Source organism: Rhinoraja longicauda, chromosome 34 (assembly GCF_053455715.1).
Source record: "Rhinoraja longicauda isolate Sanriku21f chromosome 34, sRhiLon1.1, whole genome shotgun sequence".
NCBI lineage: Eukaryota > Metazoa > Chordata > Chondrichthyes > Rajiformes > Arhynchobatidae > Rhinoraja > Rhinoraja longicauda.
Genome location: NC_135986.1, coordinates 108,179 through 169,232, shown reverse-complemented (window position 1 = coordinate 169,232; position 61,054 = coordinate 108,179). Strand labels below are relative to the sequence as shown.

Below are 61,054 nucleotides of genomic sequence, written 5' to 3'. Positions count from 1 at the left end.
GCCGGAGACCCGGGTTCCATCCCGACCACGGGTGCTGTCTGTGTGGAGTTTGCACGTTCTCCCCGTGACCTGCGTGGGTTTTCTCCGGGCGCTCCGGTTTCCTCCCACACTCCAAACACGTGCGGGTTTGTAGTTAATTGGCTTTGGTAGAAATGTAAAGTGTCCCACAGTGTGTGTGGGATAGTGTTAGTGTGTGGGGGATCGCTGGGCGGCGGTGTGTGTGTGTGTGTCGTGTGTTAGTGTGTGGGGATCGCTGGTCGGTGTGTGTGTGTGTGTGTGTGTGTGTGTGTGTGTGTGGATCGCTGGTCGGCATGGACTCGGTGGGGAAGGGCCTTGCTTCTGCGCTGTAACCAGGGGCCACAGTTTAAGAATAAGGGGTCGGCCATTTAGAACTGAGATGAGGAAAAACTTTTTCAGTCAGAGAGTTGTGAATCTGTGGAATTCTCTGCCTCAGAAGGCAGTGGAGGCCAATTCTCTGAATGCATTCAAGAGAGAGCTGGATAGAGCTCTTAAGGATAGAGGAGTCAGGGGGTACGGGAGAAGGCAGGAACGGGGTACTGATTGAGAATGATCAGCCATGATCACATTGAATGGCAGTGCGTACAGGCTCGAAGAGGCCGAATGGCCCCTCCTCCTGCACCTATTGTCTATTGTATCTCCTAAACTAGTGTGTGGGGTGATCGCTGCCCCCACAGTGGTGCGGCCCCCCCGTCCATCCCCCCCTCCCTCCCGCGGTGCGGCCCCCCTGTCCATCCCCCTCCCCCCGCGGTGCAGCCCCCCGTCCATCCCCAGAGCCCCCCCCCCCCCCAGTGGTGCAGCCCCTACCTCCTTGCTCTGTTGGGGGCGGCCGCTGGTTGAGCTGCAGCTGGAAGAGGAAGGCCTGCTCCTCCAGGGCCCCGCGAGCCCCACCGGCAGCTGGGCCCGGCCCCCCCACCCCCCACACGGTGGAACGAGCCCACCGTCACCCTCCCCCGACTGGTGGCTGCAGGGACACAGATGTCAGAGACCCCCACCACTCTCACGACCCCCCCAAGCCCCCCCTCCCCAACTCCAACTCCCTCCCCCCCTCCAACCCCCCCTCCCCCACTCCAACCCCCCCCCCCCCCACTCCCCCACTCCACCCCCCCCCTCCCCCACTCCAACACCCCCTCCCCCCCCCCCACAACGAGCCCACCGTCACCTCCCCCAACTGGTGGCTGCAGGGACACAGATGTCAGAGACCCCCCACCCTCACGCCCCCCCCACCCTCACTCCCAGCCAATGCCCCCATCTCACCCACCCCACCCCTCTTTTCACCCCCCACCCCTCCCCCCACCCCAATGCCCACCCCTCCCCCCACCCAATGCCCCCCCTTCACCCACCCAATGCCCCCCCTTCACCCACCCAATGCCCCCCCCCCCCCCCCCCGGGGCGTGGCCCTCACCACACGTTGTCCACCAGCAGCATGGAGCCGTCGGCATCATGGGCAGGTAGCTGGCGTTGAAGTTTGGCAAGATCCGCACGTCCCGCACACAGATCTCATCCTGGGACGCCATGTTCAACACTGGGGGGGGGGGGGGGGGAGAGGGGGGAGAGGGGGGGGAGAGAGAGGGGGGGGGAGAGAGGGGGAGGAGGAGAGAGGGGGGGGGAGAAGGGGGTAGAGAGAGGGGGGAGAGAGGAGGGAGGAGAGAGAGGGGGGGAGAGAGAGAGAGACGGGTCATTTCAACATCACCACGCTGCAGTAAAGCACTTACTCTCTTTTCTCCAAAGACGTGTTTATGCTTTATTCTTGATTGTTTCACTGTGTGTTGTTGTGTTGTCGTTTGTGAGCGGAGCAACACGGCACATTCCTTGTGTGTGCACATACTTGGCCAATAAAACTCACCCGCTCTCTCTCTCTCTCTCTCTCTATCTCTCTCTCTCTCTATCTCTCTCCTCTCTCTCTCTCTCCTCTCTCTCTGTCTCTGTCTCTGTCTCAATCTCTCTCTCTCTCTCTCTCTCTCTGTCTCTCTGTCTGTCTCTCTCTCTCGTGCAGGCACGCACCCACCCACCCACCCACCCCCTCACTCACTCACTCATCCATCCATCCATCCATCCACTGTAACTGTGCTCTGAAGCCACCAGTGGCCTTGTTTGAGGGGCACTTTCATCGTGAAACTGTGCAGCGTCTCCCCCCGTGACAGTGCGGGCTGCAGAGGTGCAGAGGGGTGAGACGAGACGGGACGGACGGACGGGGGGTCTGTGGGGGAACATCCAAAGTGAGGGCTGATGTACGGAGGTTAGAGATGGTGAGGGGGATTGAACACGGGGGGGGGTGGGGAGGGGATCAGAGGGGGGGACCTGCAAGGTGGGTGAGGGTCGTAACTTTGTAAACCCCATTCATGGGCGACCGTTTGCATTCCTTGCCAGGTTGGCAAGCAAGATATTCCACTGGAGTTTAGACGGATGAGAGGGGATCTTGTAGAAACGCATAATACTCTAAAAGGAGTGACACGTTAGAGGCTGGAAACATGTTCCCAATGTTGGGGAGTCGGAACCAGGGGCCACAGTTTAAGAATAAGGGGTAGGCCATTTAGATCGGAGATGAGGAAAAACTTTTTCAGTCAGAGAGTTGTGAATCTGTGGAATTCTCTGCCTCAGAAGGCAGTGGAGGACGATTCTCTGAATGCATTCAAGAGAGAGCTGGATAGAGCTCTTAAGGATAGCGGAGTCAGGGGGTATGGGGAGAAGGCAGGAACGGGTACTGATTGAGAATGATCAGCCATGATCACATTGAATGGCGGTGCGTACAGGCTCGAAGGGCCGAATGGCCTCCTCCTGCACCTATTTCTTCCCTGTTTCTGTGAGTGTGACGTCAGACGTGACTATAATGGAGCATTCAGACACTTCCCATAGTCTCTCCCCCCCCTCACCTTTACCCCAGTCCATCTCTCCCCCCCCCACCTTTACCCAGTCTCTCTCCCCCCCCCACCTTTACCCCACAGTCTCTCTCCCCCCCTCACCTTTACCCCAGTCTCTCTCCCCCCCCCTCACCTTTACCCCACAGTCTCTCTCCCCCCCCCCCACCTTTACCCCAGTCTCCCCCCCCTCACCTTTACCCCACAGTCTCTCTCCCCCCCTCACCTTTACCCCAGTCTCTCTCCCCTCACCTTTACCCACAGTCTCTCTCCCCCCCCACTTTACCCAGTCTCTCTCCCCCCCCTCACCTTTACCCCCAGTCTCTCCCCCCCTCACCTTTACCCCAGTCTCTCTCTCCCCCCCACCTTTACCCAGTCTCCCCCCCTCACCTTTACCCAGTCTCCCCCCCCTCACCTTTACCCCAGTCTCTCTCCCCCCCCTCACCTTTACCCCAGTCTCTCCCCCCTCACCTTTACCCCAGTCTCTCCCCCCCCTCACCTTTACCCCAGTCTCTCTCCCCCCCTCACCTTTACCCCAGTCTCCCCCCCCTCACCTTTACCCCAGTCTCTCTCCCCCCCCTCACCTTTACCCCAGTCTCTCCCCCCCCTCACCTTTACCCCAGTCTCTCCCCCCCTCACCTTTACCCAGTCTCTCTCCCCCCACCTTTACCCAGTCTCTCTCCCCCCCCCACCTTTATCCCACAGTCTCCTCCTCACCTTTACCCCAGTCTCTCTTCCCCCCCCACCTTTACCCCAGTCTCTCTCCCCCCCCCCCACCTTTACCCCACACAGTCTCCCCCCCTCACCTTTACCCCAGTCTCCCCCCCCTCACCTTTACCCAGTCTCCCCCCCCTCACCTTTACCCACGTCTCTCCTCCCCCCCCCTCACCTTTACCCCAGTCTCCCCCCCTCACCTTTACCCCAGTCTCTCTCCCCCCCCTCACCTTTACCCCACGGTCTCCCCCCCCCCCACCTTTACCCCACAGTCTCCCCCCCTCACCTTTACCCCAGTCTCCCCCCCTCACCTTTACCCCAGTCTCCCCCCTCACCTTTACCCGTCTCTCTCCCCCCCCCTCACCTTTACCCAGTCTCCCCCCCCTCACCTTTACCCCAGTCTCTCTCCCCCCCCACCTTTACCCCACGGTCTCCCCCCCCCCACCTTTACCCCAGTCTCCCCCCCCCTCACCTTTACCCAGTCCTCCCCCCCCTCACCTTTACCCCAGTCTCTCTCTCCCCCCCTCACCTTACCCCACAGTCTCTCCCCCCCCTCACCTTTACCCCACAGCCCCACCCCCCCACCTTTACCCCACGGTCTCTCCCCCCCCCCCCTCACCTTTACCACACAGTCTCTTCCCCCCCTCACCTTTACCCCACGGTCTCTCCCCCCCCCCCTCACCTTTACCCCACAGTCTCTCCCACCCCTCACCTTTACCCCACAGTCTCTCCCCACCCTCACCTTTACCCCACGGTCCTCTCCCCACCCTCACCTTTACCCCACGGTCTCTCCCACCCCTCACCTTTACCCCACAGTCTCCCCCCCCTCACCTTTACCCCACAGTCTCTCCCCCCCCCTCACCTTTACCCCACGGTCTCTCCCACCCCTCACCTTTACCCCACAGTCTCCCCCCCTCACCTTCTACCCAGTCTCTCTCTCCCCCCTCACCTTTACCCCAGTCTCCCCCTCACCTTTACCCAGTCTCTCTCCCCCCTCACCTTTACCCCAGTCTCCCCCCCTTTACCCCAGTCTCCCCCCCCTCACCTTTACCCCAGTCTCCCCCCCCTCACCTTTACCCCACAGTCTCTCCCCCCCTCACCTTTACCCCAGTCTCTCTCTCCCCCCCCTCACCTTTACCCCAGCCTCCCCCCCCCTCACCTTTACCATCCCACAACCCCCCACCCCCCTCACCTTTAATGACGGTCAGCTGCTTGCCCGACACGTTGAGCTGCCGACACTTGACAGTAGGAGGCGGTAGCACGGTCAGTAATGTGCTCACTGTACAGAGGGGCGAAGAGACAGAGACAGAGACAGAGACAGAGTCAGGGTGGGGGTAGTGCACGACACAGGGTCCCATGGACCATCTCACCCCCAGCTGCCCACCCATGTTTAACCCCATCTGCCTGCACCAGCCCCCATCCAAAGAACGGGGCTTGTCGTCACTGGGATTTAGAGAGGTGAGAGGAGATCTGATAGAAGCAGATCACATTCTGAGGGACTGGACACGTTAGAGGCAGGAAACACGTTCCCAATGTTGGGGAGTCCAGAACCAGGGGCCACAGTTTCAGAATAAGGGGTCGGCCATTTAGGACTGAGATGAGGAAAAGCTTTTCCACCCAGAGAGTTGTGAATCTGTGGGATTCTCTGTCACAGAGGGCAGTGGAGGCCGATTCACTGGGTGTTTTCAAGCGAGAGTTAGATTTAGCTCTTAGGGCTAAAGGAATCAAGGGATATGGGGTGAAGGCAGGAACAGGGTACTGATTGTGGATGATCAGCCGTGATCACATTGAATGGCGGTGCTGGCTCGAAGGGCCGAATGGCCTCCTCCTGCACCGACTTTCTGTGTTTCTATCCCTTCAGCCCACCTCACCCACGCTGACCAAGATGCCGACTAGAGTCCGAAGAAGGGTCACGATGTGAAACGTCACCCATTCCTTCTCTCCACAGATGCTGTCTGACCCGCTGAGTTACTCCAGCACTCTGTGATACCTAACACTATCCTACACACACACTGGGGGATAATTTACATTTACACCAAGCCAATTAACCTACACACCCGCACGTCTTTGGAGTGTGGGAGGAAACCGGAGCGCCCGGAGAAAACCCACGCAGGTCACGGGGAGAACGTGCAAACTCCACACAGACAACGCCCGTGGTCGGGATGGAACCAGGGTCTCCGGCGCTGTGAGGCAGCAGCTCTACCCGCTGCCCCACCGTGCTGACCTACCTGTTTGTAGCCCATACTAAACGCAGTGTTTCACTGCAGCTCGGGACAGGTGGGCAGGGGGGGGGGGTACCTTGAGCTTTGAAGGTGCTTTGATCTTCCTTGAAGATCTGGGAGGGGTTCTGGTTCTGCAGGACGGTGAGGTAGCCCCTCTCACGCACCTCCGCCTTCTCCTGGTCCCTCTTCCACACCGTCACGATGATCTGTAAAGGCACCGCACACTCAGACAGCATCCACGATACCCACACTGACCACAAACACACGCTGCCCACAAACACACGCTGCCCACAAACCCACACTGACCGCAATCCCACACTGCCCACACACCCACCCCTCTCACGCACCTCGGCCTTCTCCTGGTCCCTCTTCCATACCGTCACGATGATCTGCAAAGGCACCGCACACTCAGACAGCATCCACCATGCAGGCTGCCCACACTGACCACACCCACACTGCCCACACCCACACTGAACACACCCACACTGACCACACCCACACTGACCACACCCACAAACCCACACTGACCACACCCACACTGACCACACCCACAAACCCACGCTGCCCACACCCACACTGACCACACCCACACTGCCCACACACCCACACTGCCCACACTGTCACACACCCACACTGCCCACACACCCACTGCCCACACACCCACACTGTCACACACCCACACTGCCCACACACCCACACTGCCCACACACCCACACTGCCCACACACCCACACTGCCCACACCCACACCCACACTGCCCACACCCACACACCCACTGCCCACACACCCACACTGCCCACACTACCCACACACCCACACCCACTGCCCACACCCACACCCACACACCCACACTGCCCACACACCCACTGCCCACACCCACACTGCCCACACTGTCACACACCCACACTGCCCACACACCCACACTGCCCACACCCACACTGCCCACACACCCACACTGTCACACACCCACACTGCCCACACACCCACTGCCCACACACCCACACTGCCCACACACCCACACTGCCCACACACCCACACTGCCCACACCCACTGCCCACACACCCACACTGTCACACACCCACACTGCCCACACCCACACTGCCCACACACCGCCCACACACCCACACTGCCCACACACCCACACTGCCCACACACCCACTGCCCACACATCCACACTGCCCACACACCCACTGCCCACACACCCACACTGCCCACACACCCACACTGCCCACACACCCACTGCCCACACACCCACACTGTCACACACCCACACTGTCACACACCCACACTGCCCACACACCCACACTGTCACACACCCACACTGTCACACACCCACACTGCCCACACACAGCCCACACACCCACTGCCCACACACCCACACTGCCCACACACCCACTGCCCACACACCCACTGCCCACACACCCACACTGCCCACACACCCACTGCCCACACACCCACACTGCCCACACACCCACACTGTCACACACCCACACTGCCCACACACCCACTGCCCACACACCCACACTGCCCACACACCCACTGCCCACACACCCACTGCCCACACACCCACACTGCCCACACCCACACTGCCCACACCCACACTGCCCACACCCACACACCCACTGCCCACACACCCACACTGCCCACACACCCACTGCCCACACACCCACACTGCCCACACACCCACACTGCCCACACCCACACTGCCCACACACCCACACTGTCACACACCCACACTGCCCACACACCCACACTGTCACACACCCACACTGCCCACACACCCACACTGTCACACACCCACACTGCCCACACACCCACACTGCCCACACCCACACTGCCCACACACCGCCCACACCCCCACTCCCACACTGCCCACACACCCAGTCACACACCCACACTGCCCACACACCCACACTGCCCACACACCCACACTGTCCACACCCACACTGCCCACACCCACACTGACCACACTGCCCACACACTGCCCACACCCACACTGCCCACACACCCACACTGCCCACACCCACACTGCCCACACACCCACACTGCCCACACCCACACTGCCCACACACCCACACTGCCCACACCCACACTGCCCACACACCGCCCACACACCCACACCCACACTGACCACACACCCACACTGACCACACACCCACACCCACACTGACCACACACCCACACTGACCACACACCCACACTGACCACACACCCACACTGACCACACACCCACACTGCCCACACACCCACACTGCCCACACCCACACTGCCCACACACCCACACTGCCCACACCCACACTGACCACACACCCACACTGACCACACACCCACACTGACCACACACCCACTGCCCACACACCCACACTGCCCACACCCACACTGCCCACACACCGCCCACACTGCCCACACCCACACTGCCCACACCCACACTGCCCACACCCACACTGACCACACACCCACACTGACCACACACCCACACTGACCACACACCCACACTGCCCACACACCCACACTAACCACACACCCACACTGCCCACACCCACACCCACACACCCACACTGCCCACACACCCACACTGCCCACACCCACACCCACACACCCACACTGTCCACACACTGCCCACACCCACACCCACACACCCACACTGTCCACACACTGCCCACACCCACACACCCACACTGTCCACACACTGCCCACACCCACACCCACACTGCCCACACTGCCCACACCCACGCTGCCCACACTGCCCACACCGCCCACACTGCCCACACCCATGCTGCCCACACTGCCCACACACACCCAGACACCCACTGTCCACACACTGCCCACACCCACACTGCCCACACTGCCCACACCCACGCTGCCCACACACCCACACTGCCCACACACACCCACACACCCACTGTCCACACACTGCCCACACCCACACTGCCCACACCCACACTGCCCACACCCACACTGCCCACACTGCCCACACACCGCCCACACCCACACTGCCCACACACCCACACTGCCCACACCCACACTGCCCACACTGCCCACACCCACACTGCCCACACTGCCCACACCCACGCTGCCCACACACCCACACTGCCCACACACACCCACACACCCACTGTCCACACACTGCCCACACCCACACTGCCCACACACCCACACTGACCACACACCCACACACTGCCCACACCCACACTGCCCACACCCACGCTGCCCACACACCCACACTGCCCACACACCCACACTGCCCACACACCCACTGCCCACACACTGCCCACACCCACGCTGCCCACACACCCACGCTGCCCACACACCCACGCTGCCCACACACCCACGCTGCCCACACCCACGCTGCCCACACACCCACGCTGCCCACACACCCACGCTGCCCACACTGCCCACACACCCACGCTGACCACACACCCACGCTGACCACACACCCACACACCCACACTGCCCACACCCACAGTGCGGGGTGCCCTGGCAGCACAGCGGGTAGAGCTGCTGCCTCAGGGCACCAGAGACCCGGGTTCCCTCCCGACCGCGGGCGCTGTCTGTGTGGAGTTTGCACGTTCTCCCCGTGACCTGCGTGGGTTTTCCCTGGGCGCTCCGGTTTCCTCCCACACTCCAGACACGTGCGGGTTTGTAGGTTAATTGGCTTGTGTAAATTGTAGATGGTCCCGACTGTGTGCAGCAGTGCTAGTGTACAGGGTTGGCGTCTGTGCTGTCTGTGTGGAGTTTGAACGTACGCTCTCCCCGTCAGCCTGGGACCTCCGGTTTCCTCCCACATCCCAAACACATGCGCGCTTGCAGGGTAATTGGCTTTGGGTATATCAGATTACATTTTGCATATCATTCATTCATTAGTTCTACATCTATATCAGAATCAAAGGATGTTCCTTTAGGAAGATGAGGAGGAATGTCTTTAGCCAGAGGGTGGTGAATCTGTGGGATTCTTTGCCACAGACGGCTGTGGAGCCACAAGTCAGTGGATACTTTTAAGGCAGAGATAGATAGATTGTTGATCAGTGCAGGTGTCAGGGGTTATGGGGAGAAGGCAGGAGAATGGGGTTAGGAGGGAGAGATAGATCAGCCACGATTGAATGGAGTGGACTTGATGGGCCGAATGGCCTAATTCTGCTCCTATCACTTTTTAGTTTAGAGATACAGCGCGGGAACAGGCCCTTCGGCCCATCGGGTCCACACCGACCAGCGATCCCCACACACTAACACTATCCCACACACCAGGGACAACTTACAAAGGACAATTAAATCAAACCATACCAGCACGTGTCTGGAGTGTGGGAGGAAACCGAAGATCTCGGAGAAAACCCACGCAGGTCACGGGGAGAACGTGCAAACTCCGTACAGACGGCGCCCGTGGTCGGGATGGAACCCGGGTCTCTGGCGCCGTGAGGCAGCAGCTCTACCCGCTGCACCAGCGTGCCGCCCACAAATAAATACATCCAAATCAGGGAGCTTATTTCCTTTGGACAGTGTTACAACCTGTGGAGATGCCAGTGATTGAACCTGGGACCTCATGCACTCTACCACTGAGCCACATCGCCTCTGTTGTGGTCACTCCATGGTCCGTAGCTCACCTTGGCTTTGATGGTCCCGACCGGCAGCTTGTCCAGAGCGACCGAGAGCGGGAAAATCACCTCATCATTGCAGATGATCGGCTCCTGCACAGCTGTCTGTAAGGACAAGGCAAACGCTGAGATCCAGCACTTGCTATTCCACTTGGGCAGCTTACACCCCAGCGCAAGAACATTGCCACAACTAGACCCAAAATACTGCAGTAACTCAGCAGGTCAGGCAGCATCTGTGGAGAACATGGATAGGTGATGTTTCACAGAGTGCTGGAGTAACTCAGCGGGTCAGGCAGCATCTGTGGAGAACATGGATAGGTGACGTTTCACAGAGTGCTGGAGTAACTCAGCAGGTCAGGCAGCATCTGTGGAGAACGTGGATAGGTGACGTTTCACAGAGCGCTGGAGTAACTCAGCGGGTCAGGCAGCATCTGTGGAGAACGTGGATAGGTGACGTTTCACAGAGTGCTGGAGTAACTCAGCGGGTCAGGCAGCATCTGTGGAGAGAAGGAATGGGTGACGTTTCAGGTCGAGACCCTTCTTCAGACTGAAGAACTGTGAGAACATTGAGTTTGCAAGACACAAAGGCTGGAATGACACACGTGCCTCATTCCCCTTCTGCATGGCCCAATGCACTGGACACCTGCAAGGCTGTAATGTGCAGTGACACCCCTGCAGGTAGCTGCAAGGGTGCAATGACACCCGTATGTCCCCTCTTCCGCATGTGTCAATTCAATACTCTGCAGTGACACCCACGCCTCATCCCTCTGCAGGTAGCTGCAACATGCAATTAAATACAATGGACATCTGCAAGGTTGCATTGAAACCTGTGCATCATTCCTCTTCTGAATGGAGCGATGCACTGGGCCTCTGTATGGCTGCAAATACACCTGTCCATCATTCCCCTTCTGCATGGATCAATGCACTGGACACCTGCGATGTTGCATGATTGCTGCATCAGTCCCCTTCCTGCATTGATCAATGCATTGGACCTCTGTGTAGCTGCAATTACACCTGTGCATCATTCCCCTTCTGCATTGATCAATGCACTGGCCCTCTACAAAGTTGCATTATAAAACCCGTGCATCATTCCGCTTCTGCATGGAGAAATGCACTGGACACCTGCATGATTGCTGCATCATTCCCCTTCTGCATTGATTAATGCACTGGCCCTCTATGAGGCTGCATGAATGCTGCATGAGTCACCCTTCTGCATGGAATAATGCACCGGACGCCTGCATGATTGCTGCATGAGTACCCTTCTGCATTGATCAACAATGCACTGGCCCTCTGTATCGCTGCAATTACACCTGTGCATCATTCCCCTTCTGCATTGATCAACAATGTGAAAATAATAATAAATACAATGCACTGGCCCTCTACAAGGTTCCATTATAAAACCCGTGCATCATTCCCATTCTGCATTGATCAATATGTGAGGCCGCACAATTGCTGCATGAGTCCCCGTTCTGCATGGAATAATGTACTGGACATCTGCATGATTGCTGCATCATTCCCCTTCTGTATTGATCAATGCACTGGCCCTCTGTACGGCTACAATTACACCTGTGCATCATTCCCCTTCTGTATTGATCAATGCACTGGCCCTCTGTATCGCTGCAATTACACCTGTGCATCATTCCCCTTCTGTATTGATCAATGCACTGGCCCTCTGTATGGCTGCAATTACACCTGTGCATCATTCCCCTTCTGTATTGATCAATACACTGGCCCTCTGTATGGCTGCAATTACACCTGTGCATCATTCCCCTTCTGTATTGATCAATGCACTGGCCCTCTGTATGGCTGCAATTACACCTGTGCATCATTCCCCTTCTGTATTGATCAATGCACTGGCCCTCTGTATGGCTGCAATTACACCTGTGCATCATTTCCCTTCTGTATTGATCAATACACTGGCCCTCTGTAAGGTTGTATTATAAAACCCGTACAATGCACCAAGCACCAGCCAGGCTGCCCGGCCCCTCACCTGTGCCCGGCCCCTCACCTGTGCCCGGCCCCTCACCTGTGCCCGGCCCCACACCTGTCCCAGCCCCACACCTGTGCCCTGTCCCAGCCCCACACCTGTCACCTGTCCCCTGTCCCAGCCCCACACCTGTCCCTGTCCCCTGTCCCAGCCCCACACCTGTCACCTGTCCCCTGTCCCAGCCCCACACCTGTCCCTGTCCCAGCCCCACACCTGTCACCTGTCCCAGCCCCACACCTGTCACCTGTCCCCTGTCCCAGCCCCACACCTGTCCCCTGTCCCAGCCCCACACCTGTCACCTATCCCCTGTCCCAGCCCCACACCTGTCCCTGTCCCTGTGCCCTGTCCCAGCCCCACACCTGTCACCTGTCCCTGTCCCAGCCCCACACCTGTCCCTGTCCCTGTCCCCTGTCCCAGCCCCACACCTGTCACCTGTCACCTGTCCCCTGTCACCTGTCGTGCCCTCACCTGTGCCCTGTAGCCGTGCCCTGGGTCCTGGCAGTGTCCGGCGCTGTGTGTGAGGAGGGGCGGGCAGTCACTGAAGCCGCGGTGCCCGGTGCTGGGGGCGGGGGCGGGGGCGGTGCTGGTGTTGGGGTCTCCAGGCCCGGGCTCGGGTAGCGGCGTGGCGCCGGGACACACGCTGGCCAAGGCGGACAGGGAGGCGGCTAGGCTGCGCCACGCGAGGCCCAGGCTCCGCTCCGTCACCTGGGCCTCAACCTCAGCCTCAACCTCAGCCTCGGCCTCTCCGTCCGCCCGCGCCGCCCGGCACCGGCACCGGACCACCAGCACCAGCGGCACCGTCTCTCCCGCGTACAGGTGGCTGCGGCGGGGTAGGGTACGGTACCGCCGGTAGTCAGGTACTGGGCCACTAGGGAAATACATCAGGTACTCGCACCGTGACTCCATCTTGGCCCCAGCCTGGACCCGCCCACCTGTCAATCACCGGCCAGGGACCGCCCACTGGGGGGCGGGACAGGTACCGGCACCCACTCCCATTGGGCGTCCCCACCATCACTCACCGCAACCCCGCCCACCTGTCAATCACCGGCCAGGGACCGCCCACTGGGCCGCTAGGGAAATACATCAGGTACTCGCACCGTGACTCCATCTTGGCCCCCACCAGACAGGGCCCCGCCCACCTGTCAATCACCGGCCAGGGCCCGCCCACTGGGGGGCCGGACCACGGCTAACGGTACCTCCCATTGGGCGTCCCCACCATCACTCACCGCAACCCCGCCCACCTGTCAATCACCGGCCAGGGACCGCCCACTGGGCCGCTAGGGAAATACATCAGGTACTCGCACCGTGACTCCATCTTGGCCCCAGCCTGGACCCGCCCATCTGTCAATCACCGGCCAGGGCCCCGCCCATCTGTCAATCACCGGCCAGGGACCGCCCACTGGGGGGCGGGACAGGTACCGGCACCCACTCCCATTGGGCGTCCCCACCATCACTCACCGCAACCCCGCCCACCTGTCAATCACCGGCCAGGGACCGCCCACTGGGCCGCTAGGGAAATACATCAGGTACTCGCACCGTGACTCCATCTTGGCCCCCACCAGACAGGGCCCCGCCCACCTGTCAATCACCGGCCAGGGACCGCCCACTGGGGGGCGGGACAGGTACCGGCACCCACTCCCATTGGGCGTCCCCACCATCACTCACCGCAACCCCGCCCACTGGGCCGCTAGGGAAATACATCAGGTACTCGCACCGTGACTCCATCTTGGCCCCAGCCTGGACCCGCCCATCTGTCAATCACCGGCCAGGGCCCGCCCACTGGGGGGCGGGACAGGTACCGGCACCCACTCCCATTGGGCGTCCCCACCATCACTCACCGCAACCCCGCCCACTGGGGGCGGGCCCACGGCTATCAGTCCCTCCCATTGGCCGCCCACTTGTCCATCACCCACCAGTGACCGCCCATCTTGGCCCCGCAGCCAGAGCCAGAGCCCGCCCACCTGTCCATCACCCACCAGAGCCCGCCCACCTGTCCATCACCCACCAGAGCCCGCCCACCTGTCCATCACCCACCAGAGCCCGCCCATCTGTCCGGGGGCGGGACTCGTGTGGGAATTGAAGGACCCTCCCCCCTCCCCACAAAACCGGCCCCTCCCCACAGACCCCGCCATTCCCCACAGACCCCGCCCCCACCCTCGGACCCCGCCCCTCCACACAGACGCCGCCTCTCCCCACAGACTCCGCCCCTCCGCACAGACCCCGCCCCTCCCACAGACCCCGCCCCTCCCCACAGACCCCGCCCCTCCCACAGACCCCGCCCCTCCCCACAGACCCCGCCCCTCCACAGACCCCTCCCCTCCCCACAGACCCCGCCCTTCCACAGACCCCGCCCCTCCCCACAGACCCCGCCATTCCCCACAGACCCCGCCCCTCCCACAGACCCCGCCCCTCCCCACAGACCCCGCCCCTCCCACAGACCCCGCCCCTCCCCACAGACCCCGCCATTCCCCACAGACCCCGCCCCCACCCTCGGACCCCGCCCCTCCACACAGACGCCGCCTCTCCCCACAGACTCCGCCCCTCCGCACAGACCCCGCCCCAATCCACAGACCCCACCCCTCCCCCTCCCCACAGACCCCGCCCTTCCACAGACCCCGCCCCTCCCCACAGACCCCGCCCTTCCACAGACCCCTCCCCTCCCCACAGACCCCGCCCTTCCACAGACCCCGCCCCTCCCCACAGACCCCGCCCCTCCCACAGACCCCGCCCCTCCCCACAGACCCCGCCCCTCCCCACAGACCCCGCCCCTCCCACAGACCCCGCCCCTCCCCACAGACCCCGCCCCTCCCCACAGACCCCGCCCCTCCCCACAGACCCCGCCCTTTAGACGAGGGAATTAAATGTGCCATCTCAAATGTCATTTATTGTCACGTGTGCCAATGAAGGTTCAGTGATATGTGAATTACCAGACATTCATGTAGAAAAAAGCAACAAGACACACAACTACATCAACATCCACCGCAGCAGATTCCCCACGTTCCTCACTGTGATGGAAGGCAATAAAGTCCAATCACCTTCCTCTATTCTCCCGCGGTCGGGGCAGTCGAACCATTAGTGGTCGGGGCAGTCGAACCATTAATGGTCGGGGCAGTCGAACCATCTGTGGTCGGGGCAGTCGAACCATCTGTGGTCGGGGCAGTCGAACCATTAATGGTCGGGGCAGTCGAACCATCTGTGGTCGGGGCAGTCGAACCATCCGCGGTCGGGGCAGTCGAACCATCTGTGGTCGGGGCAGTCGAACCATCTGTGGTCGGGGCAGTCGAACCATCTGTGGTCGGGGCAGTCGAACCATTAATGGTCGGGGCAGTCGAACCATCTGTGGTCGGGGCAGTCGAACCATCTGTGGTGGGGGCAGTCGAACCATCCGCGGTCGGGGCAGTCGAACCATTAATGGTCGGGGCAGTCGAACCATTAATGGTCGGGGCAGTCAAACCATCTGCGGTCGGGGCAGTCGAACCATCCGCGGTCGGGGCAGTCGAACCATCTGCGGTCGGGGCAGTCGAACCATTAATGGTCGGGGCAGTCGAACCATCTGTGGTCGGGGCAGTCGAACCATTAATGGTCGGGGCAGTCGAACCATCTGCGGTCGGGGCAGTCGAACCATTAATGGTCGGGGCAGTCGAACCATCTGCGGTCGGGGCAGTAGAACCATTAATGGTCGGGGCAGTCGAACCATCTGTGGTCGGGGCAGTCGAACCATCTGCGGTCGGGGCAGTCGAACCATCTGCGGTCGGGGCAGTAGAACCATCTGTGGTCGGGGCAGTCGAACCATTAATGGTCGGGGCAGTCGAACCATTAGTGGTCGGGGCAGTCGAACCATTAATGGTCGGGGCAGTCGAACCATCAATGGTCGGGGCAGTCGAACCATTAATGGTCGGGGCAGTCGAACCGTTAATGGTCGGGGCAGTCGAACCATCTGCGGTCGGGGCAGTAGAACCATTAATGGTCGGGGCAGTCGAACCATCTGTGGTCGGGGCAGTCGAACCATCTGCGGTCGGGGCAGTCGAACCATCTGCGGTCGGGGCAGTAGAACCATCTGTGGTCGGGGCAGTCGAACCATTAATGGTCGGGGCAGTCGAACCATTAGTGGTCGGGGCAGTCGAACCATTAATGGTCGGGGCAGTCGAACCATCAATGGTCGGGGCAGTCGAACCATTAATGGTCGGGGCAGTCGAACCATTAATGGTCGGGGCAGTCGAACCATCTGCGGTCGGGGCAGTCGAACCATTAATGGTCGGGGCAGTCGAACCATCCGCGGTTGGGGCAGTCGAACTATTAATGGTCGGGGCAGTCGAACCATTAATGGTCGGGGCAGTCGAACCATCTGTGGTCGGGGCAGTCGAACCATCTGTGGTCGGGGCAGTCGAACCATTAATGGTCGGGGCAGTCGAACCATCTGTGGTCGGGGCAGTCGAACCATCTGTGGTCGGGGCAGTCGAACCATCTGCGGTCGGGGCAGTCGAACCATCTGCGGTCGGGGCAGTCGAACCATTAATGGTCGGGGCAGTCGAACCATCTGTGGTCGGGGCAGTCGAACCATTAATGGTCGGGGCAGTCGAACCATCCGCGGTCGGGGCAGTCGAACTATTAATGGTCGGGGCAGTCGAACCATCTGTGGTCGGGGCAGTCGAACCATTAATGGTCGGGGCAGTCGAACCATCTGCGGTCGGGGCAGTCGAACCATTAATGGTCGGGGCAGTCGAACCATCCGCGGTCGGGGCAGTCGAACTATTAATGGTCGGGGCAGTCGAACCATTAATGGTCGGGGCAGTCGAACCATCTGTGGTCGGGGCAGTCGAACCATCTGTGGTCGGGGCAGTCGAACCATCTGTGGTCGGGGCAGTCGAACCATTAATGGTCGGGGCAGTCGAACCATTAGTGGTCGGGGCAGTCGAACCATTAATGGTCGGGGCAGTCGAACCATCTGCGGTCGGGGCAGTCGAACCATCTGTGGTCGGGGCAGTCGAACCATTAATGGTCGGGGCAGTCGAACCATCTGTGGTCGGGGCAGTCGAACCATCTGTGGTCGGGGCAGTCGAACCATTAATGGTCGGGGCAGTCGAACCATTAGTGGTCGGGGCAGTCGAACCATTAATGGTCGGGGCAGTCGAACCATTAATGGTCGAGGCAGTAGAACCATCTGTGGTCGGGGCAGTCGAACCATTAATGGTCGGGGCAGTCGAACCATTAATGGTCGGGGCAGTCGAACCATTAATGGTCGGGGCAGTCGAACCATCTGCAGCCGGCGATCGAAGCCCCCACAATCGAAGCGGTCGAAACTCCTGCGGCATCGGAGCTCCCAAAGTCGGTCCCTAACCAAGGACCGCCAGCTCCACGATGTTAAGTCCGCAAGCTCCCGCGGTTGGAGCTCCCGAAGTCGATCCCCAGGATAGGGGCCCCGCCAGCTCCACGATGTTAGGCCACAGTGCGGACGGAGACACAGTACGGAAAAGTCGCATCTCCGTCGGGGAAAGAGATTGAAAAAAGTTTCCCCCAACCACATAATACAAAACTAAAGAATACACTAAAACATACATTTGACCACAGACTAAAAACAACAAAGAAGAGAAGGACGGGAGAGACTGTTGGCGGGGCTGCCATCGGGCGGCACTACCTGCTACAAATCGCCCTTCAGGCCCCTTTAAAATTCCCCCCTCTCACCTGAAACCGAGATCCTCTCTGCTCTGTTTTAGCCTTTCTGGGGGCAAGATGGTCACCAACCACCTTATCACAAGTTCACAAGAGAAAGGAGTAGAATTAGGCCATTCGTCCCATCGAGTCCACTCCGCCATTCAAACATGGCTGATCTCTGCCTCCCATTCTCCTGCCTTCTCCCCAGAACCCTTGACATTTGTTCTAATCAAGAATTTGTCCATCTCTGCCTTAAAAATATCCACTGACTTGGCCTCCACAGCACCGCTGTGGCAATGAGTTCCACAGATTCACTACTCTCTGACTACAGAAATTCCTCCTCAACTCCTTCCTAAATAAACATCCTTTAATTCTGAGGCTATGACCTCTGGTCCTAGATTCTCCCACCACTCTTCCACATCCACTTGATCTATGCCTTTCATGGTTCTGTAAGTTGATCGGTGCCCCTCTACCTCGTTTTTTGTTTGGCATCATGGTCGGTGCGATCATGTGGGGGCAACATTAGGTGCTCCCTAGTCGTCCGGTTTCTCACACCAATGCAAAATTCTACCTCAGAGCCCCGGCAATGTCTTCCCTTGCCTCCCTTAACATCCTGGGATGGATCCCTCCAAAAACCATCAAACCACTACACGCTCTCAATGTTCTCTCTTCTTATCAGCTGACAGGGAAAATGTAACCCAGCTGCAGAACCAAAGAAAAGAATCGCAATTCTTGGTATTGGAATCATCAGGAACATGCTCCCCAGTTCTAGAACTACAGTTCTTTCACAGCTCTAGAGATCTTCCTCAGTTCTAGTCTTCTTCAGTTCTAATCTTCCTCAGTTCTAGTCTTCCTCAGTTCTAGTCTTCCTCAGTTCTAGTCTTCCTCAGTTCTAGAGATCTTCTTCAGTTCTAGAGATCTTCCTCAGTTCTAATCTGCCTCAATCTTCCTCAGTTCTAGTCTTCCTCAGTTCTAATCTTCCTCAGTTCTAGTCTTCCTCAGTTCTAGTCTTCTTCAGTTCTAGAGATCTTCCTCAGTTCTAGAGATCTCCCTCAGTTCTAGTCTTCCTCAGTTCTAGAGATTTTTTTGTTCTAGTCTTCCTCAGTTCTAGTCTTCCTCAGTTCTAGAGATCTTCCTCAGTTCTAGAGATCTTCCTCAGTTCTAGAGATCTCCCTCAGTTCTAGTCTTCCTCAGTTCTAGAGATCTTCCTCAGTTCTAGTCTTCCTCAGTTCTAGAGATCTTCCTCAGTTCTAGTCTTCCTCAGTTCTAGTCTTCCTCAGTTCTAGTCTTCCTCAGTTCTGGTCTTCCTCAGTTCTAGAGATCTTCCTCAGTTCTGGTCTTCCTCAGTTCTAGAGATCTTCCTCAGTTCTAGAGATCTTCCTCAGTTCTAGTCTTCCTCAGTTCTAGAGATCTTCCTCAGTTCTAGAGATCTTCTTCAGTTCTAGTCTTCCTCAGTTCTAGAGATCTTCCTCAGTTCTAGAGATCTTCTTCAGTTCTAGTCTTCCTCAGTTCCAGTCTTCCTCAGTTCTAGAGATCTTCTTCAGTTCTAGAGATCTTCCTCAGTTCTAGAGATCTCCCTCAGTTCTAGTCTTCCTCAGTTCTAGAGATCTTCCTCAGTTCTAGTCTTCCTCAGTTCTAGAGATCTTCCTCAGTTCTAGTCTTCCTCAGTTCTAGTCTTCCTCAGTTCTGGTCTTCCTCAGTTCTAGAGATCTTCCTCAGTTCTGGTCTTCCTCAGTTCTAGAGATCTTCCTCAGTTCTGGTCTTCCTCAGTTCTAGAGATCTTCCTCAGTTCTAAAGATCTTCCTCAGTTCTAGAGATCTTCCATAGTTCTAGAGATCTTCCTCAGTTCTCGTCTTCCTCAGTTCTAGAGATCTTCCTCAGTTCTAGAGACCTTCCATAGTTCTAGAGATCTTCCTCAGTTCTAGAGATCTTCCTCAGTTCTCGTCTTCCTCAGTTCTAGACCCTCAGTTCTAGTCTTCCTCAGTTCTAGACCCTCAGTTCTAGTCTTCCTCAGTTCTATAGATATTCCTCAGTTCTATAGATATTCCTCAGTTCTATAGATATTCCTCGGTTCTATAGATATTCCTCGGTTCTATAGATATTCCTCGGTTCTATAGATATTCCTCCGTTCTATAGATATTCCTCAGTTCTATAGATATTCCTTGGTTCTATAGATCTTCCTCGGTTCTATAGATATTCCTCAGTTCTATAGATATTCCTCAGTTCTATAGATATTCCTCAGTTCTATAGATATTCCTCAGTTCTATAGATATTCCTTGGTTCTATAGATATCCCTCGGTTCTATAGATATCCCTCCGTTCTATAGTCACCACCCTGTCATTACTCTAAATGACGTTCTGCCTCACAAGGTGATACAAGGAAGTGCCACATATCAAACATGGACAATAGCGGGTACAGGAATGGAATGTACAAATAATTTCACAGCAACAATGTTTTTGATTCCAAGGACCATTAACCTCTCCCAAAACAATCACCGAGTTGGCCGGCACGCCCGATCCTGCCAAGCACACACTATAATTTAGACCCCATTTCCCGGGTAGAGGAGTTTTGGATTGGGCTGCATTTTGTGGCGTTCAGCATCCAATGTCTCAGGAGGTGCCTGACACATTCTTGAGCCGGGCAGCAGGAGGATGGGCCAGGGCATCCAGCAGGTCTTTGTAGTGCAGTTCAGGCATGATCATGCGTTGACACCTTGCCCTGGTGCCGGTGGTGAGGTCACTGTTGAGGTTGTAGCCCTGGATTTGAGCCAGGCCATACTGAAAGGGTTTGAGATTCTTGTCCAGGATCTGACTGGCGTCTACGGACCTCCCTTCCCGTAGGCAGAGGTCCTTCAGCTTCTGCCTGGCCTTCTGCAGGAGGTCCACCTTCTCGTTCATCCTCTGCCGGCCGTAGAGGTCCACCTTCCGCCAGAAGGTCTTGTTGAAGTGCAGGTAGAGTTTCCAGTCCAGCGAATTCCAGGCTCGGATTTGATCGGCGGTCCTCTCGGACAGAGGCATCACCATGTCACTGTTCCTGGGGTTGATCTTGAAGGAAACCACGTCGGCCAGATCCCAGCAGAGCGCCTCCTGCAGCAAGACCATGGACTCATCGAAGTACTCGGTGATCAGGATGAGATGGAAGGTGCTGGCGATCTTGCTGATGAGGGAGTCCACATACTCAGGGGTGTCCTCCGCGTTGTGATCAAAGCCAAAGTCAAAGGACATGGAGTTCCTGGCATAGTGACTGCCACTGCTGGTGGACGAGTAGTATGTCCAGGGATCGCTGAGGAACTCCTCCAGTGACCGCACGTTGGAGAAGGCCCTGGCCGTTCCGTGGTAGTAGGCAAAGGAAGATTCCATCCATGCCACCGGGCTGCGGAGGATGGAGAAGTAGAAGGTGTCGTTCGGCATGACCATCTCCACCTGCAACACCAAGAACATTTTACACCCCTGCCAACAATTACTACATAGCCCAGCGGCAATGGAACAAAGGCCCTTCAGCTCACTAGGTCCATGCCTACTGTGCACAGGTGCCGGTTTACACCGAAGGTAGACACAAAATGCTGGAGTAACTCAGCGGGGACAGGCAGCATCTCTGGAGAGAAGGGATGGGTGACATTTCGGGTCGAGACCCTTCTGACCAAACCTATCAGGAGGGCATTCGATCCGATTTGAGATACCAGCTATCAAGACAGATGTGTAAAGCAATCCATTCTTCCCTCGAGCCATTAAAGCATGGAATCGTCTTCACCCCACTATAGTTACTCAACCAGACACAGCTACATTTAAGGCAGCTCTTCTGCTCCAAGAAGCCCTTCTTGCTTAAGTCCATACTCCGCCACCTCCAGTTGAAACTCCATTTGGAATATTTTGCAGGAACAAGAAGCAAGATTGCACCAACTAAGTCTGAAGATGTGGCTTGACCCCAAACATCATCCATCCACTCCTTTTATCCAGAGATGCTGCCTGTCCCACTGATTCACTCTAGCCCTTTGAGTCTATCTTTGTACCTGTCTCTACCATCAGTTTAGTAACCAGCAAGTGAACCATCCTGTCAACACCGAGACAACATTCCTCAGCTGCTATCCACCTCTTTGGAGACCCTCCGACGATCTTTGATCAAGTTAGGAAAAGGGGACGTACAACGAGATCTGGGTGTCCTAGTGCATCAGTCACTAAAAGGAAGCATGTAGGTACAGCAGGCAGTGAAGAAAGCCAATGGCATGTTGGCCTTCATAACAAGAGGAGTCGAGTATAGGAGCAAAGAGGTCCTTCTGCAGTTGTACAGGGTCCTAGTGAGACCGCACCTGGAGTACTGTGTGCAGTTTTGGTCTCCAAATTTGAGGAAGGGTATTCTTGCTATTGAGGGCGTGCAGCGTAGGTTTACTAGGTTAATTCCCGGAATGGCGGGATTGTCGTATGTTGAAAGACTGGAGCGACTAGGCTTGTATACACTGGAATTTAGAAGGATGAGAGGAGATCTTATCGAAACGTATAAGATTATTAAGGGGTTGGACACGTTAGAGGCAGGAAACATGTTTCCAATGTTGGGGGAGTCCAGAACCAGGGGCCACAGTTTAAGAATAAGGGGTCGGCCATTTAGAACTGAGATGAGGAAAAACTTTTTCAGTCAGAGTTGTGAATCTGTGGAATTCTCTGCCTCAGAAGGCAGTGGAGGCCAATTCTCTGAATGCATTCAAGAGAGAGCTAGATAGAGCTCTTAAGGATAGCGGAGTCAGGGGGTATGGGGAGAAGGCAGGAACGGGGTACTGATTGAGAATGATCAGCCATGATCACATTGAATGGCGGTGCGTACAGGCTCGAAGGGCTGAATGGCCTCCTCCTGCACCTATTGTCTATCGTCTATTGACTTTACTGGAGTTTATCTTGCACTAAACGTTATTAACACTATTCCCTTTAACCTCTATCTGTACACTGTGCACACTCCATTCCTTGGAGCGCTGGAGGATGAGGGGTGATCTTGTATAAAATCATGAGAGGAATAGATCGAGTAAATGCACAGAGTCTCTTGCCCAGAGTAGGGGAATCGAGGACCAGAGGACATAGGTTCAAGGTGAAGTGGGAAAGATTTAATAGGAATCTGAGGGGGTAATGTTTTCACACAGAGGGTGGTGGGTGTATGGAACAAGCTGCCGGAGGAGGTAGTTGAGGCTGGGACTATCCCATCGTTTATGAAACAGTTAGACAGGTACATTGGATAGGACACATTGATGACAGTGGAAACGCCAATCTTTGTATTATTGCTTCAGTACATGATTAATGACACTGAGATGTCGTGAAGATCTCTCTGTTGTTATCCGCGTAGCAGAAACATCGCTCCCTTTCCTACGTCAAACGGTAAGCTCTGGGATTTTACAGGGAAGACCAGAGTTGCCGCTGCAGGGACCGTCACCATCACAGTACGGACACAATCTTCCATCGCCTCCATCTACACCTCACGCTGCCTCGGCAAGGCCAGCAGCCCAGACCATCACACAAACCAACCTCCCATCCATCGCCTCCATCTACACCTCACGCTGCCTCGGCAAGGCCAGCAGCCCAGACCATCACACAAACCAACCTCCCATCCATCGTCCCCATCTACACCTCACGCTGCCTCGGCAAGGCCAGCAGCCCAGACCATCACACAAACCAACCTCCCTTCCATCGCCTCCATCTACACCTCACGCTGCCTCGGCAAGGCCAGCAGCCCAGACCATCACACAAACCAACCTCCCTTCCATCGTCCCCATCTACACCTCACGCTGCCTCGGCAAGGCCAGCAGCCCAGACCATCACGCAAACCAACCTCCCTCCCACTGACTCCATCTACACCTCATGCTGCCTCGGCAAGGCCAGCAGCCCAGACCATCACGCACGCACAAACAAACCAACCTCCCTTCCATTGCCTCCATCTACACCTCACGCTGCCTCGGCAAGGCCAGCAGCCCAGACCATCACACAAACCAACCTCCCATCCATCGCCCCCATCTACACCTCACGCTGCCTCGGCAAGGCCAGCAGCCCAGACCATCACACACGCACAAACAAACCAACCTCCCTTCCATTGCCTCCATCTACACCTCACGCTGCCTCGGCAAGGCCAGCAGCCCAGACCATCACACAAACCAACCTCCCATCCATCGTCCCCATCTACACCTCACGCTGCCTCGGCAAGGCCAGCAGCCCAGACCATCACACAAACCAACCTCCCATCCATCGCCCCCATCTACACCTCACGCTGCCTCGGCAAGGCCAGCAGCATCATCAAGAACCAGTCTCACCCCGGCCACTCCCTCTCCTCCCCTCTCCCATCGGGCAAGAGGTACAGAAGTGTGGACAAACACACCTCCAGATTCAGGGGCAGTTTCTTCCCGGCTGTTATCAGGCACCTGGACCATCCTACCACATCCAGAGAGCAGTGCTGAACTACTATCTACCTCATTGGTGACCCTCGGACTATCCTTGATCGGACTTTGCTGGCTTTGCCTTGCACTAAACGTTATTCCCTTATCCTGTATCGATACGCTGTAAACGGCTCGATTGTAATCATGTGTTGTCTTCCTGTTGACTGGTTAGCACGCAACACAAGCTTCATGGAACCTCGGTACGCGTGTCAATAAACTCAACTGAACTGAAATGAGTTTGCACATTCTCCCTGTGACTGCGTGGGTTTTCTCCAGGTGCTCCAGCTCCCACCTACACCCCAAAGACATGCGGGTTTGTTGGTTTCTGTAAATTGGTTTCTGTAAATTGTCCCAAGTGTGTAGGATAGAAGTCGTGTCGTGGTCAGCATGGTCTCGGTGGGCAGAAGGGCCTGTTTCCATGCTGTATCTCTAAACTTGTTTTAGATAGTTTCGTTTAGTTTATCATCACATGTACCGAGCGAGGTACAGTGAAAAGCTTTGTGTTGCGTGCTGTCCAGTCAACAGAACGACAATACAGGATGATACATGATAAACTACAATGTCAGTAGACACAAAATGCATAAAGAGTAACTCAGTGGGACAGGCAGCATCTCTGGAGAGAAGGAACGGGTGTGGTTTCGGGTCGAGACAGGACTAAAGAAGGGTCTGGACCCAAAACGTCACCCATTCCTTCCATCCAGAGATGCTGCCTGTCCCACTGAGTTACTCCAGCTTTTTGTATCTACGGTTTAAACCAGCATCTGCCGTTCCTGCCTACACAGGTCACAAGGGCGCACGGTAGAGTTGCTGCCTTACAGCGAATGCAGCGCCGGAGACTCGGGTTCCATCCCGACTACGGGCGCCGTCTGTACGGAGTTTGCACGTTCTCCCCGTGACCTGAGTGGGTTTTCTCAGAGATCTTCGGTTTCCTCCCACACTCCAAAGACGTACAGGTTTGTAGGTTAATTGGCTGGGCAAATGTAAACATTGTCCCTAGTGTGTGTAGGATAGTGTTAGTGTGCGGGGATCGCTGGGCGGCACGGACCCGGTGGGCCGAAGGGCCTGTTTCCGCACTGTATCTCTAAATCTTGTAGTTTTCTGGAGTAAAGAATAACTAGCCTGTTTCTGCCTCACCTGGGGCTGGTGGAACCTCATGTGATTGCAAATGATGTGATACTCCTGACGAATCTTGGCGTTGTATGATTTAACCATTCTTGCTTCAAAGAGATGGGGATAGCCGAACTGATAGGACACAGGCAGGGCAAAGATTAGGTTCTTTGCCTCACCAAAACGGTACAGGATGTTGAGCAAAGTGCTGCTGCCAGTCTTGTGAGTCTTCAGGAACATCAAGTGCATCTTGGGTTGGCAAGGTTTGTCCAGCAAACTCTCCCGCTGTGTCCTTGCTGGAGACACCTCATAGCACAGCCTGGACAAAAAGACCTTTCATCAACAACATGTAGAAACAACCAGCCCCCAACACAGATCCCTCCCCACTGAAGATAGACACAGAGTGCTGGAGTAACTCAGCAGGTCAGGCAGCATCTGTGGAGAGAAGGAATGGGTGACGTTTCACAGAGTGCTGGAGTAACTCAGCGGGTCAGGCAGCATCTGTGGAGAACATGGATAGGTGACGTTTCACAGAGTGCTGGAGTAACTCAGCAGGTCATAGAAACATAGAAACATAGAAAATAGGGCGGCACGGTGGCGCAGCGGTAGAGTTGCTGCCTTACAGCGAATGCAGCGCCGGAGACTCAGGTTCGATCCTGACTACGGGCGCCGTCTGTACGGAGTTTGTACGTTCTCCCCGTGACCTGCGTGGGTTTTCTCCGAGATCTTCGGTTTCCTCCCACACTCCAAATACGTACAGGTATGTAGGTTAATTGGCTGGGCAAATGTAAACATTGTCCCTAGTGGGTGTAGGATAGTGTTAATGTGCGGGGATCGCTGGGCGGCACGGACTTGGAGGGCCGAAAAGGCCTGTTTCCGGCTGTATATATATGATATGATATGATATGAAAATAGGTGCAGCAGTAGGCCATTCGGCCCTTCGAGCCTGCACCGCCATTCAATATGATCATGGCTGATCATCCAGCTCAGTAACCTGTACCTGCCTTCTCTCCATACCCCCTGATCCCTTTAGCAAAAAGGGCCACATCTAACTCCCTCTTAAATATAGCCAATGAACTGGCCTCAACTACCTTCTGTGGCAGAGAATTCCACAGATTCACCACTCTCTGTGTGAAGAAATGTTTTCTCATCTCGGTCCTAAAAGACTTCCCCCTTATCCTTAAGATAGGATCTCTGGAGCATCTGTGGAGAACATGGATAGGTGACGTTTCACAGAGTGCTGGAGTAACTCAGTGGGTCAGGCAGCATCTGTGGAGGGAAGGAATGGGCGACCTTTCAGGTCAAGACCCTTCTTCAGACTGAGAGTCAGGGGAGAGGGGGACACAGAGAGAAGGAATGTAAGGTGTGAAAATGAGACATCAAAGGGGACAAAATTAACCAGGAGAAGGTGACAACGCGGCATACAGAGATAAAGGTCAGTCAAGGACAGTCAGACTGGTGGGAGAACTGGGACAGGGAGAGATGGGGAGAGAGGGAAGGCAAGGGTCATTTGAAGCTAGAGAGGTCAATGTTCATACCCCTGGGGTGTAACCTGCCCAAGCGAAATATGAGGTGCTGTTACTCCAATTTGCGCTGGGCCTCACCCTGACAATGGAGGAGGCCCAGGACAGAAAGGTCAGTGTGGGAATGGGAGGGGGAGTTAAAGTGCTGAGCCACCGGGAGATCAGGTAGGTTTAGGCGGACTGAGCGGAGGTGTCCAGTGAAACGATCGCCGAGCCTGTGCTTGGTCTCGCCGATGTACAGGAGTCCATATCCAGAGCAGCGGATACAATAGATGAGGTTGGAGGAGGTGCAGGTGAACCTCTGTCTCACCTGGAAAGACTGTTTGGGTCCTTGGATGGAGTTGAGGGGGGAGGTAAAGGGACAGTTGTTGCATCTCCTGCGGTTGCAGGGGAAAGTGCCCGGGGATGGGGTGGTTTAGGTAGGAAGGGACGAGTGGACCAGGGAGTTACGGTGGGAACGGTCTCTGCGGAACGCAGAGAGGGGAGGGGATGGGAAGATATGGCCAGTGGTGGGGTCCTGTTGTAGGTGACGGAAATGTTTGAGGATGATTTGTTGGATACGTTGGCTGGTGGGGTGGAAGGTGAGAACGAGGGGGATTCTGTCCTTGTTACGAGTGGGGGGGAGGGGGAGCAAGAGCGGAGCTGTGGGATATCCAGGAACCCCTCCCTCTGCCTGCTTCCATCCTCGGTTCATGCCCTCAGTCACCTTCTCCTTCCTTTCTCTCAGCTGCAGGGTTTAGGTTCAGGAAGCAGATGAGTACCTTGTCACAAGGAATAGGAGCGGAAGTAGGCCATTCGGCCCATCAAGTCCACTCCGCCATTCAATCGTGGCTGATCTATCTCTCCCTCCTAACCCCATTCTCCTGCCTTCCTTCCGCTGAGTTACTCCAGCACTCTGTGAAACGTTACCTATTCATGTTCTCCACAGATGCTGCCTGACCCGCTGAGTTACTCCAGCACTCTGTGAAACGTCACCTATCCATGTTCTCCACAGATGCTGCCCGACCCGCTGAGTTACTCCAGCATGTTGTGTTGTGTGTAGCGTTGGTGAGGGTCGGTGGGCTGGTGTTACAGGTATGTGCGTGCGGCCAGGTGTGGAGATACCGACCTGACTGTGATCAGAATGACGATGCTGATCCACAACATGTGGAATGTGCACCATTGGCGGTCCCTCAGCCCCCTGCAGGAAGGAAGGGCATGTGTGAAACCTGGAAAGGCAAATCCATCTCACCCCCGAACCCCTGCCTGAGATAGACACAGAGTGCTGCAGTAACTCAGCGGGACAAGCAGCATCTCTGGAGAGAAGGAATGGGTGACGTTTCAGGAATGAAGAAGGGTCTCGACCTGAAACGTCACCCATCCCTTCTCCCCAGAGATGCTGCCTGTCCCCGCTGAGTTACTCCGGCATTTTGTGTCTATCTTCTCTGTAAACCAGCGCCTGTATTTCCTTCCTTCATCCGACCCCAGGCTCCTCTGTGCGCGTTAATTTGTCCCACCCCTCACTACCCACGTCCCACCCCACGTCACTCCCCACGTCCCACCCCACACTAATCAACAATCTATCTATCTCTGCCTTGAAAATATCCACTGACTTGTGGCCTCCACAGCCGTCTGCGGCCATGAATCCCACAGATTCACCGCCCTCTGACTAAAGAAATCCCTCCTCACCTCCTTGCTGAAGGTGTGTCATAGAGTGATACAGCTGGGACAGGCCCTTCAGCCCAACTCGCCCACACCGGCCAACATGCCCCATCTCCATAGTCACACCTGCCCACACCGACCAACATGCCCCATCTACACTAGTCCCACCTGCCCACACCGACCAACATGCCCCATCTACACTAGTCCCACCCGCCCACACCGGCCAACATGCCCCATCTACATTAGTCCCACCTGCCCACACCGACCAACATGCCCCATCTACACTAGTCCCACCTGCCCACACCGACCAACATGCCCCATCTACACTAGTCCCACCCGCCCACACCGGCCAACATGCCCCATCTACACTAGTCCCACCCGCCCACACCGGCCAACATGCCCCATCTACACTAGTCCCACCCGCCCACACCGGCCAACATGCCCCATCTCCATAGTCACACCTGCCCACACCGACCAACATGCCCCATCTACACTAGTCCCACCTGCCCACACCGACCAACATGCCCCATCTACACTAGTCCCACCCGCCCACACCGGCCAACATGCCCCATCTACACTAGTCCCACCCGCCCACACCGACCAACATGCCCCATCTACACTAGTCCCACCCGCCCACACCGACCAACATGCCCCATCTCCATAGTCACACCTGCCCACACCTGCCCACACCGACCAACATGCCCCATCTACACTAGTCCCACCTGCCCACATATGTCCCATCTAAACTAGTCCCACCCGCCCACACCGACCAACATGCCCCATCTACACTAGTCCCACCTGCCCACACCGACCAACATGCCCCATCTACACTAGTCCCACCTGCCCACACCGACCAACATGCCCCATCTACACTAGTCCCACCTGCCCACACCGACCAACATGCCCCATCTACACTAGTCCCACCTGCCCACACCGACCAACATGCCCCATCTACACTAGTCCCACCCGCCCACACCGACCAACATGCCCCATCTACACTAGTCCCACCTGCCCACACCGACCAACATGCCCCACCTACACTAGTCCCACCTGCCCACACCGACCAACATGCCCCATCTACACTAGTCCCACCTGCCCACACCGACCAACATGCCCCACCTACACTAGTCCCACCTGCCCACACCGACCAACATGCCCCATCTACACTAGTCCCACCTGCCCACACCGACCAACATGCCCCATCTACACTAGTCCCACCTGCCCACACCGACCAACATGCCCCATCTACACTAGTCCCACCTGCCCACACCGACCAACATGCCCCATCTACACTAGTCCCACCTGCCCACACCGACCAACATGCCCCACCTACACTAGTCCCACCTGCCCACACCGACCAACATGCCCCATCTACACTAGTCCCACCTGCCCACACCGACCAACATGCCCCATCTACACTAGTCCCACCTGCCCACACCGACCAACATGCCCCATCTACACTAGTCCCACCTGCCCACACTGACCAACATGCCCCATCTACACTAGTCCCACCTGCCCACACCGACCAACATGCCCCATCTACACTAGTCCCACCTGCCCACACCGACCAACATGCCCCATCTACACTAGTCCCACCTGCCCACACCGACCAACATGCCCCATCTACACTAGTCCCACCTGCCCACACTGACCAACATGCCCCATCTACACTAGTCCCACCTGCCCACACCGACCAACATGCCCCATCTACACTAGTCCCACCTGCCCACACCGACCAACATGCCCCATCTACACTAGTCCCACCTGCCCACACCGACCAACATGCCCCATCTACACTAGTCCCACCCGCCCACACCGGCCAACATGCCCCATCTACACTAGTCCCACCCGCCCACACCGGCCAACATGCCCCATCTACACTAGTCCCACCCGCCCACACCGGCCAACATGCCCCATCTCCATAGTCCCACCCGCCCACACCGGCCAACATGCCCCATCTCCATAGTCACACCTGCCCACACCGACCAACATGCCCCATCTACACTAGTCCCACCTGCCCACACCGACCAACATGCCCCATCTACACTAGTCCCACCCGCCCACACCGGCCAACATGCCCCATCTACACTAGTCCCACCCGCCCACACCGACCAACATGCCCCATCTACACTAGTCCCACCCGCCCACACCGACCAACATGCCCCATCTCCATAGTCACACCTGCCCACACCTGCCCACACCGACCAACATGCCCCATCTACACTAGTCCCACCTGCCCACATATGTCCCATCTAAACTAGTCCCACCCGCCCACACCGACCAACATGCCCCATCTACACTAGTCCCACCTGCCCACACCGACCAACATGCCCCATCTACACTAGTCCCACCTGCCCACACCGACCAACATGCCCCATCTACACTAGTCCCACCTGCCCACACCGACCAACATGCCCCATCTACACTAGTCCCACCTGCCCACACCGACCAACATGCCCCATCTACACTAGTCCCACCCGCCCACACCGACCAACATGCCCCATCTACACTAGTCCCACCTGCCCACACCGACCAACATGCCCCACCTACACTAGTCCCACCTGCCCACACCGACCAACATGCCCCATCTACACTAGTCCCACCTGCCCACACCGACCAACATGCCCCACCTACACTAGTCCCACCTGCCCACACCGACCAACATGCCCCATCTACACTAGTCCCACCTGCCCACACCGACCAACATGCCCCATCTACACTAGTCCCACCTGCCCACACCGACCAACATGCCCCATCTACACTAGTCCCACCTGCCCACACCGACCAACATGCCCCATCTACACTAGTCCCACCTGCCCACACCGACCAACATGCCCCACCTACACTAGTCCCACCTGCCCACACCGACCAACATGCCCCATCTACACTAGTCCCACCTGCCCACACCGACCAACATGCCCCATCTACACTAGTCCCACCTGCCCACACCGACCAACATGCCCCATCTACACTAGTCCCACCTGCCCACACTGACCAACATGCCCCATCTACACTAGTCCCACCTGCCCACACCGACCAACATGCCCCATCTACACTAGTCCCACCTGCCCACACTGACCAACATGCCCCATCTACACTAGTCCCACCTGCCCACACCGACCAACATGCCCCATCTACACTAGTCCCACCTGCCCACACCGACCAACATGCCCCATCTACACTAGTCCCACCTGCCCACACCGACCAACATGCCCCATCTACACTAGTCCCACCTGCCCACACCGACCAACATGCCCCACCTACACTAGTCCCACCTGCCCACACCGACCAACATGCCCCACCTACACTAGTCCCACCTGCCCACACCGACCAACATGCCCCATCTACACTAGTCCCACCTGCCCACATATGTCCCATCTAAACTAGTCCCACCCGCCCACACCGACCAACATGCCCCATCTACACTAGTCCCACCTGCCCACACCGACCAACATGCCCCATCTACACTAGTCCCACCTGCCCACACCGACCAACATGCCCCATCTACACTAGTCCCACCTGCCCACACCGACCAACATGCCCCATCTACACTAGTCCCACCAGCCCACACCGACCAACATGCCCCATCTACACTAGTCCCACCCGCCCACACCGACCAACATGCCCCATCTACACTAGTCCCACCTGCCCACACCGACCAACATGCCCCACCTACACTAGTCCCACCTGCCCACACCGACCAACATGCCCCATCTACACTAGTCCCACCTGCCCACACCGACCAACATGCCCCACCTACACTAGTCCCACCTGCCCACACCGACCAACATGCCCCATCTACACTAGTCCCACCTGCCCACACCGACCAACATGCCCCATCTACACTAGTCCCACCTGCCCACACCGACCAACATGCCCCATCTACACTAGTCCCACCTGCCCACACCGACCAACATGCCCCATCTACACTAGTCCCACCTGCCCACACCGACCAACATGCCCCACCTACACTAGTCCCACCTGCCCACACCGACCAACATGCCCCATCTACACTAGTCCCACCTGCCCACACCGACCAACATGCCCCATCTACACTAGTCCCACCTGCCCACACCGACCAACATGCCCCACCTACACTAGTCCCACCTGCCCACACCGACCAACATGCCCCACCTACACTAGTCCCACCTGCCCACACCGACCAACATGCCCCATCTACACTAGTCCCACCTGCCCACACTGACCAACATGCCCCACCTACACTAGTCCCACCTGCCCACACTGACCAACATGCCCCATCTACACTAGTCCCACCTGCCCACACCGACCAACATGCCCCACCTACACTAGTCCCACCTGCCCACACTGACCAACATGCCCCATCTACACTAGTCCCACCCGCCCACGTTTGGCCCATATCTATCCATGTACCTGTCCAAGTGTTTCTTAAACGTTGCGATAGTCCCAGCCTCAACTACCTCGGCCATTCTCCATTAGACAGAAGGGTCCAAACCTGAAACATCCCCTGTCCATTTCTGAATCTGTTGTTTACCTGGATTTTCACAATGCCCTTGAGAAGGTGCCACACATGAGGATCTCTGCTCTCTGATACCTGCCGAGGAGGATGGCAGCCCATGGTATCAGAGGGCAGATACTGGCGTGGACAGGGGGTTATGGGGTGGACAGGGGATTACTGGGGTGGACAGGGGGTTACTGGGGTGGACAGGGGGTTATGGGGTGGACAGGGGGTTATGAGGTGGACAGGGGGTTATGGGGTGGACAGGGGGGTTATGGGGTGGACAGGGGGGGTTATGGGATGGACAGGGGGGTTATGGGATGGACAGGGGGTTATGGGGTGGACAGGGGGGTTATGGGGTGGACAGGGGGGGTTATGGGATGGACAGGGGGTTATGGGGTGGACAGGGGGTTATGGGGTGGACAGGGGTGTTATGGGGTGGACAGGGGGTTACTGGGGTGGACAGGGGGTTACTGGGGTGGACAGGGGGTTATGAGGTGGACAGGGGGTTATGGGGTGGACAGGGGGGTTATGGGGTGGACAGGGGGTTATGGGATGGACAGGGGTGTTATGGGGTGGACAGGGGTGTTATGGGGTGGACAGGGGGTTATGGGGTGGACAGGGGGTTATGGGGTGGACAGGGGTGTTATGGGGTGGACAGGGGGTTATGGGGTGGACAGGGGGTTATGGGGTGGACAGGGGTGTTATGGGGTGGACAGGGGGTTACTGGGGTGGACAGGGGGTTATGGGGTGGACAGGGGGTTATGAGGTGGACAGGGGGGTTACTGGGGTGGACAGGGGGGTTACTGGGGTGGACAGGGGGGTTACTGGGGTGGACAGGGGGGTTACTGGGGTGGACAGGGGGGTTACAGGGGTGGACAGGGGGGTTACTGGGGTGGACAGGGGGGTATGGGGTGGACAGGGGGTTATGGGGTGGACAGGGGGGTTACTGGGGTGGACAGGGGGGTTACTGGGGTGGACAGGGGGGTATGGGGTGGACAGGGGGATGGGGTGGACAGGGGGGTTACTGGGGTGGACAGGGGGGTTTCTGGGGTGGACAGGGGGGTTACTGGGGTGGACAGGGGGTTATGGGGTGGACAGGGGGGTTACTGGGGTGGACAGGGGGGTTACTGGGGTGGACAGGGGGGTTACTGGGGTGGACAGGGGGGTTACTGGGGTGGACAGGGGGGTTACTGGGGTGGACAGGGGGGTTACTGGGGTGGACAGGGGGGTTACTGGGGTGGACAGGGGGGTTACTGGGGTGGACAGGGGGGTTACTGGGGTGGACAGGGGGGTTACTGGGGTGGACAGGGGGGTATGGGATGGACAGGGGGTTATGGGGTGGACAGGGGGTTATGGGGTGGACAGGGGGTTACGTGAAAGGTGAGGAGACAGTTATGAATCCTTGATAATGCAGTCATGTTTCACACGAGGCCATTCTTTACAAGCAACACATTGTATGTAAAGCAACGAATTTGACTTGACCGAGGTACAGCTGACGTATCCGCACCTACTGCGTTTCCTTGTCACTCCAGCTTGTGGATTTTAGCTGCAATGAAGTCTTGATTCTAGATCTCGGCACCATCCCACATTGCCCAGTTCTCCCCCTTCCCCCCTCCCCATCTCCCCCCCCTCCCCATCTCCCCCCTCCATCTCTCCCCATTTCCCCCCCCCCCCCCCCCCCCCCTCCTCTCCCACCCACTCTCTCCCTCCTCAGTATCTGTCCCTTTCTCTCTGGTGGCGCTTTATGCAACTTGCCACACCTGGTACAGTTCCTCCCTCTCTCCCCCCTCTCCTCCAGCTTACCCCCCCCCCCCCCCCCCCCCCCCCCCCGCCCTCCTCCTCTCCCCGACTGCAATCAGACTGAAGGTCCAGATCCATGTTCTCCACAGATGCTGCCCGACCCGCTGAGTTACTCCAGCACTCTGTGAAACGTCACCTATCCGTGTTCTCCTCCTTTCTCTCTCCCCCTCTCTCTCTCCCCTCTCTCTCTCCCCTCTCTCTCCCCTCTCTCTCTCCCCTCTCTCTCTCCCCACTCTCTCTCTCCCCTCCCTCTCCCCTCTCTCTCTCCCCTCCCTCTCTCCCCACTCTCTCTCCCCACTCTCTCTCCCCTCTCTCTCTCCCCACTCTCTCTCTCCCCTCCCTCTCCCCTCTCTCTCTCCCCTCCCTCTCTCCCCACTCTCTCTCCCCACTCTCTCTCCCCTCTCTCTCTCCCCACTCTCTCTCCCCTCCCTCTCTCCCCTCTCTCTCCCCTCTCTCTCCCCTCTCTCCCTCTCCCCTCCCTCTCCCCTCTCTCTCTCCCCTCTCTCTCTCCCCTCTCTCTCTCCCCTCCCTCTCCCCTCTCTCTCTCCCCTCTCTCTCCCCACCCTCTCTCCCCTCCCTCTCCCCTCCCTCTCCCCACTCTCTCACCCCTTCCCCCTCTCTCCCCTCCCTCTCCCCACTCTCTCTCCCCTCTCTCTCTCCCCTCTCTCTCCCCTCTCTCTCCCCTCCCTCTCCCCACTCTCTCTCACCCCTTCCCCCTCTCTCCCCCCTCTCCCCACTCTCTCTCCCCTCTCTCTCCCCTCCCTCTCCCCTCCCTCTCCCCTCCCTCTCCCCTCTCTCTCCCCACTCTCTCTCCCCTCCCTCTCCCCACTCTCTCTCACCCCTTCCCCCTCTCTCCCCCCTCTCTCACCCCTTCCCCCTCTCTCCCCCCTCTCTCCCCCCTCTCTCCCCCTCTCTCCCCCCTCTCTCCCCCCTCTCTCCCCCCTCTCTCCCCCCTCTCTCCCCCCTCTCTCCCCCCTCTCTCCCCCCTCTCCCCTCCCTCTCCCCTCCCTCTCCCCACTCTCTCTCCCCTCTCTCCCCCCTCTCTCCCCCCTCTCTCTGAGCTGCCAGTAATATTCAGTACCCACCTCATCGCCGGCGCTACCTGTTCTCCGCTCCGCTGCTGGTAGCCGCGCCCTTCCCTCTCCCCTCTGACTCACATCTGCAATACCTCCACGTAGTTATACTAGCCCCAGCTGTGTAACATCTGCAATACCATGACCTGCCACCCATGCACCTTACTCTCCCAACGCTTGGCCAATCAACTCTGTTTCAATGTCTGAATTACAGCATTTTGTTCTGGAGCAAACACAAAGCGCAGGGATCACAGAATGTTGGAGTAACTCAGCAGGTCAGGCAGCATCTAGGAGAGAGGGAATGAGTGACGTTTGGGGTCGAGACCCTTCTTTAGACTAAACACAACATGCACATTCTCCCTTGTTAACTTCCTCAGTGGCTCTGCTACAAGAAACATAGAAAATAGGTGCAGGAGGAGGCCATTCGGCCCTTCCAGCCAGCACCGCCATTCAATATGATCACGGCTGATCATCCACAATCAGTACCCCGTTCCTGCTTTCTCCCCGTACCCCTTGATTCCGTTAGCCCTAAGAGCTAAATCTAACTCTCTCTTGAAAACACCCAGTGAACTGGCCTCCACTGCCTTCTGTGGCAGAGAATTCCACAGATTCACAACTCTCTGGGTGGAAAGGTTTTTCCTCATCTCAGTTTTAAATGGCCGACCCCTTATTCTGAAACTGTGACCCCTGGTTCTGGACTCCCCCAACATGGGGAACATTTTTCCTGCATCTAGCCTGTCCAATCCATGAATCTTCTTGTGTCCACACATGCTAGATATTGTGTTTCAGCCAAAGCTATTGCAGATGCTCTGAACAATATCATTGTTCTCTGTGAAGGTGCTCAGCTTTGCATTCGTGCTCCAATAGAGAACATCTCAATAGGTGCTCCATAGTTTGTGGTTCAGTGCCACAAATGCAGATGACGTTTTCAGTGTCTATATAACCCCACTTCTTGAGAGTGGCTTTGCAACAACCAGTACCAGCTCTCAGTCTGTTCAGGCATTTCCATTCTGCCCAGCTTGATTCGGGTCCAGGAGGAAGTTCTTCTTTGGCACTTATGAACATGGATGTTGTTGATGGGAGATTGGCTAGACCTCTCTTCCCATAATGTGACTCTAGTGCCTTCAGCTTCAGCATTTGGTTCAGCTTCGGTGAGGAAGCTTTTCCTGGACTTTAGCCGACTCTTTGCGGGTCCACGGCCGAATAGGGGATATGGTGTATCTGTGGTTTGGCGATGGCCTTCCCTCGCTGAAGTGCTCGCTGCACTGCAACGTGTCTCTGGTGGTGCTATGCCAGATAGTATGTGTAGGCTGTCAGTGATGTTGGTCTAAGACATCCTGTGATAAGGCGGCAGGTTGTATTGATGGCTGGGTCAATCTTCTTAGCATGGGCTGGCTGGTCTTTCCCAGACTGGGCATGCATACTCTGCTGTGGAGTAGCAAAGGGCCAAGGCAGTTGATCGTAGAGTGTCACGAGTTGCACCCCAACTTGTTCCAGTATGTTTGCTGACAATGTTGTTTCTTGCACAGACTTTAGCTTTTGTCTTATTGAAACATATGGGATCTTATTGAAACATATAAAATTCTTAAGGGGTTGGAGAGGCTAGATGCGGGAAGATTGTTCCCGATGTTGGGGGAGTCCAGAACCAGGGGTCACAGCTTAAGGATAAGGGGGAAGTCTTTTAGGACCGAGATGAGAAAACATTTCTTCACACAGAGAGTGGTGAGTCTGTGGAATTCTCTGCCACAGAAGGTAGTTGAGGCCAGTTCATTGGCTATATTTAAGAGGGAGTTAGATGTGGCCCTTGTGGCTAAAGGGATCAGGGGGTATGGAGAGAAGGCAGGTACAGGTTACTGAGCTGGATGATCAGCCATGATCATATTGAATGGCGGTGCGTACAGGCTCGAAGGGCCGAATGGCCTACTCCTGCACCTATTTTCTATGTTTCTATGTCTTCTCAGCATGGGTGTTGAAGGAGAGACAGCGATCAAAGGTGACTCCGAGATATACGGGGTGAACACAGTTTTCAAGAGGAGTGCCAGACCAGGTGTCGTGCAGGTGTTTGGCTTCTCGGTTGTGCAGATGGAATGCACTCACCTGTGTCTTTGCTGGATTGGAACGGAGGTGGTTCTCTTCGTAGTAAAGTGTTAGTTTGTTGAGGGCACTTGAAAGTCGTTCTTCAACAGCACTGAAGTCAATGTCTTGGGCGGCTACACCTTTACCTGCATTGATAAAGCAACTTGTACCTTCACTTCTAGGTTAGTCGCTAGTGTAGATGTTGAAGAGCATTGGTGCAACGGTTGAGTTTCTGCTCGTCTTACTACCAGTTTGACAAAGAAGTATCTGTTCTCGAGCATCCTTTCAATCCATTCTGTTGGTAAGCTGCAGGATCTTGTGGAAAAGCATGTGGTTAACAGTATCGTAAGCAGCTGAGAGGTAGACAAACACAACACCTGTTACTCTCCCTTCCTCCAAACCATCTTCGATGTGCTGAGTCAGGTTGAGTACTTGGCCCGTCATAGCTTGCTCTGGGATGAGGAGACCATCAACAACAGGTCCAACTCTGCCAAGCATCAGTCCTTCAAAGAGCATGTATGTATGACTCAGAAGTAATTCCTTCATAGTTCTATGTTTCCCTCCCATCCTTCTACATCCTTCAGATCCCCTCCCATCCTTCTACATTTGAGTGAATACAAGCCCAGTCGACCCATTCTTTCATCTTATGTCAGTCCCGCCATCCCGGGAATGAACCTGGTGAACCTATGCTGCACTCCCTCAATAGCAAGAATGTCCTTCCTCACACTAGGAGACCAACATTGCAATAAACAGTGCCAGTAGATGTTAAAATACATGAAACATGAGGTTAAAGTGATGAGTGGAAAGGATTGGGGGGGGGTGTGGAAGGATAGGGGAGGGGGGGAGGGGGTCCGTTTCAGTCTCAGTCTATCTACCCCACGACAGAAGGGGGAGGATGTTGTACAGTTTGATAGCCACATGGAACAAGGATCTCCTGTGGTGTTCTGTGCTGCATCTTGTGGTTAACTAGGATTGTGCTCATGTTCGGTAATACTTATACCGAACTGTATTGAAACAAAGAAAATTGACTGTTCCTTGGCATATGTGACAATGAAGTACTTTTTGAGTGGCACGGTGGTGCAGCGGGTAGAGCTGCTGCCTCACCACGCCACAGACCCGGGTTCAATCCTGACCACGGGCGCTGTCTGTACCAAGTTTGTACGTTCTCCCCGTGACCGCGTGGGTTTTCTCTGGGTGCTCCGGTTTCCTCCCACACTCCAAAGACGTGCAGGTTTGTAGGTTAATTGGCTTGTGTAAATTGTCCCCCAGTGTGTGCAGGATAGAACTAGTGTATCGCTGGTCGGTCGGTGCGGACTCAGGGCCTGCTTCCCTGCTGTATCTCCAAAACTAAAAACATTGAAGCTTGCTGCCTGTAAACCTCTAGACTTTATAAATGCAGTGTGGAAGCAGGCCCCTTGGACCCACCAAGTCTGCAATGACCAGCGATCCCCGTACACTAACCTACACACACCAGGGACAATTTTACAACTTACCAAAGCCAACTAACTTACAAACCTGCACGTCTTTGGAGTGTGGGAGGAAACCGGAGCTCCCGGTGAAAACCCACGCGGGTCACGGGGAGAACGTACGAACTCCACACAGACAGCACCCGTAGCCAGGATGGAACCCGAGTCTCTGGCGCTGTGAGGCAGCAGCTCTACCCACTGCACCACTAAACCTATTCGACCTCTTGCCGTAGAAAGTGAGAGAGGAGAATGTTGTTCTCGAACTTGGAAAGAGTGAAAGGTAGAAACAATAGTCAAGTCAATTTTATTTGTATAGCACATTTAAAAACAACCCACGTTGACCAAAGTGCTGTACATCTGATTAGGTTCCAATAGGAAAAAAATGAAAATATACAGTAGCACGCAAACAGTTCACAGCGCCTCCTCAATGAGCCTCAAACGCTAGGGAGTAGAAATAGGTTTTGAGCTTGGACTTAAAGGAGTCGATGGAGGGGGCAGTTCTGATGGGGAGAGGGATGCTGTTCCACAGTCTAGGAGCTGCAACCGCAAAAGCGCGGTCACCCCTGAGCTTAAGCCTAGACCGCGGGATAGTGAGTAGCCCCAAGTCGGCCGACCTGAGGGACCTGGAGTTAGAGAGGGGGGTTAGAAGATTTTTGATGTAGGGGGGGGGAATGTCCATTTAGGGCTTTATACGTGAATAGGAGGAGCTTGAAGTTGATTCTGTGCCGTACAGGGAGCCAGTGGAGAGAGGCCAGAATCGGGGTGATGTGGTCCCTTTTACGGGTACCCGTCAGGAGTCTTGTTGCGGCGTTTTGGACCAGTTGCAGGCGGGACAGGGAAGATTGGCTGATCCCAGTGTATAGGGAGTTGCAGTAGTCTAGGCGGGAGGAAATGAAAGCGTGAATGATTTTTTCAGTGTCGTCGAATTGGAGGAAAGGTTTGATTTTAGCTATGGTTCGAAGTTGGAAGAAGCTGGCTTTTACCACAGCGTTGACTTGTTTATCAAATTTTAATGCAGGATTTTAATGCAAATTTTAATGCAGGTAACAGGATGCAACCGGCGAGCGGCCCCACTGAGAACATGCAGTTTGTGGTGTTCTCATGTCGACAGCATACCAGATGCTTCATAAATTACTCTGTATGAGATTTCTCCAGGAGCTGGCAGTCCATATTCCACGCTTCACGGCACTATGGTTCCACTGCATCAATGCAAGCATCCATCAACCTCCAGGCTACACACAAGCAACAGCAGATAGAGCTTTACAAGACAAGGAACTACCTCAAAGGAACGACGCTCGAAGGGACGAATGGCCTACTACTGCACCTTTTTTCTATGTTTACGTTTCTGATATCACCTGGCCCATAGCCAACAATGCACCATTGTGGGCTCCACATTTCCTCAATCATCGTACCTTTTTTATATACCTTTCGTTCATCTATTCTATATCACTGTCTATATCCCCCTCTCCCCCGAATGTCAGTCTGAATGTCAGTCTCACCCCAAAACTCTGGAGAGAAGGAATGGGTGACGTTTCGGGTCGAGACCCTTCTTCAGAAACCTCACCCTTGTGGCGGACACGGAGCTGTACGTCCAAGAATGAGGCAGCAAACTGAGTTATCCAACACCCCCACTTTATTCCGTGTGTCGCTCCCTCATTCCCAACTCTCTTATCTCCTGTTCTTGGACTCCTCGTGGCCTCTAACGAGCCGAAGGTTATGTACTGTGTGTGTGTGGCCCACCACCAGGGGCCGCTACAACCCATTCCTTTTCTCCACAGATGCTGACTGTCCCACTGAGTTACTCCAGCATTTTGTTTCTATCTTCAGTTTAAACCGGCATCTGCAGTTCCTTCCTACACACAAGCATCTGCAGATGCAGTTTTACCAAGCCAATACAAGGGACCTGAGAAGACACAGGGCAAAAGCTGACAGAAGATGTAGTTGGGGCAGGAACTATCACAGTGAGGAAAAACTTCTGGACAAGTGCATTGATAGTACAAGTGTAGACAGATATGGGCCAAGTGCGGGCAGGTGGGACTAGTGTAGATGGGGCATGTTGGTCGGTGTGGGCAGGTGGGACTAGTGTAGATGGGGCATGTTGGTCGGTGTGGGCAGGTGGGACTAGTGTAGATGGGGCATGTTGGTCGGTGTGGGACTAGTGTAGATGGGGCATGTTGGTCGGTGTGGGCAGGTGGGACTAGTGTAGATGGGGCATGTTGGTCAGTGTGGGCAGGTGGGACTAGTGTAGATGGGGCATGTTGGTCAGCGTGGGCAGGTGGGACTAGTGTAGATGGGGCATGTTGGTCGGTGTGCGCAGGTGGGACTAGTGTAGGTGGGGCATGTTGGTCAGCGTGGGCAGGTGGGACTAGTGAAGGTGGGGCATGTTGGTCGGTGTGCGCAGGTGGGACTAGTGTAGGTGGGGCATGTTGGTCAGCGTGGGCAGGTGGGACTAGTGAAGGTGGGGCATGTTGGTCGGTGTGGGCAGGTGGGACTAGTGTAGATGGGGCATGTTGGTCGGTGTGGGCAGGTGGGACTAGTGTAGATGGGGCATGTTGGCCGGTGTGGGCAGGTGGGACTAGTGTAGATGGGGCATGTTGGTCGGTGTGGGACTAGTGTAGATGGGGCATGTTGGTCGGTGTGGGCAGGTGGGACTAGTGTAGATGGGGCATGTTGGTCGGTGTGGGCAGGTGGGACTAGTGTAGATAAGTACAGATGAAAGCAAGCCTCCTTCACCACTGTGTCGACCTGTGCCTACCTGCATGTACATGTGCCTACCTGTGTTGACCCGTGTCTACCTGTGCCTACCTGCATCACCATTTGAGCAAACTATGTACCTGTAAGCTTGGGTAGTTTACAACCGTCTGGACATTGAATTTTCCCATTTCAGGTACATAGTTTTGTGTGTATAATTATGATCGGGTCGACTGTCAGAACTTGGTGGTGGAGGCAGATACTGTACAATAGTGGCATTTAAAAGGCTTGGTGGTGGAGGAGGACGAGTGGGAGAAACTACAGAGAGTGAGGATGGAGGGCAGCTGGACTACGGGGACAGGACAGAAGGGAAAGAGGAGACAGCCACCCATCACAGAGGCGGACATACAAGCCCTCGGTCTGTGAACTCTGAGGTTCACAGTGGTAAGGACTAAAAAAAAAAAAAAACAGCCTGGAACTAAGGGTAAAAAAATAATGACAATCCTGAAGTATATAGAATGCGGACAATCTGAATTTATGTTTAATGTGCAAAGAATTGAAAAGGAGCTAGTTATGGGATTTAAGTAACACTTATACTGAATAATGTCAAAATTGGTTGAAGGAGCAAAGCTGGATCTCAATTTGAGCAAGGAGCAACTTAATTCTGAGAAGTTGCAGGTGCACATTGTGCTATTTCCCCAGAGAGATTGCCACACTCTCTGATGACGGGACTTTTGGGAGTCACATGTTATTATTGTATAGTAGTTCAGAGGGAGATGTGTATTGTTTGTTTGTTTGTTCGCTATGTATCGTTTTGCACAGTTGTTTTGATTTATAGGAGGAACCGAGTTTATGGCCTACATCTTAAAATGTCATGAATAAGTTGAACCTTGTTTCTTATAATGTGCACGGTCTAAATCACCCTATTAAGAGAAAGAAAATATTGAGTCAGTTGAAGAAACTACAATGTGCCATTGCACTAATCCAAGAAACTCACTTGAGTGAAAATGAACATAAAAAACTGAAAAGGGAATGGGTAAACCAAGTATTCCATGCTTCATATGGCAAGAAAAGGGGGGTGGCCATACTAATTAATAAATCCCTACCATTTTCTGTAGAGAAAGTGATTAAAGGTGATATGGGAAGATATATCATGGTGGTTGGCACAATAGGAGATATGAGTATTTCAATATTAAACATCTATGCCCCAAATGAAGAAAATGAAACATTCTTTAAAAACATAGCCAATATACTTACCAGTAACGGACGAGGGATGATAATTTTGGGAGGGGATTTTAATACCATACAGAATGGTAACTTAGACAGGTTGCCATCTGAGAGGGGACCAAAAACAAAAAAATCCAGAGTCCTAAATAATGTTATAAAAGAATTAGGTCTGGTTGATCCATGGAGACATAATAATCCTAAAGGAAGAGATTTTACCTTTTACTCTAACCCACATGGGAGTTATTCGAGGATAGACTTTTTTTGTGTGTCAAAACAACAGATATATACAGTCAGGGACTGCAGTATAGAATCCATAACTATAAGTGACCACGCCCCTGTCATACTATCCATTGAGCTGGGCAGGGAATCCTTCTTTAAGTACTGGAGACTTAATGTGTCAATCCTATCAGATGAAAAGGTTGTCAAAGAACTAAAACTAAACTTAAAGGAATATTTTCAAATAAATGACAATGGCGAGGTCTCACCATCGACATTATGGGAGGGAGGAAAAGCAGTCATGAGAGGGAAAATAATAGAGATAACTTCCAGATTGAAAAAAACCCGAATGGAAAGGCAAGGAAAGCTAGAAAGTAAAATCAGAGAGTTGGAGTTAGAACATAAAAGAACAAGAAACAACTCTATTCTCGTCGAATTAAAAAAAATGAGACAAGAGTTAGACGAACTTTTAACATATAAAGCAGAAGGAGCTCTTCGTTTTATAAATCAAAGATATTATGAGATGGGTAACAGAGCAAGCCGGTTACTGGCATTCCAACTGCGAAAAGCTCAAACAAATAGAATAGTTACAAAAATAAGACATCCCACTTCCAATTTTATTATGGCTAAGCCAAAAGAGATAGCAAAGGCCTTTGCAGAATATTATAAAAACTTATACAGTGACTCAGAATCTAATCTCACTGAGACCAAAACACAAGAATTTTTCAAAAAACTACATTTACCAGCATTAAAGGTAGAAGAAGCATCTGAAATGATAAAACCAATTTCGTCACAAGAAATAGCCGATACTATAAAAACCCTTAAAAGTAACAAATCCCCAGGTACAGATGGCTTCCCAGGGGAGTATTATAAATGTTTTGCAGAAGACATAACACCAGAATTATGTAAAGTTTTTAATTATACGCTATCAACAGGAAACCGCCCAGATACTTGGTCAGAAGCCATAATTTCCGTATTACATAAGGAGGGCAAAGATCCGACTTCATGTGAGGGATATAGACCGGTCAGCTTGCTCTGTAATGATTTAAAAATATTAACAAGCATACTAGCACAGAGAATGCAACAACATATAACTAAATTAATCAAGCCAGATCAAACGGGGTTTATCCCGGGGAGACAGGGGGCTAACAATATCAGGAGAACACTAAATCTTATATCATGTGCTAAAAATAATCCCAGACCTACCATGCTGCTTAGCCTAGATGCACAAAAAGCGTCTGACCGCGTGAAATTGAACTTTTTATATCAAACATTGAAGGTTTTTGGGTTTCACTCAACGTTTATAGACTGGGTAAGAATTGTTTATAAAAATCCCAAATCACGGATCAGAATTAATGGCTGCTGCTCAGACTTCTTCTACCTCAAAAGAGGAGTCAGGCAAGGAGATTGCCTGAGCCCGCTACTGTTTGCTGCAAGTATTGAACCGTTAGCAGAGTCAATAAGACAAAATAAAAACATTAAAGGAATAAAAGATGAAGGGGGCATAGAACACAAGACGTCATTATTTGCGGACGATTTATTAACATACATAGTGGAGCCCTCCACGTCCATACCAGCTCTACTAGATAACCTAAAAGAATATGGTGAAATATCAGGATATTTGACAAATGAAGCCAAATCAATAGCAATGATGCTCTCAGGAGATTGTCCAGTGGAACTTAAAGAAAAAGTCCATTTTAAATGGACCAAAAAAGGGTTTAGATACCTTGGTATAATTATCACTTCGAATACAGCACAGCTATTTGAAGCTAATTATGGGAAACTGATATCTGAGATAAAGGATGATTTGGCTGGATGGGAGATTTTGCCGTTGACTCTGGTGGGAAGAGTAGAAACAGTCAGAATGAATATATTGCCAAGACTGTTGTTTTTGTTCCAATCGTTGCCTATTATGATCTCGGGAGCTTTTCTAAAAAAACTGGATAAAATTATATCGAAATTCTTATGGCAAAGTAAAAAAGCAAGAATTAAATACAAGACGCTTCTTAGCAAAAAAGAAAAGGGAGGGTTGAACTTGCCTAATTTAAGAAATTATTATTGGGCAACGCAACTCAGAGCCTTAATCATGTGGACCACTAAAGAGAAAGATTCAATGTGGGTGGAGATGGAGCAAAACGCTTGTAAAAATTTGCCTTTAGAATCACTCCCATTTTTAAACGAGAAGGCCCTGAAGAGGCTCAGGATGGGCAACGAGTGGATTAGGGTAACAATGAAAATCTGGTCAGCAGTAAGAAAGAAGCTGAAGCTGTCAAATTCGGTAAGCAGGGCTACTAGAATAGCAAAAAACCCAGACTTTGTACCATCTACCATGGACTCAGGATTTGACAGATGGGCTGACAAAGGGCTAATATACATAGATCAAATGTTTCAGGGACAAACAATGAAAATATTCACACAACTTCAAAAAGAATTCAATTTACCTGCTCATGACTTTTACAAATTCTTACAGCTAAGAGATTACCTACAGAAACATCAGGAATGGGAGAACATCTGCAAGACTCCATCTAAATTAGAGGAAGTGTTGTGGGGGTTCTCGGAAGACAAGTCAAAAAAAGGGATTATATCAAAAATTTATGAAGCACTACAACATGAATCCAATGAGAACAACTTACATATCAAAGAAAAATGGGAACTGGAAGCGAATATCATAATATCAGAAGAAGGGTGGGAGGAATCATTTAAAGAGGGACATAAACTAACTAAGAGCCCAACATGGAGGGAATTTGACTGGAAAATTAAAATGCGTTACTTTTATACTCCATTCATTACATCGAAATATAGTAATACAACTGATTTATGTTGGAGGGAGTGTGGAGAAGTTGGGGACTCCACTCATATATTCTGGGATTGCCCAAAAATACAGGATTTCTGGAAGAATATTCAAAAGGAAATTAAACAGATTATGGGCATTAACTTCCCTCTGGAACCAGCACTTTACATTTTGGGTATAATTCCTGACAGTATGACAGATAAGAGTTCGAAACATTTACTGACAATCCTGCTGCTGATAGCAAAGAAGACGATAACAACTTCGTGGTTGAAACCACAGCCTCCAAGCATAATGCAATGGAGAGATAGGGTAAAAAATGTGTATATAATGGAAAAAATCACAGCAAGGTTACAGTTGACAACAGACATGTTTGATAAAAGATGGTCATTATTAATACAGGCAATGCCGGGACTCGAGTCTCTTCCGTTTTTGGGAACTTAAAGTAAGGGTGTTTACATTCAATATGCATCTCCTATGTTTGTTTAGTTTGTGTTTGTATGTATGTAAAAAAAATAATAATAAAAATAAAGTAAAAAAAAAAAAAAAAGGCTTTTGGATCAGCACATGAGGGGATATGGATCACACAGGTAGAGGAGATCAGCGTAACCTGGCATCATGTTCATGATGCGATGACTACCCCTCACCTGCCTGCACCCACCCACATGGTCCATATCCCACCATTCCCTGCATGTCCACATGCCCGTCTACAAGCCTCTTAAAACCTACTATGGTATCTGCCTCCACCCCCACCCCTGGCACGTTCCAGGCCCCCACCACCCTCTGTCCCACACATTAAACTCTCCCCCTCTTACCTTACAGCTGTGCCCTCTAATGTTGGACATCCCCACCCTGGGGACAAAGGTTCTGACTGTCTACCCTCTCATAATTTTATACACCCATCAGGCCTCCCCTCAGCCTCTGACATTCCAGAGAAAACAATCCCGGTCTGTCCACCCTCTCCCAGTAGCTGGAACCCTCTAATCCATCCTCTCCCTGTAGCTGGAACCCTCTAATCCATCCTCTCCCTGTAGCTGGAACCCTCTAATCCAGGCAGCATCTGGTAAACCCCCTCTGCACCTTCTCCAAAGCTCCCACATCCTTCCTGTAATGAGGGTGACCAGAACTGCACGCAATACTCCAAATGCAGCCTGACCAAAGTCCCGTAAAGCTGCATCGTGACTTGCTGACTCTTGTACTCAATGCCCCGACAGATGAAGGCAAGCCTTCTTCACCGCTCTGTCTACTAGTGTTGTCTAACACCTGTGGACAGGGGCTGGGAGGAGTTTTTCTGCGTTAATGCCAACCTACCCAGCACTAATGACACAGACACTTAGGTCAAGGAGAAAATGTATCAAAAATTGAATTGAACAAAGACAATGGTGATTGAAAGTGAGCCGTAAATCTACTTTTATGTTTCAATTGTATGCCATTGTGGTGCAGCGGGTAGAGCTGCTGCCTCACGGCGCCAGAGACTCGAGCTCCATCCTGCCCACGGGTGCTGTCTGTACAGAGTTTGTACATTCTCCCCGTGACCTGCGTGTGCTTTCTTGGGGTGCTCCGGTTTCCTCCCACACTCCAAAGAACGTGCAGGTTTGTAGGTTAATTGACTTCTGTAAGTTGTAAATTGTCCCTAGTGTGTGTAGGATAGTGCTAGTTTGCGGGGATCGCTGGTCGGTGCGGACTCGGTGGGCTGAAAGAGCTGTTTCCACGCTATATCTCTAAACTAAACTAAACTAAACTAAACTAAACACACGTGTACGAAGGAAGTGCAGTTGCTGGTTTAAACTGAAGATGGTCTTAAACTGAAACGTCACCCATTCCTTCTCTCCACAGATGCTGCCTGTCCCGTTGACTTACTCCAGCATTTTGTGTCTGTCTGGAGACTTAAGAACATGCAATAAAAAAAAAAGTAGGCCACCCAGCCCACCCGAGACTATCCCACAAGAACACAATACTCTAGTGATGAAAGCCAATGTACCTCTTGCCTATTGCGGACATTGGACTTTGTCTCTGGAACTGGTGCGTTACAATGCTGAGAACTATATTCTGCACACTGCATCTTCCCCTTTGCTCTACCTGTTGTATACCCGTACACTAGCCCTATCCGACACACACTCGGGACAATTTACAGAAGCCAATTAACCTACAAACCTGCACATCTTTGGAGTGTGGGAGGAAACCGGAGAACCCGGAGAAAACTAATGGCATGTTGGCCTTCATAATGAGAGGATTTGAGTACAGGAGCAAAGAGGTCCTTCTGCAGTAGTACAGGGCCCTGGTGAGACCACATCTGGAGTATTGGTTGCAGTTTTGGTTTCCTAATTTGAGGAAGGACATTCTTGCTATTGAGGGAGTGCAGCATAGGTTCATGAGGTTAATCGCTGGGATGGCGGGACTGTCATATGAGGAAAGATTGGAAAGACTGACCTTGTATTCACTGGAATTTTGAAGGATGAGAGGGGATCATATAGAAACATATAAAATGATGAAAGGACTGGACAAGCTAGATGCAGGAAAAATGTTCCCAATGTTGGGGGAGTCCAGAACCAGGGGACACAGTCTAAGAATAAAGGGGAGGCCATTTAAAACTGAGATGAGAAAACACTTTTTCACCCAGAGAGTTGTGAATTTGTGGAATTCGCTGCCACAGAGGGCAGTGGAGGCCAATTCACTGGATGAGTTTAAAAGAGAGTTAGATAGAGCTCATGGGGCTAGTGGAATCAAGGGATATGGGGAGAAGGCAGGCACGGGGTACTGATTGTGGATGATCAGCCATGATCACAATGAATGGTGGTGCTGGCTGGAAGGGCCGAATGGCCTCCTCCTGCATCTATTTTCTATGTTTATATGTTTCTAAAACCCACGCAGGTCACGGGGAGAACATGCAAACTCCACACAGACAGCACCCATGGTCAGGATGGAGCCCGGGTCTCTGGCGTTGTGAGGCATCGGATCCACATTTTCTCAGTTTATTGAAGTGATGGGTTTATTGGTCCAGTGGGCATGCGACTCTCCCCGGCCCATCGTGCTGTCAGTCTCTATTCGACAGAGGTCACTTTCAACAGTGGACACCTTGAATCATGTGGAAAAACCGGCGCAAATTAACCCCCACCTGCGAATTTGGGTGAGAAATGGAATTAGACGGATTGTGGACAAGCAGTCTGCTAGTGTGTTTACGGGTGAGCCAAGTACTGGAGTGTTTGCTGCTGTTTCTGGCCCCGGGCTGTCCAGGGTCGTGCGGGCACCAGCAATGGCTGGTGCTGCTCCCACACTGCCCCGCGCCTGCGAAAGGGCTCTATTGAGGGCGCTGGGGAGGGCAAGCCTTCAGTGAAATGGCCACTGAGTCCACACCTGGTCTCACCTCTACCTGGTCTCACCTCTACCCGGAAACTTGGAAAGGTAATCTACTAGAGACTCCCCCACACTCGCCACATTCAAAACATCGCTGAAGTCTCACCTGTTCAGTACTGCCTTCAACCACTGAAGGTCACCTCACCTACTGTCTCCTTTCTCTGTTCATTTATGTATTTACTTATTTATCTATTTATTCATTTCCCTATGTTCTCAAAATCTCTGTAAAGCGTCTTTGAGTATATGAAAAGCGCTATATAAATAAAATACATTATTATTATTATTATTACTATGGCAAGATATTGTATGTTGTCAAGTTCAAAAATATCCATTGCTATTTTGGTCCAGGGTGTGATTGGTGTCTCATGTGGTATGAGTGTTTCCCTCGTTTGCTCCGGCATGTGCTTCTGGCACTGACTACAGCTTTATACAAGTTAATCAATGTGTCGGTTCATCTTGGGCCAATAGACCATCTGTCTTGCTAGAAGCCTCGTCTTTCCGATGCCCTGGTGGCCAACATAAAGTTGATGCAGTATATCCTGTCTCATGGACTCAGGAATGATTACTTGCCTGTTCCCAATGTTGGGGGAGTATGTTCCCAATGTTGGGGGAGTCCAGAACCAGGGGCCACAGTTTCCACACTATGCACGGGTGACCCAGTGGTCCGCAATGCTGTCGTAATGGTTAACTGTATGTTTGTGTTGTCATTTGTGAGCGGAGCACCAAGGCACATTCCTTATATATGCACATACTTGGCCAATAAACTATTCATAGAAGGATGAGAGGAGATCTTATCGAAACGTATAAAATTATTGAGGGGTTAGACACGTTAGAGGCAGGAAACATGTTCCCAATGTTGGGAGAGTCCAGAACAAGGGGCCACAGTTTAAGAATAAAGGGTAGGCCATTTAGAACTGAGATGAGGAAAAACTTTTTCAGTCAGAGAGTTGTAAATCTGTGGAATTCTCTGCCTCAGAAGGCAGTGGAGGCCAATTCTCTGAATGCATTCAAGAGAGAACTAGATAGAGCTCTTAAGGATAGCGGAGTCAGGGGGTATGGGGAGAAGGCAGGAACGGGGTACTGATTGAGAATGATCAGCCATGATCACATTGAATGGCGGTGCTGGCTCGAAGGGCCGAATGGCCTACTCCTGCACCTATTGTCTATTGTCTATTGCCTTCCTTTGAATATGGCCCCATTTGACATGCCCAATTCGTCTCGAAAAGTCCAGTAGGGCCTTACAGGTCAGCAGGTATCTCCTGTATGGTCACCGGCCATCCGGAATGAATATACTGCATGACCATTTGCAGTATAGGGTCACGACAAGTTTCTGTCTGCAGCTCCTCCTTTTTGAGTTTGCCGAAGTGTATCAAATCGATGTCTCGTGTGTCTTCGACGTTGTCGAAGAACATGCTCTCAACCTGTACATCTAGATCTATGCTCTCTGTCTTCTGCGGGTTGGGCAGTCTGCTGAGAGTGTCAGCAACGATCATCTCTGCCCCAGGTCTGTGCTCTATGGTGAAGTTGTATCCTTGCACCTTGATGAGCATCCGCTGCAGTCTGGGTGGGGCACTTGTGAGTGGTTTACCACAGATAGTGACAAGATCTTGTGATCTATAATAATAATAATAATATTCATTTATTGTCATTGCAACGAGTACAACGAAATTAAAAAATAGCCAATCCTGACGGTGCGTACAAACATATATGCAATAAATGCAAAAACAAATAAATACATAAATACAATTAAATACAATTATATTAAGTACAAGATTTTTTAACGGTGTTGCCTAGTGCAAAGGTAGTGTTCAGTTCTCGTATGGCCCTGGGGTAAAAACTGTTCTTAAGTCTGTTTGTTCGGGATTTGATCGACCTGAAACGTCGACCAGAGGGCAGATGAACAAACAGACGGTGGCCGGGGTGGGATGGATCTTTTATTATTTTGCCTGCTCTACTGAGGCAGCGTAGGCTGAACAGGTGCTCCAGGGAGGGCAGTGAGCAGCCGATGATCTTCTGGGCCGTCGTGATGACCCTCTGAAGGGCCTTCCTGTCCTTTTCTGAGCAGCTGGCATACCATGTGGTTATACAGTATGCCAGCACACTCTCGATGGAGCAGCGATAGAAGGACAACATGAGCTTCTCCTGCAGGTTGGTTTTCCTGAGGATCCTCAGGAAGTGGAGTCTCTGCTGTGCCTTCTTTACTGTGGTGATGGTGTTGGTAGACCAGGTAAGATCCTCTGCGATGTGCGTACCCAGGAACCTGAAAGCTGGTACCCTTTCCACACAGACCCCATTGATGTAGAGTGGGTCGTAATCTCCACTGGTTTTTCTAAAGTCAATTATAAGTTCCTTTGTTTTGGAGGAGTTCAGGACCAGATTGTTCACTGAACACCATTTAAATGTCAGCACTTTAAAATCTCCCCCAAATAGGTACGTCTGAAACCTTGTGATTCCAAAGATTACAGTAAGAGTCTCGCGTTCAATATTGGAGTATTTGGTCTGGCATGAAGACAGAGCTTTCAAAGCGTATGCAACAGGCCGTCCTTCCTGCGAAAGGCATGCTCCCACTCCTTTCAATGACGCATCTACCTCAAGGGTGGCAGGAGCATCTGGGCGATAGTACTGGAGGACAGATTCCTCCTGTATGCAGCTCTTCAGGTTACGGAACGCAATCTGGTGGTCTTCTTGCCACAAGAATGGGACATCTTTCTTCAGTAGATCCCTCAAGATGGCGGCCTGGTCAGCATAGTTTGGGATGTAGGGCGATAAAAAATTCATCATCCCCAAGAACCGTTGTAGATCTTCTTTGTCTTGTGGTATTGGCATCATGTGAATGTCCTTCACCTTACAAAGATCTGGTCTGATGCCTGTGTCTGAATAGACTGTCCTGAAGAAGTTGATGGACTTAGCCTTCACTACGCACTTTGCACTGTTGAAAGTTAGTCCTTCCCGGGACGCTGTCTCCAACAGCTTCTTCAGATTACAGTCATGTTCTTATTCCGTGGATCCCACTACGACAATATCATCTGCAATGCAGATGTATCCAGGAACCTGCTCTATGATTGTGTCCATACGTTGCTGGAATATATCCTGGCTCACCGACAAGTAGCCTTCTGTAGCAATACCTGCCAAAAGGTGTCTGGAACGTGGTAAGTTCCTGGCTTGCCTCATCAAGTCGGACTGACCAATAGCCCGCTTTTGCATCAAGTTTGGTGAACAATTTCCCATTGGCAAAAGCTGGATTGATTTCTTCAAGGGTTTGGATCTTGTGTGGGCAGTGTTTGAGACTTGCATTCAAGCGTTTTGTGTCTAGGCATACCCTGATAGATCCATCTTTCTTAACGGAGGTTGTTATTGAACTGCACCAGTCCGTATGGTGAGTTACTTTTCTGATGATTCCATCATCCTCCATTTTATCCAACTCGGCCGTCAACTTGTCTCTGATATAGACACTGCATTTCTTTGGTGCATCAATGTGTGGTGGTGGCCTTCTCCTTGAGATGAAGGGTGGCTGGCTCCTTGAAGTTGCCAATCCTGTCAAACTGATTAGGCCACCTCTTTACTAGGTCTTCCACCGAGTTGAAACTGTCTTGCTCCTTCCCAGCGTCTGATGGGTGCTCTTCTGTTCCAATGGCATGTATCGTGACGACCTGAAGTTGCCTGATACCTGGGAGGCCTATGACAGCGGGTCCTGCCATGTCTACCACGAAGAATTCTTGAGGACACCACATCGATCCCTGGTATCGGCATGAAATGGATATAGTTCCAAAACAAGGGATTTCTGTCGCGTTATATGCCGTCAGTCGGACTTTGCTTGGTTGTAGATACTGCTTATATTTGTCATGTGGATACATGTCTCGTATGACCCGAAGGGGAAGGGTATTTCCTCTATCTTCACCTTCAGTCGATGTTGCCCCTTCATCGATGGGCATGTGATGTTCAACACTGCAAATGCCTCATTGCCTATTGGAGGCATCCTGTCCAGACTTGAAATGGTGATGGTATTGAAAAACATATATGATCCTTCATTTTGACTGTCACGGTACGATACATAACCCCCTTGGGACTGTTGCCGTACCTCGTTAACCTGTTTGTATTTGCCATTTGACAATTTAGATGGGCGTATATTACCCTTCTTAGACCTGCAACAACTTGCCCAATGCCCTTTCTTGCCGCACTTCCTGCATATGTCGCTGTACGCTGGGCATTGCCTGGGCTTATGAAACAAAGCACATTGGCCACAAGGGTTTTGAAAAGACGAGACTTCAAGCAAGACAAATGGTCTATTGGCCCAACATGAACCGACACATTGATGACCTTGTACGAAGGTGTAGTCAGTGCCAGAACCACATGCCAGAGCAAACGAGAGAAACACTCATACCACATGAGACACCAGTCACACTCTGGACCAAAATAGCAATGGATATTTTTGAGCTTGACAACATACAATATCTTGTCATGGTAGATTACCATTCCAAGTTTCCGGTGGTGCATAAGCTGACATGTGTTTCTATGGATTAGAAACATGGAACATAGGTGCAGGAGGAGGCCATTCGGCCCTTCGAACCAGCACCGCCATTCATTGTGATCATGGCTGATCGTCCACAATCAGTAACCCGTGCCTGCCTCTCAACTCCTGCCCACAGAGCACTGCGTGTTGACCTAGGCCAGAGGCTTTCCTTCCCAGTTGAAATCGCAGCTACCAACCTGCGACCAGACCTCGTCCTCTGGCCCAACTCCTGTCGGCGTGTTTACACCATTGAGCTGACGGTCCCCTGGGAGGAGGCTGTGGACGAGGAATACGAAAGGAAAAGGCTGAGATATTCCAACCTTAGAGGCAGTAGAGGGTGAGGAGCGAGGTTGGAGTGTAAGGGTGCGTCCAGTGGAGGTGGGGTACAGGGGCTTTGTAGCCAGTTCCACCGCGAGGCTCCTGAGGGAAGTCGGAGTCAGGCCCAAAGGAGGGCAACCAAAGAACTTGCCAATGCCACCAAACGGAGCAATCACTGGCTGTGGCTGAGAAGAGATGCGTGGTGCAGCGGTAGAGTTGCTGCCTTACAGCGAATGCAGCGCCTGAGACTCAGGTTCGATCCTGACCATGGGTGCTGCCTGTACGGAGTTTGTACGTTCTCCCCGTGACCTGCGTGGGTTTTCTCCGAGATCTTCGGTTTCCTCCCACACTCCAAAGACGTACAGGTATGTAGGTTAATTGACTGGGTAAAATGTAGAAATTGTCCCTAGTGTGTGTAGGATAGTGTTAGTGTGCGGGGATCGCTGGGCGGCGTGGACTCGGTGGGCTGAAGGGCCTGTTTCCGCGCTGTATCTCTAAAAATGCTTCCTGGGCTGCCACGTGACCATCTAGAGGCTCACACCCAGGTCTGATCACCCTGCGGGTCGGCCTGCCTCCACTGAGAGTGTCTTGTGATAAAACGCCCAAACACCCAGTGACGTTGAGATACACAACTGGACATGTGTCCGATGGTAGCAACATCACCTAGTGGACACCCACAAGAACACCATGCAAGTCAACTGTAGGGCAAAACTTCAGGGGTTGTAACAGCCAGCCCTACTTATCAAACCACACACTGGACACGCTCCATCAGCGTGTGGGAGTGTGGACATACAGGAGCTTGTATACACTGGAATTTAGAAGGATGAGGGGGGATCTTATTGAAACGTATAAGATAATTAGGGGATTGGACACATTAGAGGCAGATAACATGTTCCCAATGTTGGGGGAGTCCAGAACAAGGGGCCACAGTTTGAGAATAAGGGGTAGGCCATTTAGAACGGAGATGAGGAAGAACTTTTTCAGTCAGAGGGTGGTGAAGGTGTGGAATTCTCTGCCTCAGAAGGCAGTGGAGGCCAGTTCGTTGGATGCTTTCAAGAGAGAGCTGGATAGAGCTCTTAAGGATAGCGGAGTGAGGGGGTATGGGGAGAAGGCAGGAACGGGGTACTGATTGAGAGTGATCAGCCATGATCGCATTGAATGGCGGTGCTGGCTCGAAGGGCTGAATGGCCTACTCCTGCACCTATTGTCTATTGTCTATTGTCTATTGTCTATTGTCTATTGTCTATTGAGCTTGGATGGCTGAACAAGGAGCAAGGAACTTCCTGTCATTATCAGGGGCACAGAATCTACAGTAAATGCAGGGCGGTTTGGTTTAATTTGGTTTAGAGATACAGCACAGAAACATCCCTTCGGCCCATTAAACCTGTGCCAACCATCTATCACCTGATCACGCCCCCACCCGGCATCAGTCTGAAGAAGGGTCTCGACCGAAACGTCACCCATTCCCTCTCTTCTCGATGCAACCTGGCCTGCTGAGTTACTCCAGCATTTTGTGATACCTGATCACACTAGATCTTTGCCTTCCATCACAGTGAGGGTGTGCCTGGAGCAATCACTGTGATGGCTGTTTGTGTTAAAAATGGTAATTGTGTGTCTTGTGTTCTTTATTGCCTACAAAGCCCTCCATAACCTGGCCCCATCCTACCTGACCGACCTCCTCCACAGGCACACTCCCACCTGCACCCTCCGCTCTGCCGCTGCCAATCTCCTATCCCCCCACATCCGGACTAAACTCAGATCCTGGGGGGACAGGGCTTTCTCCATCGCTGCTCCCACCCTATGGAACTCACTACCCCAAACCGTTAGAGACTCCCCCACACTCACCACATTCAAAACATCGCTGAAGTCTCACCTGTTCAGTACTGCCTTCAACCACTGAAGGTCACCTCACCTACTGTCTCCTTTCTCTGTTCATTTATTTATTTACTTATTTATCTATTTATTAATTTCCCTATGTTCTCAAAATCTCTGTAAAGCGTCTTTGAGTATATGAAAAGCGCTATATAAATAAAATGTATTATTATTATGTATTATTACTGCCGGACCCTGACGTGAGAGGACGCTGGCGATATTTGTCCGCCGCTTCTCCGTCAGGACAGTTTGTCTGTTTGTTTTTGTGTCATTGACTGTTTTTGTAAAGCGTCTTTGAGCATTTGGAAAAGCGCTATAATAAATAAATGTTTATTATTATTATTATTAATATAAGTGAAAGAAGCCATCACCTCTTCGGCCCATCAAGTCTACTCCACCATTCAATCATGGCTGATTTATCTCTCCCTCCTAACCCCATTCTCCAGCCTTTCATGTTTTCCCACTTTCTCATCCACTCCCTACACACGAGGAGGCATTGTACAGAGGGCCAATTAACCTACCAACCAGTACGTCTTTGGGATGTGGGAGCATCCGGAGAAACCCACGCAGCTCACGGGGAGAACGTGCAATCTCCGTGCAGACTGCACCCGAAACGTCACCCATTCCTTCTCTCCTGAGATGCTGCCTGACCTGCTGAGTTACTCCAGCATTTTGTGAATAAATACCTTCGATTTGTACCAGGATCTGCAGTTATTTTCTTACACTCACCCTTAGTCAGGACAGAACCCGGGTTTCTGACGTTGTGAGGGAGCAGCCAGTTTGTGACACAGCTTTTTAAAAGTCACACAAGAGACCACAGCTGCTGGAATGTTGGGCACTCAGCGGGTCGGGGTGGATCTGTGTTCTCACGGTGGCTCAGCGGGTAGAGCTGCTGCCTCACAGCGCCACGGACCCGGGCACCAACCTGACTAGGGTGCTGTCTGTGTGGAGTTTGCACGTTCTCCCCGTGAGCTGCGTGGGTTTTCTCCGGGTGCTCCGGTTTCCTCCCATACTCCACAAACGTGCAGGTTTGTGGGTTAATCGGCTTGGGAAAAATGTAAAATTGTTCCCAGTGTGTGTGTGGGATCGTGTTAATGTTCGGGGTTCGCTGGTTCGGCACAGACTCAGTGGGCTGAAGGGCCTGTTTCTGCGCTGTGTCTCTAAACTAAACTAGTGTACGGGGTAATCGATGGTCAGCACGGACTCGGTGGGCTGAAGGGCCTATTTCAGCGCTGTTTCTCTAAAGTAAACTTCCTCATCAGGTTTCTCCATCTGTACACTTTAGTCTTCTCTGCTGATCAGCTGTGTCCTCTGTTACCAACAAAACCAAAACGTGCACCTATCTCCACCTGACCCATCTCCCAATTAACATCTTTCCACCTATCACTCACTAGGGTTCTCATGGTCACACAGCGTGGAAACAGGCCCTTCAGCCCAACTTGCCCACACCAACCAACATGCCCCATCTACACTTGTCCCACCTGCCTGCGTTTGGCCCATATCCCTCCATACCTGTCCTATCCACTACCTGTCCAAGTGTCCATTAAATGCTGTAAAAGTCCCTGACGCAACTACCTCCTCTGGTGGGTCACAACATCTAAAAGACACTCGGACTAAAGGACAAACACACTTCTGTACCTCTTGCCCGATGGGAGAGGGGAGGAGAATGAGTGAGCTACACTCCACCTGCCCACATTTTGCCCATATCCCTCTCCACCTTTCTTAAGTCATAGGACCAGAATAAGGCCATTCGACCCATCGAGTCTACTACCTTTCCACTTTGCCTAGCACTTGGTGTTATCAATCAAGTTTTTTAATGTGCTTCCTGCATGTTGTTTGTGCATTTCTGCAGGCCTAAAGCAGTCTGTACGTCCCCACCCAAAATGTCACCTATCCACTTTCTCCAGAAATGCTGCCTGACCTGCTGAGTTACTCCAGCACTCTGTGAAACGTCACAATAGACAATAGACAATAGACAATAGGTGCAGGAGTAGGCCATTCAGCCCTTCGAGCCAGCACCGCCATTCAATGCGATCATGGCTGATCACTCTCAATCAGTACCCCGTTCCTGCCTTCTCCCCATACCCCCTCACTCCGCTATCCTTAAGAGCTCTATCCAGCTCTCTCTTGAAAGCATCCAACGAACTGGCCTCCACTGCCTTCTGAGGCAGAGAATTCCACACCTTCACCACCCTCTGACTGAAAAAGTTCTTCCTCATCTCCGTTCTAAATGGCCTACCCCTTATTCTCAAACTGTGGCCCCTTGTTCTGGACTCCCCCAACATTGGGAACATGTTATCTGCCTCTAAAGTGTCCAATCCCCTAATTATCTTATATGTTTCAATAAGATCCCCCCTCATCCTTCTAAATTCCAGTGTATACAAGCCCAATCGCTCCAGCCTTTCAACATACGACAGTCCCGCCATTCCGGGAATTAACCTAGTGAACCTACGCTGCACGCCCTCCATAGCAAGAATATCCTTCCTCAAATTTGGAGACCAAAACTGCACACAGTACTCCAGGTGCGGTCTCACCAGGGCCCGGTACAACTGTAGAAGGACCTCTTTGCTCCTATACTCAACTCCTCTTGTTACGAAGGCCAACATTCCATTGGCTTTCTTCACTGCCTGCTGAACCTGCATGCTTCCTTTCATTGACTGATGCACTAGGACACCCAGATCTCGTTGAACTCCCCCTCCTCCTAACTTGACACCATTCAGATAATAATCTGCCTTTCTATTCTTACTTCCAAAGTGAATAACCTCACACTTACCTACATTAAACTGCATCTGCCATGTATCCGCCCACTCACACAACCTGTCCAAGTCACCCTGCAGCCTTATTGCATCTTCCTCACAATTCACACTACCCCCCAACTTAGTATCATCTGCAAATTTGCTAATGGTACTTTTAATCCCTTCGTCTAAGTCATTAATGTATATCGTAAATAGCTGGGGTCCCAGCACCGAACCTTGCGGTACCCCACTGGTCACTGCCTGCCATTCCGAAAGGGACCCATTTATCCCCACTCTTTGCTTTCTGTCTGTCAACCAATTTTCTATCCATGTCAGTACCCTACCCCCAATACCATGTGCCCTAATTTTGCCCACTAATCTCCTATGTGGGACCTTGTCGAAGGCTTTCTGAAAGTCGAGGTACACCACATCCACTGACTCTCCCTTGTCAATTTTCCTAGTTACATCCTCAAAAAATTCCAGTAGATTTGTCAAGCACGATTTCCCCTTCGTAAATCCATGCTGACTCGGAATGATCCTGTTACTGCTATCCAAATGCTCAGCAATTTCGTCTTTTATAATTGACTCCAGCATCTTCCCCACCACTGATGTCAGACTAACTGGTCTATAATTACCCGTTTTCTCTCTCCCTCCTTTCTTAAAAAGTGGGATAACATTTGCTATCCTCCAATCCACAGGAACTGATCCTGAATCTATAGAACATTGAAAAATGATCTCCAATGCTTCCACTATTTCTAGAGCCACCTCCTTAAGTACTCTGGGATGCAGACCATCAGGCCCTGGGGATTTATCAGCCTTCAGTCCCATCAGTCTACCCAAAACCATTTCCTGCCTAATGTGGATTTCCTTCAGTTCCTCCATCACCCTAGGTTCTCCGGCCCCTAGAACATTTGGGAGATTGTGTGTATCTTCCTCAGTGAAGACAGATCCAAAGTAACGGTTTAACTCGTCTGCCATTTCTTTGTTCCCCATAATAAATTCCCCTGCATCTGTCTTCAAGGGACCCACATTTGCCTTGACTATTTTTTTCCTCTTCACGTACCTAAAAAAACTTTTGCTATCCTCCTTTATATTATTGGCTAGTTTACCCTCGTACCTCATCTTTTCTCCCCGTATTGCCTTTTTAGTTAACTTTTGTTGCTCTTTAAAAGAGTCCCAATCCTCTGTCTTCCCACTCTTCTTTGCTATGTTATACTTCCTCTCCTTAATTTTTATGCTGTCCCTGACTTCCCTCGTCAGCCACAGGTGTCTCTTACTCCCCTTAGAGTCTTTCCACCTCTTTGGAATAAATTGATCCTGCAACCTCTGCATTATTCCCAGGAATACCTGCCATTGCTGTTCTACCGTCTTCCCTGCTAGGGCCTCCTTCCAATCAATTTTGGCCAGCTCCCGCCTCATGCCTCTGTAATCCCCTTTGCTATACTGTAATACCGACACTTCCGATTTTCCCTTCTGCCTTTCCATTTGCAGAGTAAAACTTATCATGTTGTGATCACTGCCTCCTAATGGCTCTTTTACCTCTAGTCCCCTTATCAGATCAGGATCATTACACAACACTAAATCCAGAATTGCCTTCTCCCTGGTAGGCTCCAGTACAAGCTGTTCTAAGAATCCATCTCGAAGGCACTCTACAAACTCTCTTTCCTGGGGTCCATTTCCAACCTGATTTTCCCAGTCTACCTGCATGTTGAAATCTCCCATAACCACCGTA

General features: G+C 52.9%; 2 protein-coding genes across 4 annotated transcripts; both read right to left on the bottom strand.

The window, feature by feature from the left end:
• Positions 1-821: 821 nt before the first annotated feature.
• On the bottom strand, positions 822-13,302 carry trappc14 (trafficking protein particle complex subunit 14). Its single transcript, XM_078427700.1, has 6 exons — positions 12,856-13,302; positions 10,410-10,505; positions 5,889-6,018; positions 4,783-4,869; positions 1,424-1,543; positions 822-982 (listed from the first exon to the last, which is right to left on the bottom strand). The coding sequence occupies exons 1-6, from the start codon at positions 13,291-13,293 to the stop codon at positions 822-824; spliced, it is 1,032 nt and encodes a 343-aa protein (XP_078283826.1). The 5' UTR covers positions 13,294-13,302.
• Positions 13,303-20,406: 7,104 nt separating this feature from the next.
• LOC144609381 (galactose-3-O-sulfotransferase 2-like) lies at positions 20,407-36,136 on the bottom strand. 3 transcript variants are annotated; one of them, XM_078427841.1, is made up of 4 exons: positions 36,082-36,130; positions 28,184-28,255; positions 25,580-25,871; positions 20,407-21,461 (listed from the first exon to the last, which is right to left on the bottom strand). In XM_078427841.1, the coding sequence occupies exons 1-4, from the start codon at positions 36,084-36,086 to the stop codon at positions 20,649-20,651; spliced, it is 1,182 nt and encodes a 393-aa protein (XP_078283967.1). In that variant the 5' UTR covers positions 36,087-36,130; the 3' UTR covers positions 20,407-20,648. The 3 variants fall into 3 exon arrangements, with proteins under 3 accessions (XP_078283967.1, XP_078283969.1, XP_078283970.1); XM_078427843.1 differs by lacking the exon at positions 36,082-36,130 and adding an exon at positions 34,704-34,784; XM_078427844.1 differs by lacking the exon at positions 28,184-28,255 and having other exon boundaries at positions 36,082-36,136.
• Between the last annotated feature and the right edge of the window lie 24,918 nt (positions 36,137-61,054).

Excerpts from the sequence above, each read along its gene's own strand:
- trappc14 (XM_078427700.1), bottom strand. The coding sequence starts at position 13,293 with ATGGAGTCACGGTGCGAGTACCTGATGTATTTCCCTAGTGGCCCAGTA. Across the intron at positions 10,506-12,855 it reads GGCACGGCTACAGGGCACAG|ACAGCTGTGCAGGAGCCGAT; the intron begins GTGAGGGCACGA and ends TTGTCCTTACAG. Across the intron at positions 4,870-5,888 it reads AAGCACCTTCAAAGCTCAAG|TGAGCACATTACTGACCGTG; the intron begins GTACCCCCCCCC and ends CCCTCTGTACAG.
- LOC144609381 (XM_078427841.1), bottom strand. Across the intron at positions 25,872-28,183 it reads GTCATTCTGATCACAGTCAG|GCTGTGCTATGAGGTGTCTC; the intron begins GTCGGTATCTCC and ends CTTTTTGTCCAG. Across the intron at positions 21,462-25,579 it reads TGAGGTTCCACCAGCCCCAG|GTGGAGATGGTCATGCCGAA; the intron begins GTGAGGCAGAAA and ends TTGGTGTTGCAG.